The sequence below is a fragment of the Mercurialis annua genome, linkage group LG6, assembly GCF_937616625.2.
Source record: "Mercurialis annua linkage group LG6, ddMerAnnu1.2, whole genome shotgun sequence".
Taxonomy (NCBI): Eukaryota; Viridiplantae; Streptophyta; class Magnoliopsida; order Malpighiales; family Euphorbiaceae; genus Mercurialis; species Mercurialis annua.
Window position 1 is genome coordinate 7,334,322 of NC_065575.1, and position 64,910 is coordinate 7,399,231.

At 31.0% G+C, this 64,910-nt stretch overlaps 6 protein-coding genes and 1 pseudogene across 9 annotated transcripts; 1 reads left to right on the forward strand and 6 right to left on the reverse strand.

Annotated features, from left to right (window-relative positions):
* Positions 1-9,329: 9,329 nt before the first annotated feature.
* Positions 9,330-15,525, forward strand: LOC126653613 (MLO-like protein 1). The gene is made up of 14 exons (XM_050347545.1): positions 9,330-9,487; positions 9,609-9,666; positions 10,015-10,250; positions 12,637-12,753; positions 12,904-12,967; positions 13,059-13,144; positions 13,709-13,783; positions 13,855-13,943; positions 14,034-14,083; positions 14,360-14,400; positions 14,493-14,702; positions 14,797-14,864; positions 14,956-15,016; positions 15,126-15,525. The coding sequence occupies exons 1-14, from the start codon at positions 9,371-9,373 to the stop codon at positions 15,369-15,371; spliced, it is 1,518 nt and encodes a 505-aa protein (XP_050203502.1). The 5' UTR covers positions 9,330-9,370; the 3' UTR covers positions 15,372-15,525.
* A 233-nt stretch (positions 15,526-15,758) lies between these two features.
* Positions 15,759-18,148, reverse strand: LOC126653612 (putative pentatricopeptide repeat-containing protein At3g25970). Its single transcript, XM_050347544.2, has one exon. It carries the CDS (start codon positions 18,027-18,029, stop codon positions 15,903-15,905), a length of 2,127 nt encoding a protein of 708 aa, XP_050203501.1. The 5' UTR covers positions 18,030-18,148; the 3' UTR covers positions 15,759-15,902.
* A 3,291-nt stretch (positions 18,149-21,439) lies between these two features.
* LOC126688325 (serine/threonine-protein kinase rio2) lies at positions 21,440-27,156 on the reverse strand. The gene is made up of 13 exons (XM_050382982.2): positions 26,991-27,156; positions 26,845-26,891; positions 26,695-26,765; positions 26,493-26,606; positions 26,210-26,385; positions 26,025-26,113; positions 24,745-24,862; positions 24,428-24,501; positions 24,246-24,293; positions 23,718-23,886; positions 23,299-23,424; positions 22,217-22,324; positions 21,440-21,940 (listed from the first exon to the last, which is right to left on the reverse strand). Exons 1-13 carry the CDS (start codon positions 27,072-27,074, stop codon positions 21,752-21,754), a joined length of 1,413 nt encoding a protein of 470 aa, XP_050238939.1. The 5' UTR covers positions 27,075-27,156; the 3' UTR covers positions 21,440-21,751.
* A 2,417-nt stretch (positions 27,157-29,573) lies between these two features.
* Positions 29,574-31,411, reverse strand: LOC126687497 (UPF0496 protein At4g34320-like; annotated as a pseudogene).
* A 5,969-nt stretch (positions 31,412-37,380) lies between these two features.
* On the reverse strand, positions 37,381-38,185 carry LOC126687498 (protein AUXIN-REGULATED GENE INVOLVED IN ORGAN SIZE-like). Its single transcript, XM_050382059.1, has 2 exons — positions 37,843-38,185; positions 37,381-37,505 (listed from the first exon to the last, which is right to left on the reverse strand). The coding sequence occupies exons 1-2, from the start codon at positions 38,183-38,185 to the stop codon at positions 37,381-37,383; spliced, it is 468 nt and encodes a 155-aa protein (XP_050238016.1).
* Positions 38,186-50,966: 12,781 nt separating this feature from the next.
* On the reverse strand, positions 50,967-54,375 carry LOC126685684 (desiccation-related protein At2g46140). 3 transcript variants are annotated; one of them, XM_050379608.2, is made up of 3 exons: positions 54,270-54,375; positions 52,227-53,170; positions 50,967-51,238 (listed from the first exon to the last, which is right to left on the reverse strand). In XM_050379608.2, exons 2-3 carry the CDS (start codon positions 53,166-53,168, stop codon positions 51,233-51,235), a joined length of 948 nt encoding a protein of 315 aa, XP_050235565.1. In that variant the 5' UTR covers positions 53,169-53,170; positions 54,270-54,375; the 3' UTR covers positions 50,967-51,232. The 3 variants fall into 3 exon arrangements, with proteins under 3 accessions (XP_050235565.1, XP_050235566.1, XP_050235567.1); XM_050379609.2 differs by having other exon boundaries at positions 52,227-53,184; positions 54,270-54,360; XM_050379610.1 differs by lacking the exon at positions 54,270-54,375 and having other exon boundaries at positions 52,227-53,194.
* Positions 54,376-54,710: 335 nt separating this feature from the next.
* Positions 54,711-59,031, reverse strand: LOC126685685 (RAP domain-containing protein, chloroplastic). 2 transcript variants are annotated; one of them, XM_050379612.2, is made up of 4 exons: positions 56,961-59,031; positions 56,752-56,834; positions 55,175-55,316; positions 54,711-55,036 (listed from the first exon to the last, which is right to left on the reverse strand). In XM_050379612.2, the coding sequence occupies exons 1-3, from the start codon at positions 58,810-58,812 to the stop codon at positions 55,227-55,229; spliced, it is 2,025 nt and encodes a 674-aa protein (XP_050235569.1). In that variant the 5' UTR covers positions 58,813-59,031; the 3' UTR covers positions 54,711-55,036; positions 55,175-55,226. The 2 variants fall into 2 exon arrangements, with proteins under 2 accessions (XP_050235569.1, XP_050235568.1); XM_050379611.2 differs by having other exon boundaries at positions 55,146-55,316.
* Positions 59,032-64,910: the final 5,879 nt, after the last annotated feature.

Here is a 64,910-nt window from a genome sequence, read left to right on the forward strand (position 1 = left end):
AGATGAGATCCATGTTGTTCCTTTCGGTTATTCTGGGCCAATCAAACCACACCATTCCGTTTGGCTGTGTTGAAACTTCCATTGCTCCATTTGATTGCTCTAGAAAGTTGAGACCTTCGTCGTCTTGTTTGGTTGAAACCTGCACCGTTCCATTTGGCGGTTCTAGGTTATTGAAACTTTTGATGCTTAACCGTCAGTCGGTCTGTCGGTTGTCTAGGTTGCTGATCCTGGAGTCGTGGAAGACTTGATAGGAACCTTCTTATGATCTGTTGGCTATCCGGGTCCCCGATTCTGGATTCATAGTAGAGCCGTTTTTCTGGTCTGTCGCTTAAATAAAAAAAAAAGATAAGATCGCGCTATAAAGTAGGAATATTATTCCTATATACTAAATCATATTTTCAAAAGTTATATCTTTCCTATTCGAACCCTACAACTACTAGAAAACAGTCGATTAGCGACGAATTTGAATTTTTTTGCTAAAATTAGATTTAGCGACGGATTAATCCTTAAAAAATTGGTTCATCCCGCCAATATTTATTTGACTTTTAGAGACAGACTATCCCATCCGTCGCTCAATGATTACTTTCAGCGACAGATTATTCATCCGTCGTTAAAAGTATTACTTATATAAAAAAATATTAAAAAAATTATTATTTATTGAAAAGTAATTATTTATTGAAAAGTAATTATTTATTAAAAAAGTAATTATTTATTAAAAATATTCTTATTTATTAAAAATATTACTCCCTCCGTCCCAAAACAATAGTCCACTTTCTCCTTTTCACACAGTTTAAGAAACACAAATAATGCTTTAACTTTTCACAACTTTATCTGTATTTTTTCTATCATATCCTTATTAAATATTATGTCTAATTTATTTTTTAGGCTAGTGACAATAAATGATATACATTAAATAAGGGTAAAACGAAAAAATCAACACTATAAATTGTGATTTATAAGGAATGTGGACAACTATTTAGGACAAAAAAAGAGAGGAAAGTAAACTATTATTTTGGGACGGAAGGAGTATTATATTAGAAATAATTAGTATGAAAAAAATAATTAGTATGAAAAAAATAATTATTTATTTTATAATGCAAGATTGAATTGTGGGACTAAATATTTGTTCCTTTTTGTTATATTTAAATATAATATACATAGATATATAACAAGAATCTGAGTTGCAAAGTTAAAGAGCTTTGAGTGGGAGGATGAGTGACCTACTGGGAAATTGGAAAGTTTGAGAAAATTGCAGATGGGTGATAGTTTGTGGTCAATCGCTGGTGGGTTTGTGACCGTGGTTGATCGATTAAATAATATATTTTTTTTACGATTTTAATTGAAAAATTAATTTTTTTTATTTTTAAAAATTAACGATGGATTTAATTTAGTCGCTAAATCCGTCGCTAATTATTTAAAAATCCGTAGCAGTTTTTTTTAATCTGTCACTATTTATTTTTGCGACCAAAAATGTTGTGACGGACGTTGTCCGCCGCTATTTCTTTGCTAAAACGTGTTTAGTCGCTAAATGACTGTTTTTTATTAGTGTACCATATCATATCTCACTACTATAAAAAAGGAGTTGAAGTATGTCTATACACACATTTCAATACATCATTTTTTCAGTTTAAGTATAAACCGACTTAAGTATCAAAGAGTTAATCGAATTATCACCATCTAATTTGCTATTTATCTTATTTTGCAAGTCATGACCGTCAAGTGAAGTTCGTAATCCATTATTTTTTTCCTTTAAAGCAACATGGAAAATTAATTTGTTTATACATATAAGTTTTCCAATATAAACAAATGAAAAATGTCTATGAGTAGATTATAGATAGACATTGTATGAAAGAATTGAAGAAAAATCCAAATTTAAAACAACTAAAAAGTTGTATGAAGGTCGTTAAATACAACCAAAAATAAAAGATGATCTTTCATATATCTCTTGTTCATATATAAACAAAACATAGCCTAAAATAAACTTAATAAATAGCAACAATCATTGTAGAATCCGTGTGAGATGCATAAATACAATCATATAAACTAACTAACAATCAAAAATAAATTATAAATTTACAAATAATATACAACACGCGTTTTGCATTAAATAAGAATCTTTCTTGCCCTTTTTTCCTTCTTTCTTTATAAATTTACAAATAATATACAACACGTTTTACAAATTTTTTTCCAGTTGGTATGTGAATGTTAAAAATTATAGTTTCCTTACAATATGAAATGGAAATGGTATATGTCAAACTAAGTGATAAATCACTAAAATGGATCCGATCTCTCAACCTGCACACAACAGGTAAACAGAGGTCAGAAGGAATTCCGGTGGGGGTCACCGGACGTTCGCTCCGACGCTCAAGTAAGATATTTGAGTAAAGGAAGAAGAAGAAGAGAAAAGAGTGTTGTTCCAGAGTAGAAAAAGAAAATTACCTAAGGTTTGTCCTTAAACCCTCTATTTATAGTTAGGGTTTAAGGACAAACCTGCCTTGGCAGGCTGTGAGCCAGGCGGTCCCAGAATTCCGTTATGCCTACGTGGAAGAATATCCTTGCAGGAGGCGCGGTTGGTTAGGTGTGTCAGAGGGAACATTCCTCACGTACCTGTCAGAAGATCTTCTGTGGTCCCAGGATCTGGCACACGAGCGTGTGCTTTTGGGCAGGACTTCGGAGCTCGCTCGGACCCCGAAGCCCGGATAACTTGGGGACCAAGTTGTCATGATTCTTATATTTGAGGATATCTTTGAGCTTGGGACGTATGAACCCGGAGCTCTGCCCAGGTCTGAGTTGAATATAACTCGGATAAAACCCTTGATCCGACCTTATCGAAAATGAATGCCTTGGATGATGTTCGAATGCCCACTGATCCGGTGACCCCACTAAGTCATGAGATCTATGATTTTGAGAAGGTCGGACGTTGTCAGCAGGTCGGTGAAATACTTGACTTAGCGATGTTCGTTCCTGACGAGGTTGCTTCGCCCCTACTAGATATGCTACGTTATCACTAACCATTAATTACACAGCTAGATGTGTATCAATGTCTGTTGATTATATGGTACATCTAGCTAGTGTATGCATCAGTCATTCAATGGCGGATCCATAAATGTTCTTATAAACTGGATAAAATTATATTAAAAATCTATAAAATAAATTTTTTAATATAGATAATTATATATTTTAAAACGGTAAAATCATATCTTTTAATTTTATATTAATATTTTTAAAAAAAGTTCAAAATTATAAGGTGAACAATTGTCCACTATTGCTCTTTTTAGGTCCGTCCATACAGTCATTTACTCCGTTCGGTGACTAAATCATAATCAATCGTAACTAAGATTTTTTTTAAGTTTTCTTAATAAATCGAAATCAAAATATAAAATTTAAATTGCAACTGAATTAAATAATTTTTTGGTTTGTGTTTTTGGTTAATCTAATAACCAAAAATTATTAATGTTAGTTATTAAAATAAATAAAATTTGGTGTTAATATCAAAAATTACAAATTACCTTAACTATTTAAAAATTTATAAAAGTAACATTAAATATGTATAATCCGGTTAATTAAACTTCATACAAAAAATTGAATAGAATTTTGCATTAATTAATTTTTTTTTAAAATTTATTAACTATAATCGAACCTAATTAACAAAAAAGTGAACCAAATTAAATTTTTTAATTTAATTTGATTTGATTGGTTAATTCGGTTATTACTCATACATCAATACTACACATCCTTATATGTAAGGATGTTTTATGTTAAATTTTAGGAAAAATAAACTGATATATCTACAGTTATCAGGGTTTTTTAAAATATATCATGATCTTTTAACTTTACCAATTTGATCGATCATTTATTCGATTTTTGCCAAATATACTCAAGGCTTATTTAAATTTTGCGAAATATACCCAAATATATTCAAGACTTGAATATATTTGGCAAATATTGAATAAATGATGGATCAAATTGGCGTAGTTCAAAGATGATGGTATATTTGGCAAAATCTCGAGAGTTATAGGTAGATAAGTTCATTTTAGAGAAAATCACAATAATATTAACTTCACGGTGTTTATTTTCTCATTTAGCCATTTCCGGTTTTTATTACATTTTCTAGCCATTTCCTCTTTACTCTTGGTGACTCAACATTTGAAATTATTTCTTTTTCTAACCATCTCTATTAATTTTCCACCTGTCCATTTTTTTTATTTGAAGAAGGAAGGAGACCAAAAGACAGTGCCGACGACATCTCCCTCAACGGCCTCATGCGCAATGCGCACACGATGTTATCATCATTTGATAATCGAAACCCTATTTTCTCACTGTCCTTTCTAAACACTACAACGATATTTCTCTCAATGAGGCCGAAACCGCCGCCCGCTAAATTGAGGATGAGATAGACCGGAATATGTTGGGAGTAATGGTGTGTCAGAGACAACAATTCCTGATGCGGCGGCGCAGAAGGATGTTTACGGTGAGTACAATTCGAACTGTGTTGAGACTTGATTTAATTAGGGTCTTTAGTTGATGTGTTATATTTTTGGATTTGATTCTTTAAGCAGGTTAATTAAGAAATTTTAATTTTTGAGCAATTTGGCTATAATTTGTAATTGTCGGGGATTTGAAGCTTTTATAGACATTTACAAATTTTGTTCGTGTTCATATTAGATTTTGTGTAAGATTTTTGGAATTAAGGTTTTGTAAAATTTCAATTGTTGTTCAAGTTGTTTTTGAAACCACTGGTGATGATGAACAGTGAATTGTTGTTAGCTTTATGTATGCTCTACAGAGTATAGAGTGCAGGATAAATCAACTAAAGACCCTAATTAAATCAAGCCTTAGTAGAATTGAGGAACAACTGACTGTTGAAAAATTTCATCCAACTGAACCCATTGAAAAATAAACCCATTTGCTTTCTTTTTCATTTTAGCATAATAAGCTGTATAATTGGTGGTTTTATTTGAAGAATAATCCTGATAGTAAATGTTGAGTTTTATTCTATCATTTTTTTCACGACCTTTTTGGAGTATTTTCATGTTTTAAACAGGAGATATCATATCTAGTTAGCCATCTTAACTAAATCTTGTACAGATGGTTCAAAATTGAGTAAGGCACTACAGTAGCTAGGATTAAATGTACAATCACTCAAGTTGCTTAGCATGTGGTTTAATGTGTGCGCTTATTGTTCTCCATTAGTTGGACGGAAAATTTATTTCTTCTTATAATTATGGTTACAACTTGTGCAGGTTCTGGTGCTTTAGTCGTTTTTACAAGAAATTTTGACTATTTTCAAAGAATGTCGCTGAATTGGTGATGAGATGTATCAGTGTTATTTTTGAGATGTATCTGAAATATTTTGAGATGTATATGATACATCGTTGATACATATTTTTAGAGTTGTTTAAATTGTTGATCAAAGGTGGGCTGGTTTTGGGTGCAATGGTTTGTGGGGTTTTGGTTTTGGGTTGCAAGAGAGTGTTTGCAGCCGAAGGTATTGTGACTGCCGGTGCTGACTATGGTGTCATTAAGCTAGTTTTAAAGAATGTAGATGAGCTAGTTTTGAAGAATGTAGATGAGCTAGTTTTGAGACGTATCTTTAATGTTGTTTAGATGTATCTAACATGTTTTTAAAATGTTCATGATTTGTGTCTGAGATGTATCCGAATTATCTATGAGATTTAATTTGTTATGTATATCAGAAAAATGTAAATATTTACATTTTTGATATAAACTCGTATGTGTAAGATTAACTTCAACTGATGATAAATGTAATGAAGGCATTATACAGTTATTTGTTCAGTTTATTATGCATATACATGTTGGATATATCAATGATATATCGTATATACATCACTGATACATTATACATGAATTATTGATACATCATATTTTGATTATTTTAACGAAATAAATTTTGTAGATACATCATAGATTATAATTTTTACAATCATATGCTCTTATTAACAACATATTGTTTGATTTGTCTCTAACTAAATTTTAAGTTGGTTTAGTTTTTATGTACATGTTATTTTGTATACATATTAGATACAGAAACGATACATTATACATACAACATTGGTACATCGTTGATACATCATAGATACATCATTTATTATACCTTCTAGAATCAGTCTCCAATTCATAATAATTATTCTCAACGAATAAATTTTGGAGAAAATGATACACTGTAGATACATAGCCGACGCATTATTTTCTATAAAAAAAGTAATTCTAATATCCCTATTCAAAAAACCCATTATGACAAAACCACATCCTTAATTAATTCAAGTTTCTGGGTTCTTAGAGACCTGAAACAAATTCATCCAATAATAAAAAATTTAGTACAATTGTCTAATTAGTGAAATTAGCTGATTAATTAACCAAATAAAACTATAAGAACTGAAGTTGAGATGCATATATGTTTGGATACATTAATGATACATAAAAAATACATAAATGATACATTGTAGATAAATTGCCGATACATTATAGATACACAATTGATACATCGTAGATCCATATTTTTATTTTTTGGATTATTTTAACGAAATAAATTTTATAGATACACCATAGATTATAAAACTTAAAATCATATGCTCTTATAAACAACATATTGCTTGATCTGCCATAAACTTTTAGCTATCTCTAACAAAAATTTAAGTAGGTTCAGTTTTTAAGTATATGTTATTATGTATATATATTAGATACATCAACGATACATTATATATATACAACATTGATATATCGCTAATACATTATAGATACACCACTTATTATAATTTTTAGAATGGATCTCCAACTCATAATAATTATTTTCAACGAATAAATTTTGAAGAAACTGATATATTGTAGATATATCGCCGATACATTATTTTCAATGAACAAAAGTAATTTAAATATCGCTATTTAAATAACCCATTATGACAAAACCACATCCTCAACTAATCCAAATTTTTAGGTTCTTGGAGACCTAAAACAGATTCATCTAATAATAAAATTCAGTACAATTGTCTAATTAGGGAAATCGGTTAATTAATTAACCAAATAAAATCATAAAAACTGAATTTGAGTTGCAAATAAGTTTTGATACATCGATGATACATAAAAGATACATAAATGATACTTCCTTAAATAATTCTGATACGCTACACGCGCCGATGCGTAACTGACACGCTAGTCTGACACGCGTGTCAGACGCATTATTGACGCGTTTTGACGCGTTTTTATAGCTGTTGACAGCTGTTTAACATGTTTTTCTTGACTTTTCTTCTACTTTTAAGTGTGCCATGTGTCGATTATCTAATGGTTGGCTAGAAAATGTAAACTTTCTCCTTATTTTGTCATGAATGTAAAAAATTTGGATTTTGGCTATTTGTGTAATATTTGATTTATTTTGGAATATTTTTGTTTTTTTCTCTTCATTTTACCTAAATTCTATTTTAAAATTAATTAGTATTAAATGGAGATGATCAACCAATATTTAAAGACATGTCTATTCACACACACATAACCAATGTGGAATACTCTAACTTCAATACTCCCCCTCACACACAACATGTCCAGACCGAGTAACTAATTCTCTCTCACGCATTTCACGTGGGCTGGGCTAATATTAAATTTGTGAATGAATAAAGCTCTGCATGTTAGATTTTATTTTACAATCAATTAGGAATAATTATACAACGCAACGGTTGCGCCACGTCATTCGTGCAACAAACCAATAAGGCGTTAGCCATGTGCAAATGTTTAATGATAAAAAAAAAATTCTCTATCGCAAATGATTATTGGCTTGTTGTAAAAATGACGTGGCACATCCGTTGTGTGGGATAAACACTCATCAATTAGAGTCAAGTGAAGATCTCCAACCAATATTTAAACACATGTCCATTCACACACACAACTAATGTGAGATACTCCTATTTCAACAGTTTCGTCTTTATGTATTAGATGAATGTCTATCGGTTCGAACCAAATCAATTCAAATTAAATTTTTATTTTTATTTTTTAACATCAAATTGAACTGAATTTAAAAGTATGTATTTTTATTTTTTTATAAAAATTATCAAACTAATCAATTTGACTGATTTTTTTAGTGTATTTTGGTTTGTTTGGGTTCAAAATCAAACTAAATAAAAAAAATAGAATATCAAATTAAATAGAATAAAATTTGGTTTAAAATTTTTTGCGATAACCAAACTATGTATTTTTAACAAAACGATTACCGACATTTCATTTGTAATATTTAGATAACCCTATAAATATTAGAAAAAAGGAAAGTTATCCGTTCATTTCAGATCGATTTAGCTTATGTGGGGAGGTTATCTGCTCATGTCAGATCATTACTACTTATTTGAATAAAGGGTTAACGCGCCCCCTGAACTTGTGACACAGGATCATTTAACTTAATTTTTACTGTTTTGAGCAATTAACCTCAAAACTCTTTATTTTTTGGATCTAATCACCCCATAATTGTATTTTTAAAACGCGTGAAATACAAATTGGAGATGAGATGCAAAATACAAATTAGAAAGTTTCCTAATTGTTGCGATAAAATTATCATAAACCTATTTTTTACAATAAAAATATAAATTATGGGGTAATTTAACCTAAAAATGAAGAGTTTTGAGTTAGTTGCTTTAAAAGTAAAAATTGAGTTAAATGACCCTGTGTTACAAGTTTCGGAGACGTGTTGATCTTTGTTCATACTTATTTAGAAGCTTACCATGTGCCATAGTGAATAACAGCAGCCACCTAAGCAAAAATTAATCTAATATAAACGGGTAACCTTCTGTTCTAGAAATATTAGGTGGATTATCAAAATGTTACAAATGAACGTGGTAACTGTTTTATTAAAAGTGCATAATTATGCAAGAGTAAATTTTTTTAACTAAATGAAATTTATCTATTGAGTTCGACTAAAAAATTTGATCCGATTTTTAAACATTCATCCAGCTTAAATTTGAATTATTAATACTGATAAAGGGTTTTCTATAAATAGATTTAGCTCACTACGTCATCGTCAATAATTTTACAACACATCATTAACATAATAGCATTTGTAATTTCGTAAAAAAAAGTTATTAAACTAAAAAGTAAGTAAATACAGAAAGAGTAATTTGATTGGATTTTTTAACTATATATGAAATTTTGAATTTAATTAATGTTAATTGTAGTCAACACATAGTAAAATCAAAAATAAACATAAATGTCCCTGTACAGGAAATATTAACAATTAAATCCAGGAGTATCTAATTCGAACCTCCCCACTCCTTGTAATTTAAAAAGAAACACGCGTGAATATAAATATAAATATAAATATTCTCCCTATAAAAAAAGTATTCCTGAAGAAGAAGAAGCTTATAGAGAGACAAAAATGGCGGAGGGAGGAATAACATTAGAGTACACACCGACATGGGTGGTTGCAGTTGTTTGCAGTGTTATTGTCATTATTTCTCTTGCTGTTGAAAGGTTTCTTCATTATCTTGGCAAGGTATATAATTCAGTTTTTTCTAATTTATTGCTTCAAATTTTATTCTATTACTACTGATGATGATGATGATGATGATGATGATCATCCGTAAGTAATCGTCGACGCCATTGATGTTTTTCAGTTGTTGAAGAGGAAGAACCAGAAGCCTCTCTTTGAAGCCTTACTCAAAATCAAAGAAGGTATAGTATTTTCGAGTTCTACAGTTTCTATATATTTTCAAAAATAGTTATAAACCTCTAGAATTTTATGTTTATTAGCGTCATTTACATTTAAATTTATGAACTATACGTATTTTCTTGACAAATTGATACTCCGATTGTGAATTTGTTAAGAAACAGTAGTGGGTGTATATATATTTACAAATTTTTATAAAACGTGATTAAATTATAAAAATGAGTATAGTTCGTAAATTTAAATGTAAATAACTATATTTATTATCTGTTCGTTTCCGTGCAACATAGTGTATTTTATGTATATATGGTTAAATAAATGTGATGGAATTAACGTTTGTGATAATGATATTGCAGAGTTGATGATTTTGGGGTTTATATCACTGTTACTGACAGTATTTCAAGGTAGAATTAATACAATCTGTATACCAGAAGAGCTTTCCAAGAAATGGCTGCCGTGCAAGGAGGAAAAGGACGACAAAGAAGATTCTGCCGCCGCTACTGCCCATTTTCAGACCTTCTTTTCTTTCATCTCCGGCCACCGCCGGCACCTTCTAGCTGAGGCCTCTGACTCCTCCTCCAGCTGTCCTAAGGTAATTCGTCGTGTTTTCTTTAACATTGATTTGGTCTCAACCTCACTGTATACTTGCTTCATCATGTCCTAACGTGTTTGTTTTAATTCTACTTTAAAATTTATTTTATAATTCAGTTGACATAGATATGATTAGTTCTTTAAAAAATTAATTTTTTTTTAAAAAGTATAAATAAGTATATAGTATAATTTATTTATTATATAACGTGTTTTTTTAATCATCACAATATTTTCATTTATCTTTTAGTGTTGTAATGATTTTCCAAAATGGGAACTTATATAATTAGGAATCAGAATTCTTAAACGACGGACTACCAGCTAGTAATTGGATTATTTAATATCATATATTATTATTTATGGTGTCAAAAAGTCAAATATTTTTAATTTTTAAAAACTATATTCAAAATTTTAAAATTGTAAATTTATCCAAATTTTACAAATTTATTGTAAATCTATTTTTTTTTATCAAAATCGATATGCCTACGATAGCAATTGAATATGTGAAAATTTTTCAAAATTGAATAGAAAAAAATTGTCAATTATGATGCCATATAATTTGAATAAATCAATTTTGAAAAATATCGAATCAATTTTAACAAATTGGATATTTGCAACGAGTAAGATAAATTTGAATAGATTTATAACTTTTGAAAGATTTGAACGTATTTTCAAAATTAAAAAAAATTAGCTTTTTAATACAATTACGCCATATATATATATATATATATATATATATATATATATATATGCATAATGGTATACGTTAGCGGATCCAAAAGAATTTATAGATAAACAAAATTAATTTAAATTTTATAATGTGAATAAATCAAAATTTCAAAATTATTTAATAATTTCAATTTATGAAATTAGTGATTATTTATCGTATTTTTTATATGTAAGTTAGATTGTGAGATAAAAGGTATTGGATTGATAGTCACGCCTCAGGGCCTATTTGAATGTATTGGTTGTTTTGATATGGGTTGAAATCAGCCGATCTTTGATTAAAAATAAAATCAGCCGAAGCTTATATAAATTGAAATTTGTTAATTATTAAATCAAATTGTATCTTACTTTTATAATTGGAAAGAGAGCGTTTATGGAAAAATTTAAACGCATGACTTGACAATCTGTTGTCCAGTGCTTATAGCATTTAAAGTATACCTCATTGATAAATAATTGTAGTACAAGTTTGAATCGATACCAAACTAAACAATTTTTTTATTTAGTTTGATTGGATCAAAAAATTACATGACTATCATAGAATTCTAGTCCCATAGTGGCATGCGACTAAGAGCTTAATATTGAGAATTGGATTGTAGCGGTTGACCAAAATTCATGGATGTGCACGCACCTACTAGAACAATGGCTGACTAAAATATACAAACAGACACAATTTAAGGAGCAACAAAATTCTTCTAGACAAGGAATTTATAAATCAATGTCAAACCAATCCATAATGCTATTCTTCTATACGTTCATACCCCAAATGCACATGCTTAGATTGAAATTGGCTACCATGTTCACATGCAAATGGAATTGAAGAAAAAATATATACAAAAAAGCTTAAATGGATATCCGAATGTGGTTGCAATTTAACTAAATTTTTTAATTTTTATAATTTTATTTTGTCAGTTAAATTTATATATTAATTTGAAATAAACAAAGCTCATTTTCAAAATTTAATTTTGAATTCTCTAATTATGGGTGGTTGAAGTAAAAAAAAACAATATTACACTGAAAGATTGAAAATATTAAATTGAATTAAAAAAAAGATAAAATTGTAACAAAATAGCTCAAAAGAGAGATTATATAAATTAAATTTTTTGGTTTAAATTGCAAATACACGCAAAGGTTTATATTTTTTATAAAACTAATGAAATGAGCTTATTCTATTCATAAATGATATTAAGTATATAATCAAGTCGAAGCATCCATTAACTACTTATATATTTCATTCGAAAAGTATTTGAAATTGATCAGATATTAATTGAATATCAGGCTCGATTTTGACCTACTCGCGTTTGATCTACTCGGGTCAAATTAAGTTCAAACTTTAAAATAATCGACTCAATAGACTCATAAGTCTGAATGCATTTTAATAAGTTAATTTTTAATTTCAATTATACATATTTACAATGATACTCTTGCTAATATAAATAATTTTTAAGTGTCTTAATTACTAGATAGTTAAGTCGGATGAGTTAAATTTGATTCTCGATTATTGTAACGAACTCGATCTCATCACTCAGATTGAATTCGAATTAAATTTTATATTTTAGATTTGAGTCGCGTTTGAAGTTGACATTATTTCTCTATTTGATTATAACAAGTACTATGAGTGTTTGAGTTTATGTTCATGCTTTGCTATGGTGTTTTTGAATGAACAGGGAAAGGTTCCAATACTATCAACAACAGCATTGCATCATCTTCATATATTCATCTTCGTGCTCGCTTGCGTCCACGTGGCTTTCTGCGCGCTAACCATTCTTTTCGGAAGTGCGAAGGTACGTACATTATATCTAGTCTTTTTCTAGTTTGCATTGGTAGGCTTATTTAGTCGAATCTCGTTAAATTTTAATATTCTCTTTACTGTTTATTTAATAGCTAATCGTTCGGCTTCTGTCCCCGAAACCTCACTAAATTTTGTTTTGTAGATAAGACAATGGAAGCATTGGGAGGATTCTGTCACAAAAGGATTACAATATGATCAGGAGCAAGGTGTTTAAACTTCATGGCTTTTTTTCGCTAATTTGCCGTAGTAATAAATAGAAACATTTTCTAAATATGTACTTACATATATAAAATGCAGCAACGCTTACTCATGTTCAAGATCATGATTTCATCAAGAAACGCTTTAAGGGTATCGGCAAGAACTTTTACTTGCTCGGTTGGGTGGTAAGTCCTTATTCTCTTTTTCTCTACACTTTAAGTGTGAAAAAAAAAATGGAAAAAGGGTCATTTCGGTCCCTAAAGTCGAGGTCAATTAATGTATTGTTAGTCATTTTAATCAATTAAGGACAATACGCGTCAATTAATTCCCAAATTGCACAAAATAAATGAGTTTAGGGACTGCAATAATCCAATTTGGGAGTTAATTGACTTAAACACAGAGAGTATTGTCTCTAATTGACCAAAAAATGAACACTGTTATTCTAATTGATTTTAAATGTCTAAATGTGAGTTAATTTTCCCTTGTGACCCTTTGTATAAAAATAATGTAATCGAATAGATAATACTATAAAACTATCTCCCGTCTGTAGGTGCAAAAGTTTAATCAAATCGAATTAATATTATATAAAATTTCACTTTTTGGTTCGGTTTGATTTTAAAAATATTAAAAGTGGACCACAAAAAATAACAAAACCGACTAGTTCAGTTGCGGTCCAGTTTAAAATGTTGGTAATCTTTTTCGGATAATTTTGTTTTAATGGTTCTTTATTTTCATGTTTTGCATGTCAGCATTCATTTTTCAAGCAGTTTTATGGGTCAGTAACCAAATCGGATTATATCACATTACGACTGGGATTCATTATGGTAAGAGTTGCTCATTAATCTATTTCAGTAAACTCTTTACATTTAATTAACTCAACAATTTTGTTTTACAGACTCATTGTAGAGGAAACCCAAAATTCAACTTTCACAAGTACATGATGCGTGCTCTTGAAGCTGATTTTAAAAAAGTTGTAGGAATAAGGTTAAAACCATGTTTAAATTAATTTCTAACATCATAACAAATCTTAAGTTGAACCAAATAATTTCTAAGTCGTTACCTAATTGTTTGCAGTTGGTATCTTTGGTTATTTGTGGTTCTTTTCTTGCTGCTCAATGTTGCTGGTAATATATATCTCAACTCAACTTACTCTACTCAATTCAATTAAGGTTTTGATCACGGAAACGAAACCATTGAAGAAGCGGAAAACAACAAAATCACATTTTTTGCAATAGGTTAATTATAAAATTAAAATTTTAGAGTTTCAAAAACGCTTCCGTAAAAAACTTGAAATGCAAGACTCGACAAGTTTTCACGCAGGAAAGATGATTTTTGTGATATGTGGCAGTTATCGACTCCGTTACTTATTTTTAAACTTGTATACTGACCTTGCTGTGCAGATTGGCATGCATATTTCTGGATCGCATTCATTCCCTTCATTGTAAGTTCACCATTCAACATAACTAACAGGAAATTAACCGACAAGTTGGTAAGGATTCTATCGAATTACCAATTGTGATTTTCTTGTTGCAGCTTCTAATGGCTGTTGGTGCTAAGCTGGAGCACATAATTAACCAGTTAGCGCACGAGGTCGCGGAGAAGCACGTAGCAGTTCAAGGAGACTTGGTTGTTAAACCTTCAGATGATCACTTCTGGTTCAGCCGTCCTCGAATTGTTCTGTTTCTGATTCACATCATCCTGTTTCAGAATTCTTTTGAACTTGCATTTTTCTTCTGGATATGGGTAAGTGAATCATAGAATAGAGTGCTACATTATATCAGACAACATTTGTAATGAGTCGCTGCTGATTGTAAGTAATGTCTGAAAATGTATGCAGGTACAATACGGCTTCGACTCCTGCATAATGGGATCAGTTGGTTACCTTATTCCACGACTCGTTATTGGGTAACATCATCAGTAACTATTTCATGTTTCCCACAACAATGCGTAGAATCTTAAACATTATGTCTGCTTGCTGATATATCATATTTTTCAGGGTGTTTATTCAGTTTGTTTGCAGCTATAGTACCTTGCCACTGTATGCAATTGTCACACAGGTAATTTTCAGGTCTTACCGAGATTTCTAAAAAAAAAAATTGCATCAAATTTATGTAAAATTTTGATTTAGAACGACAAAGAAGTGAGATATGTTTTGTTACGGAACAGATGGGAAGCTCGTTTAAGAAATCGATATTTGAGGAACATATTCAAACTGGTCTTGTTGGTTGGGCTAAGCAAGCTAAGAAGAAGACAGTTCTCAGAAAAGCTGCAAATGGCTCGGCACAAGTCGGTCATAGGGAATCTTCTCATGGGTCAGTCGAGTTGTCCATTGCTGGATCAAAGGATCTTGTAATGGATGAACAAAATGCAGCAGACAGTATGCATACAAATGCATTTCAAATGCCTAAGTAAAAACACTACTTGATTTGGGTATTAACACTGCAGTTTTACTGTGATTTTTGTACCAATGTGCTTTTACAATTGTATTATATCATTTGTTATATGTCAGTTTTCAACTTGTAACGGAGCAGACTCTATATAAATAAAGAGCCGACATTTGTAGTTAGCAATGATCAATATTATCACATATATGGCACAGAAACAGAAAACACAGATACGACATCTTTTACAAATATAGCTTACCAGTCTGCAAAAGAAGTAACGTAAGTTCTGCAAGTGAGTATGCTACTTTATCTTGACCAGTCTGGTTCTGGTTTCGGACTCAAAAACTTTGACCAGGTTTGGTTCCAAGTTTGTCTATACTGGATCCCATGTCGCGGCAGATTGTCTCAAAAGCGATTACAGTGATTTATACTTTTTACTAATCATTGAGGCATAATCAATCATCTATCTTTCAGCTTCTCAAAATCAAAACTAAGATAATTAAAACTACAGATGGACACATCTATTATTTAGAATAAATGAAATAGTCAGTACCAATAGTTAGAAGCTGCAAGTACCATATACGTAAATGTGGTTAACATCATCCATCGAAGAATCTGAACTAGCAACAGAATCCAGCCACTTGATTTCTTCCATCAGCTCTTCCAATATCAGATATATATCTTCGCAATGAGGGTGCGACCGGTCATCGGCAATAAAAGCATGAACCTCGTTTTTAACCTCTATCCAGCTCCAACCAGGGACCTTTTTCACCTTCCTCTCCCTCATTAACCTTGTCATGCAAGCTTTCTCATCCCATCTCTTAAGATCTCCATACATGTTAGAGAGGATAACATATGTGCAATGCTCTTCAGGCTCTAGTTCCAGCAGATGGCTAGCTACCTGAGCAGCTAATTCTATGTCGCCACAAGCTCTACAGGCACCTAATAGAGTTTTCAATACCATTGCATCTGGTTCAAATGGCATGGATTTGATCACGGCTTTTGCCTCATCTAGATATCCTGCTCGACCAAATAGATCAATTGCACAAGCGTAATGCTCCATCCGGGGTGTAATCCCATAGTCAGATTTCATGGTTTTCAGAATGTACTGGCCCTGCTCTACTAAACCAATATGACTACATGCAGTTAAAGCTGCGACGAAAGTTATATGATCCATCTTCACATTTTTTCCTCTCATTTGAAAGAAGAGATCCAAGGCAATATCACCTTGTCCATGCTGTGCATATGCAAACATAATAGAATTCCAAGTAATTGAGCTATCTTTCGCGGTCTCTTCAAAAGATTTCCGAGCATCTTCAATCATTCCACATTTAGAGTACATAAAAATCAATGAACTTGCAACAAAGTCATTCGACTCAAACCCTGATTTAACTGTCAAGAGATGAATCTGTTGTCCCAGTTGGAGGGTTGCTAAGTCAGAGCAAGATCTAAGGACTGCTGACAAAGCATAGTGATCAATATCCACCACCAAAAATCTCATTTGCTCGAACAATTTTAGAGCATCTTCACTAAACCCAGTTTGTGAGAATCCAGTCAAGATGGAATTCCAAGATACACGGTCCTTGACCTCCATGGAGTTAAAAACAATTAATGCATCCTCCATGGAATTATTACTTGATTCAAGATACATTGCTATCACTGCATTGCATATAGGCACCGATTCTTCCAATCCTCTCTTAATCAGCAGACCATGTAAAGATTTTCCATTGGCTTTATGTGAACAAGCACTTATAATAGTCGTGTAAGTATATATATCTGGCTCAAACCCAAACTGCTGCATGTCAAGAAACAGTTTGAACGCAATTTCCTTTTCGTCATGTGTCAAGCAAGCCGCTAACATTGAATTCCACGTTACCAAATCTCGAAAGCCAACAGCACCATCAAAAACTCTTTGTGCATCGTCTAGCGAACCACATTCTGAGTAAGAAGTAATTGTGGCATTGCACACTGTATTATTATGCTCCACGCCATGTTTTATAACCATACAATGAAGCTGCATTGTTACTTTATAAAACTTTTCTTCATCGAGCAAGGTAAGAAGCGGAGCAAAAGTTCCATCATCAAGACTCACACCCTCCTTCTCCATGCAGCTTAGTAACCAAAATGCAGTATCACGATCACCTTCCTGCACAAAACCAGCAATGAGAGCGTTCCACGAAACAGAATTACGCTGTGGCATGCTCTTAAACACCGTCAACGCATCTTCAACTCTCTCACACTTTGCATACATGTCCAGCAACGCACTCCCTGCGTAAACATTCTCTTCGTAACCCGTTTTAACAATCGAAGCATGCACTTGCTGCCCAACATCAAGTCTCCAAGCAGAAGCAGCCCCTTTAAGTATGCTTCCGAAAGTATATGCATCGAAATCAAACCCGCATCTTTTCATAGATTTATGCAACTCCCAAGCAGAACACAAGTTCCCAGAATTCACATATCCAGAAATCATAGTGTTCCAAGTAACAGAGTCTCTGTGGGGCATTTGGTCGAACAGTTTGCAAGCAAGGGTTAGTCCTGCAAAGCTCCATTTCGTGTAGTGGCTGAGAAGGTTGTTGGCAGTGTAAATATCAGCTAAATGTCCTGATTTGATAGTGTGGCAATGGGTTATGAAGATTTTGTGTAATGCATACTTGGAGCTATCAATCACTGAGTTCAATGGCCTCATTCATTTATGAAAAAATATAGATGGTCATATAAAATGAACGCAAGCTCCTTCTTGCAAATAACTTAAATAAATCTTTAAAACAAAAAATATCTCTCTGCTACACATAATATAATCTGATTAAAATAAAGCAAAATGCTTTATATAATACATAATTACTAGGGGTGAGCAAAAACCGAACCAAACCATTAATCCGATCCAAATCAACCCGAAATTAATTTTGGTTTGGTTAAAATGGTTAAAATGGATTGGTTTGGTTTCAAATTATAAAAAAGTATGGTTTTTGGTTTTGGTTTGGTTTCAACTAGTGGTTAACCGAACCGACCGAAAAACCGAAGTTTACAATAATATTATTTTTATTAATATTTATATATGTTTAAATAAATATAAAATTTATTTATTGAAATATTTATATAAAAATATAATATGTGTGTATAGATACATATATGAAAATAAAACATATAAACTAATACACACATATAAGTAAAAATTATTATGCATAATTTTAATTATTACGTATAATTATATATAATTTTTATCTAAATCTATATTAACCAAACCGAACTAACCCGAACCGAAACCGATGCTAAAGTTTGGTTAACCGAACCGAAATTTTACATAAATATTTGGCGTGGTTTGGTTTTTATATTTTCCCTTAAAATATGGTTTGGTTTGGAAGTTTACTAAACCAAACCGAACCGAACCGAACCATGCTCACCCCTAATAATTACACTTATAAGCCTTTGGAAGTTTTTTCAATTATATTTATGAAGAAAGAAATAAAATGCAATTTAAGTATAGTCCAACTGTGGGTAATTTTTACTCATAATTTCGCAATTTGTTTTCGCTATCTAGGGGATGCACGGATCCTGGATATCTCCAAACCGAACCGAAAACCGTCTAAAATATCCAGGATCGAAAAATATCCGTTGACTATTGACTTTCTCCGAACCGAACCATACCGAAAATTTATTGGTACGGTTCTGGACATTTTATAAATAACCGTATCAAGAACCGAACAGAACCGTACCGAACCGAAGTACCGAACTTATACTTGACCAACCGAAATTTTATATATATATATATATATATATATATATATTACTCTATTTTAAATTTGATTATTATATCGTATTAATTTTGAATTACTAAACATTAAAAATGCTTTATAAAATTAAATAATATATATTAAAAATTTATTTTATATATATATTAAAAAAATATCAATTTACATAAAAATGAAATTACTTACATATTTCAATAAAAATTATATAAATTTGTCAAATATTTAATAATTATTAAAAATATTTTAAAAAATTGATATGAACAATTTACATATACATTATTTTCTATCATTAACCAAATTACATAGTTTTAAAAAATATGATAAAGTTTTAGACTTGATAATAGATAAAAGTACTCTTATCAAATAATTAAAAATTTAATATTAAATCGAATAATAATATACATATTGTGTCTTTTTATTTTATTGATGATTATTTATTATGATAGTTGAAAATATAAAAAAAATGAATAAGTGAGTGGCTAATTAATTTTAAAAGTCAAAATAATATATTATAATATAGTAGATATTATATTTTAAATAAAACAATATCCGTTGTTCTAGTAATATCCATACCGAACCGTACCAAACCATTAGGATCGAATCCCAGTACCGAATTTCCGTACCGAACCGTACCAAAAAATAAAATCTCTCAGCCGAACCGATTATTGGTACAGATCTGGTGATTCAATTTTTAATATCCCTGACTTCTGGTTTGGTTCCGGAGATTTGTCTCTACGGATTCCCCCGAACTGTGCTCACCCCTATCGCTATCCCACAATTAAAATTTTAAAAAATGTATAACAAAAAAATCAATTTTAGTTGCTTAATATAAAAATTTATTATGCTCTATTTTTCTATGTGAAGCAAATCGAACTATTCACATGATTTAAAAGCTATTATAATTTAAATAAATTTCATCATTTATTTATGGCCTAATGTCTTAAAAATCTCTGACCTTTCATCCCCTTTTCAATCCTGCCCTGACGTTGTAAATCAATCAATTTTATCCTATTTTGAATTTTTTCATTTCAATTGTACCCTAATGCATAAAATTGACCTTTTTTTATTTGGCGAAAATTCTCTAAATTGATCCTTTTTGCATTAAAATTAACTTTTTATATTAAATAGACCATTTTTGAAGAATTCTTTTAAAATTTTGTCAAATAAATAAAGATCAATTTTATACTTCAGAGTACGATTGAAATGAAAAAAATACAAAATGGAATAAAATTGACAAATTTTCAACGTCAGGATAGGATTGAAAAGGGGATGAAAGATCGGGAATTTTTAAGGCATTAAGCCTTCATTTATTTATACAACCGAAAGAATCGTGTGTATATTGATACTGGTCAAATAAAACAATATTATAAGTTCTCACAATTTCTAAAATAACTTTTTTATTTCAATAAATTTTCAAATTTTATTTTATTCAAACTATTTTTCCAAATTTTATTCATATAATAAATTTTCAAATTTCTCTTTTCTTGAATTACTTATTTTTATTTTAATAAATTTTCAAAGAACTTCTCCTTAATTTTCATCGAATATATAGCATTCTCATAAATTTTCATATTTTAAAGATAATTTATTTAGATTATTTATTTTAATAAATTCTTACAAGTTTATAAGCCAAATTGCCAAAATGGAGCTGATTATCCATTATATGCAAGTTCATGATTAATTTACCCATAAAATTAATTTGTGTTAATTGTCTATTGCTTACTAATTGAGGGATCAAATTGCTACTTAAATCTATATAATTTCATAAAATTTTAAAAAACTTTTAGCTTAATCATAAAAAAAAAAAAATTCACCTTTTAACTCATTTTCAGTTGCACCCTGACGTTACAATTTTGTCAGCTGCACCCAAATTCGCACATTTGGGTTTCAATTCCACCCTCAAAATCAAATTGGACTGTTTTTCACTCGAAAAAATTCGTAAAAACCTTTATAAAGTACTTGTTTGAACTTTTTTCCACACAAAAAGTTAAAAATGAATGACTTATTTTAAATTTTTCTAAATAAAGAAGAGATCAATTTAATACTTGAGGATGGAATTGAAACCTAAAAGTGCGAATTTGTGTGCAGCTGACAAAATTGCAACGTCAAGATGCATTTGATAAGGGGTTAAAAGGTAGAGTTTTTTTGGTAACCAAGTCTAAACTTTTAAGTATATCGATAGGGTTTCTGATGTTTTAAGTTAATGCTTGGAAATTATTCTACCATGCCAAAGAGGAGTTGATTTCTCGTAATGGCACTTCATAAAACCATATTCTTAGCTTTCAATTCAGGGGAAGAAATATCATAAACTGTCATCAAACTGAGCAAAACTGTGAGCATATCAAACTGAGCAAAACTTTGAGCATAATTCAAAAACTTAGATCATCATTGTCCCCCGATCATGAGCTCACTGGACTCTCCAAAAACAGAATTTATCATGTAACAGATATTCTACAGCACGCCAATGTTTCCTATTTCTATATCATAAACTTCTCGTCAACTTCAGCCTAAACATAAATACGCTAAATATCCAGTTCATGCTCTCACCTCTCGGTTTGCTGCTTCCTATCTGCTGGTTTCACTGCTGTCAGTATATGATCACACTCAAACAAGCCAACTCAGAGCTCCACCCGGAACTACAAGGTACCATGTATAGACTTCACCAGTTGCTCATCTGTTTCTGAATTTTTGAATTGTGAGAAGATCTACCACCCTTGTCTTTATATGAATTTCTCGAGGTAACACTCTTCCGTCCCCCACGAGCTGCTGCTACGGCTCGTCTCCTCTGCTTGTTTAGCCTCTTGATCAGTTCAGGATCATCTTCATTAACAGTCTCATTATCTTCCTCCTGCAAAAAATAACCACTATTAAGCCTTTGATTATCATTGAACTAAGGAAGTAGGAAAACAAAGATGAGCTCCGCAAATAGCGTAATACAAACTACATGAAATTTGAGAATATCTTCCAATCTGACACGTTCATACATCTGATACGGAATCAAATGAAAGGAAACCTATGGCCTGATCATAAATAATGCTGGAAATTCCACTTCAGCGTATTTGTTAAAGTTAACTAATCTGCAAAAAACTGATGTTGAACAGACTCCAAAGTTACCGACTTATACCTTGTCGTTCACTTCTTGCGCTTCGGACTCATTTTTCTCACTGGCTTCACAGATCTGATTACTGTCATCTTCTTTATCATCTTTGTCAGATTCAGAAGCACATTCTTCCTGTATTTTCCTCAAGTTAAAAGTCTCAACAAGAACATGAAAGACGGGGACATACAGCACATAATAAATAAAAATGAATATCCAAATAAAAAGCAGAGATAAACGGGGTGAAGCTCAGTCAAATTAGCCAATAGTCAAAAACATTACTCCCTCCATTCTGAATTAGTTGTCGCTTTAGGGAAATTTTTTTGTTCCATAATACTTGTCACTTTAGAATACCAAGAAAGCATTTATTGTTATTTTTCCACATATATCCCATCTTAATTCATTGAAAGAATACAAAAATACAAATAAAGAGTCATACTAATTAATGTTAACAAGTTTCAAGAAGGGCTAATTTAGTAAAAATACTCATAATTTTAGACATATTTATTGATTTCTTAATTTGTGTGAAAATGGCTAAAGCGACAACTATTTCAGAATGGAGGGAGTATTAAGAGTGTGCACTCCAGTAACAGCATTGTTGACCACCAGGCATTGGAACCATTGCTTATGAGTCTGCACCCCCTCCAGTAGCAAGATTATTAACCATCATATCACACTAATCTATCAGTGTGATTAATTTACCTCCATTATCTATCATTTCAATATCTATCATCAGTTCTGCATAAGGCAAAAAACTTTACTCAAGCAATATAAAACACCACATAATTTAGACAGCTGAGCCTCTTGAAGCGACCAAAGTTCATTCTAATCTTCTAAAATCATTAATTTGCCTTAAAAATACAAATAATAAATTACTATCCATGGGGAGAGGACGAATGTGAACCAAACCATCATGTCTAGAATAGTTCTTTGTCCTGCCTACTCCTAATTGATACTAATTCATTTGATTGTCTCAATGGATGCTCTTTGTTTAAAAGGGTCACTGATAAAGCAGACATAATTCAAAGTGTGACCTGGCAAAGAGGTCTCAGTTCGTCGATAACTTGCAAGTCATATGTAACGATAGTAAAAGCTTGCGAAGTATATACCAGCTCCTGCAATTGCAGAGAATCCAAACTCTCAATTGTTGTCCCATTTGACTCGGCAACATTTTCTTCATCTTCAGTTCCTTCACTGTCGGAACCTGTATCCTTCTCCACCTCACCTTGAATGAACTGTGGTAAAAAGAAGTTGAATGAATTAGCCAAATGCATAGCAATCATTCATGTCCAAAAGCACCATATGATGACTGTTTTAATGCAGGACAAGCTTTAAAATGAATTAGACAAATGCATATCAATTGCTTCTAATAAGCTTAGTGGTAATGCGTGCCTAAAATTGTGAAAGACAATGTGTTCGAAAGCCTACCTCAATGAAAGGTAAAAAGAAGTCAAATCTCAAATAAAGACATGAAGAAAAAAAATAGCATACAGACAGAAAGAACTTAACAGAACATATTTCACCATACTTTCTCAATGTGATCCTGATCTTTCCTTGTAAACCCACTGGCAGCAAGTTCCTTGTCCAGATAACCCGATGTTTTAGAAATAGAGGAAAATGAAAGTCTGCAAGATTCATCCACATCTTCCTCTGAATCAACATTTTCATCTGCAATTTCTCGAAAGGACATATTGAATCTGTGAAATATACAAAGGAAAAAAATAAAAAATATTAGATACATGTCACCTAGGAACTCAAGCATACCCGGCCCCAATCCGGCACATGAACAAGTAACAAAATGAATACCCCAGCAAAGTGTGAAAAAAATAGCAACATTGCTAGAACAGTGACAGAGAGGGAGAAGACAATAATCTCAATAAAGATGAAAAGAAAGACAAATTGAAGCTTAAGATTCATCTAGGATAACCAAAAACACAAACAAAGCTCAACTACTTTTTCTTGTGAGACAGGTCACAAAAAAATCTGCCGAAGTAATTCATATTAGTTTTACTACAACTGTAGTTTCCCACTATAACTAAAGAAAATAATCACTGACCTCTTTCTGAAAAACTTAAAGATGCATTCAACGTCACGGTCGAAATACCTGACAAATTGTAACAGAAAAAGAAATAAAGGAATGCATATTCGTTGGTTTAAACTATATCACATGAATCCATATAGTCAATGAAATTAGAGGTACCAAGATTTGTCAACAAATTGGAGAAGATAAAAACTTACATTTGAGCATTTCTATGGGACACGGATACCATCTGGGGAAAATCGATCATTGTAACTTTCTCGTCATCATCAATCTACAAAGAACAACAATTAACTCATAGATAGTTTAATTTTATGAAGCTGACAGATTTAAAAGAATAATTATCTAATTTGGTGAAAGGAAAAAATATCAATTGGATGCAATAAACCTGAACAGCATGAAAGTGGTAAATCATGTATGGATATTATAGGTTCCGAAAACCAGACATGCACCACAGAGATGATAATTAAAAGCTTCAGAGTTGAAGTGGCTATACGATGTGGCTCAAAAGACATACCATAATGTTAAACTCATTGAAATCGCAGTGAATAAGACCATGTTCTGCCAGACGAACAACAAGACCAATTATTGTTTCAAAAACTGTTTCATGATTTTGCAATTGCTTCACCTGCACGCTGATTGCAACAAAATCAATTTTAAATCCATTGCTCAAGAGAGTAAAATAAAATCTTCTATTAAAAAGCAGGATAATTCCACTATATGGAAACCTTTTTACCAACAAAGGCACGAGAGAGATAAACTACGTAGCAACTATATATGCAAAATAAAAATCAGACAAAAACCTCACTTGTCAAACCACAAAAAGTTTGTCTATAATATTACTTTCCTGCCTTCTAGTAAAGCAATTTTCTAGGTTCTCAAAATGCTATTGAATTATCAATAAAGTCAAAATAAAATTTTCAATTTTTCTTGGTGAAGTCGTCAGCTTTTCAGGTTTATTAATAACCGACATTACTTTTTTTTTTTGGTTTAATTTCTTAAAAACCCCCCACCTTGCACTTTTTCTTCGTTTATACACTGACCTTGTAAAAACACCATTTGTACCCAATTTTGAGTTTTTATGTTTCATCCCTACCCAAAAGCATTAAATTGTACTCTTTTCATTTGGAAAAGAGTTTAAAACATACTTTTTTCTATTTTTAAAAATATAAATAAATCCTTAAACTTAAAAAATAATCAAATACATCCAAATAATTAATTAATTTTTTTAATTTTATAAAATAAAAAAAATTATTATTATTTTAAATTTTTTTGTCGGAAACATTTTTTAAAAAAATAAAAAAAAATCGGAATTTTTTTTTTATAAAATAATAAAAAAAATTAAAATTATTTTTAATTTTTTAAAGAAAATGGTATTTTTGTACTATTAATAACATTAATATCTAAATAGTATATAAGTTAAAAATAAAGGATTGTTTTAAACTCTTTTTCAAATGAAAAGAGTACAATTTAATGCTTTTGGGTAGAGATGAAACATAAAAACTCAAAATTGGGTACAAATGGTGTTTTTACAAGGTCAGGGTATAAACGAAAAAAAAATACAAGGTGGGGGTTTTTTAAGGAATTAAGCCTTTTTTTTTAAGATGACAGTAGTTATACCTTATGTTTGTGTATAGTCTCCTGATGTACACAATCAACATATTATAATAAATATTCAAACAAAAATACGAAAACTTAAGCAAACATGAATTAATAGGAACTTTAGCTATCAGGAAAACAGGGAAATATGGAGGTGCACGTAGTGAGTAAAACAGGAAACAGTGAAGGTTGACGTACAGAGGGTAGCCTTGGACAAGTGACATAACCACACAATGCCTATTACAGTCTACAGCTTTTGGAACAGGAAACCCATGTTCTTCCAAAGCCTACACCAGCAAGAATGAGAATCATGTCAAAACACCAAATAAAATAACTATCACATAATGAAGGACTACAAGCAATGTAGAGGACAACATAAGAACCTTCATAAAAGCAAATTCTTTAAGAGCAGCAAGTCGAGACAAGTAGAGCCAATTATAACTACTGCGATGCTTCAAGTAGTCACGCTTAGATTTAACAGCCCTAAAAGACACTCTACCGAGTCTATGCAACTTAATTGCCAAAACAGTACCATCCTCCGTAGCAACCTCAAATATATCTTCAAACAAACGAAAATACGAAAAGCTTAGAACATCAATTCCATGTCAACACAATGCAAAACAAAGAAACTAGATACAATTTCCATGGTGTGTTTAAAGCACATACCGGACTCTTTTCCCACTCCAATTTGACGGCCAACAGCTGCAAACACTCCGCGATTGACCATCGTTTTAATCGCAAGGAAATCATATCCGAGATAGGTAAGGCGAAACCCGTCATCTAAATTTCATATAAGCAATAAATTAACTAAAAAAAATACATAAACAAACTAAAATCAACGACAATCAAAATAAGTAGACTAACATACATTTGGAGGAGTCATGGTGCAGCAGCTTATGCCTTAGCAGGTTTTTTAAAACCTTGTAGGTACCTCCATGCCTAGTAATAATAACAATAAGCATTACAATTAATGAAAATTATCATTCGAAAATAAATGAAACGAATTACGCGGGCATACTTGAGAGAAGCTATACGATCAATGAGCTCAGAAGGCACAATTTCATGCTGTTGAAAAACAGAAAAAATTGGGAAGAATTAAATAATAATCAGAACAATTAAAAGTGTGAAAAGAAGAATTGAAGTAAAGCAAGTAAGTAATTATACGTTTCTCATGCCCATCTCGACGGCGGTAAGAACCCTAAAATCATCTTTGGACAGATATCTTAAGACATTCACGTCCAATTTCATCTTTTTTTTTGTAAGAACTGGTGTAACCAAGAACAAAAATTCAGTATTTTTGAACGAATTGAAGTTTAACAGTAGATATTTGAGAGAAGAACTGAGATTGATTTGGTTGCTGTTTGTTGTTGTTGTGCTAAACCCTGCCTGAGAGCAAAGAGTGTATTACTGCAAAATCCTTGGGTTTTGATACGACATCGTATACAAATTGAGTGATTTTATTATTGACATTCGAAACAGTTATAAGTAATTTATTAGTTATATCAAAAAACAAAAAAAAGTAATTTATTACTAATTGTTGGTATATGATTCATTCAGACAATCAAAAAGGCCAAGACTTGGGCCTTTTAAGCGTTTTCACTCTCTTTTGCAACGTTGGCCTTTTTATGGGCTTTCCAATGATATCACTCTCTTTTATTTGAAAAAGAGTAAATGACAAAACTATTCAAAAAAAGGAAGAAAATAACAAAAATGCTAAACTTGCTAAAATATTACATGAACACCTAAAAAAATTGAAACTTTACATATAATACCTTTCCAATGAGAATGCAACATATGGCACACTCAAAACAAATAAAAAAAAGTCAAAAACGCGTCAGAATTGGTCAAAAACGCGTCAGAAACGCGTCTGACATGCGTTTGACACGCGCGTCAGTCACGCGTCAGTCGCGTCAGTTTGTTAAAATTATTCACATGTATCATTTATGTACCCGCGATGTATCTGATATGTATCAAGGACATATTTGATTTTTTTTTATTTTCTAAAACAGAAATAAATAAATATATTATTAATATGTACTATTTATGTGTCTCTAAGGTGTATGTATAATATATTTTAAATTAAAAAATATATGTATCACGTGCTTTAATTAAAATTAAAAGAAACATGTATTACATACTTTAAAAATACATAAATTATGTTAAAAAAATGTATCCATAAAAAAAATATTTTTACTATTACATGTTTCATGACCGTCTTATTCTTTGTTAATTATAAATATATATATACACACACACACACACATATTATTTATATGTATTAATAATGTGTCTTTAATGTGTATGCATAACATATTTTAAATTAAAGCTACATCTATCATATACTTTAATTGAAATTCACGCATCAATAACATTTTAAGTTGTTACTCGATATAAATATCTTTATAATTTAGGTTTTTTTTTGCATTTTTTTAACTCAATTGCCTAACACTTAAAAATTATGTGTATTTTGTATGTATGTAGAAGATATTTCTAACTTATTTTAAGCATTATTTTTTCCAATATATCTATCAAAATATATGAGTGTATCTGAAATGTATCTAGAACATATATCATATTAAAAAATAAATGTCATGTATAAATTAAATATTAGAGATTTATCTAACAAATACATATATCATATTAAAAATATATGTCATGTATAAAAATTATTCACATGTATCATTTATGTATCCGCGATATGTCAGCAATATATCAGAAACATATTTATAAGAAAAAGTATAAATTATTTACAATTTTTTTGATTTATATATGAAAATCAGTTTAAAAAATAACTCTAATACATATTTGATACATTTAAAAAAAATACACTATTGAGCCATCAATTATACAAAAATAATGACAGAGAAAAAAAATCAGCAAATAATAATGTGTTAATAGATATCATGTAGTACAAAATACATAATTGATACGTTTTTAATATATTATTTATACACAATATATATTAAAATACAAAAATAATATATATTAAATATAATTTTACTAATACATCTACGATACATAAACAATACATACTAAATATAACTTTTATAATCCATCTATTTTAATATGAAAATTACAATTATATATTAGAGATGTATGTATAATGTATAATAACTTAACACTTATTTTATAAAAATAATTATAATTTAAAAAAAAAATCAGTTTGCAATGTATCGAGGGGATGCTTTAATGATGGTCTCATTTTCTAACACTCTCTCGAGCTAAATAATTTAATCGACTTGTGATCAAAATATGAACTATAACATATATTAAAATAAAAATATGCCACATGCTCTGTAAATTGTACAAAATATTTATCAATAATACGTATTAAGGATATATTTATCATGTTTTAATTGTATATGAAAGATGTATCTAACAAATACATCTGAAATGTATCTGATATGTATAAGCTGTTTTTGGTATGTATTGATGATCTATCGGAGATGTATTGGATATGTATAGGAAATGACGCGTATACTATTAAGGATATATCTCTCATGTATAATTATATATCAAAGAAACAAAGTTCATTTACTGCTTTACATGATAGAAGGCAGATTTACCACGAATGCTTAGTATGTAATCTATTTCAATGTACGTACAGGGCCACTCAGTTTTCTGAAATGTTGGTAGCCACTAAACTTATAAAATGCAGCTTATTGTAGTTTGTTTTGTATACCAAACTATATTATAGAATAAAGTTTCTGAATAAAGAAATCAATAATTGAAACAATTGTTTAGTACTAATAAGTAATAATTACAATAATGAAACAATAAATAATTTTCAAAATGGAAATTAACAAGTATCTTTCTGCCTAAACAATGTGTGACAATGGAGAGAAACCCATATCAGTTATGAGGGTGTTTGATGATTCTCTGTAGAACTACGGTTCTTGCTCGTCGAATATCACGGCTGCAGGTATCGGCTTGCCCGCCTAGATCCTCAATATGCTTCATAAACACTTACAGTTTTTTCTTAATCGCTACAATTGCAATTTTTACAGCTTCTTGCTCAATTGCAAACTCTACATTCAGCATCAGTGATTCAATGTCTATCTCCAACCGATCAATGAGAACCCGAATGTTGTCCAAATCTTTAATGGCAACATAAGTACCAACCTGCATTGTACTATAATTCTTCCATAGCGAATCAATCCATTTCCCCATCAAGCCTAACGGGATTGACGTAGAAGCAGCAAGTGCAGCCGCGACAGGAGGGGCTGCCATAGCTGCTGCTACGACAGAGCAGCTTAACACGACAACAAAAGTCGCGACGAATATTATATTCGACACTTTTCTCCAAGCATGAATGCTCTTGAGTTTCTTATCAAGTTTATTCTTTCTAGATTGCAGCTTTTCGAGCATCAAAATCTGTTGCCTGTAAACAGATTGAAAAATCTGAAAAAATTCTTCAGTGAAAGGATCACCATCTGACTTAAAATTCTTCAATCACCTTCTTCACCGACCAGATCCACACTCTCCTAACTCACTTCCCATCCCACGTCCACCAACAATGGCTCAACGAAATCCACCAACTCAACCCCCAAAACAACCCAAACCAACCCAAACCAACCCACCATCGTCGGCCTAAACGTCGAGTGGCGACCCTGTTTCAGCCGCAACGTAGAAAACCCAGTCGCCCATTCCTGTAATTTTCAGAGAAAAATGGTGCAGAGAAAAATGGTGAGAGCAGTGAAAGAGAGAAGAAAATGGAATTGTTAAATATTTAAGAGAAAACTGGTGAGAGCAGTGAAAGAGAAAAGAAAAATGGTGAGAATTCCAAGAAAAAAGGAATAAAGTGAGGCTAGGATCAAATCACGTATGAGATGTAATATTTTACCGTTTAGTGACATTAAATGTAAAGAAAAAGTTAGCACAACTGAAAGAATTGGACAGACTTAGCAAAAATGTAAAAAAGGCCCGATATTAGCCCATTCCTGTAATTTTCTCTTTGAAAAAATTACACAAATAAGCTAATTACAATAATTTATTACAAAATGCTAAGTGATTATATTTTTTAAATAGAGATTCCAGAGTTTATTGGTCTACATCATTCATTATAACTAAAATAACTAAAATTAACTAAAATTTAATTTTTTTTACTCTATATCATTCATATTTTTTTCATTAATGCTAAATTTTTTTTCATTAAAGAGTTAATAAAGATAATTATTCGCACTTTATACTCATCCATTAGTTTAAAGACATATGTGGTAATAAAAAATAACATATGTTCCTTGCGTATAAGACGCGTCACGAATACATGTGAATGTGAGGACCAGCGTAATACAAAGGAAAGGAAAGAAAAGATAAAAAAAAAAATATTTTGAAAGAAATAAATAGATCACAAATGCTAAATACAAAATGACATAAAATCTCTAAAAAAATTAAAAGTTTATGTTAATGACTGAAAGAAAAATAATAATAAATTCTCTTTTTATTAAAATAAATTCACATGCCTGCCTCTTATTTACCTATTGAATTTTTATTACACTCAATAAATTTCCTTCATTTTCAACCATTTCTAATAGGGCCACCGCGGATCGGACCATTATTGGCCGAATCACCGCCTGTCGGACCATTATTAACCAGACCACCGCCGGTTGGACCATTTTTTATCGGACCATTGCTGGTCGGACCACCGCTAGTACACAGTCGTCAACTGCGGTCAACAACGGTCCGACTATCACTGGTCGAACCAACAGTGGTTGGTGGTATGGTCATTTTTAATGATCGGACCAACACTGGTTAGATAATTTAAAAATTAAATAAAACACCATTTTCTCATCAATGGGACTTAAACTCTTAAACTCGTGTAAGAAAGTAGTTCTAGTGCAAATTAAATATCAACTAAATATCAATTTAAATTAAATTAATTATTAATTTAATATTAAGTTAGTCTAATTAATTTATTATATATATATATATATATTACATTTTTTATTAATACATGAGTAAGACTAATAAGATATTACACTTATTAAAATTGAAAAATGTAGTGGTTTGGTGGTCAAACCCGAGGTAGTAGTAGTTAGATACGTTTAATGGGACCCATTGTAGTATGTGTAAAGTCCATATAAATTTAATCTAAATTTAATATTACAATTTAAGTAAATAATTTGAAATAAATTTTTATTAGACTAATATGATTATTTTATTAATAATTTTTCTCTAATCAAAAGGGTATGCATTGACGGCTAATATAATTATCTTATTAATATAATTTTATAGGCTTAATCACCAAAAAATGCCAAACCTATACGTTTTGTGTCAATTATAGCCAAACCTTTAAAAATCACCAGATTTAGCCAAATCTTATATGTTCTGTTTCTTTTTTTGCCATTTTTGAATCGAACCGGTTTTTTTGACACCGTGTCGTCCACGTCACCGCCAACTAAGCAATTGGCTGGCATGGCAACTGAAATATTTAAATAAGGTTTGGCTATAACTGACACAAAATGCATAGGTTTGGTATTTTTTGGTGAATAAAACTAATTTTAAAATTAAATAATTAAATGATAAATTATATTATAATAAAATTCATATATATTTAAAAAATAATATTTTTATTTAACGCTAATTAAAATTAATTTATTTTTTTACTAAATTTAAATAATTCTAATAAATTTTTTTTACATATTTGATAGACATATAATTAATTTAAATTCTATTAAAAACAAAAAATGTCATATTCATCTTAATTTTTTTTTTAAATTCTAGTCGTCGGTTCTTTGACACCGCCACCGTTTGAGACCCAATTGTTCATCTTCCGATGAATAATCTCAGAGTAATATATACAACAAACATACGACAGTGTTCATAATTCAACTATACACACATAAACATAAAAATAATCACTGAATAGAGTGCTTATTTAAAGGACGAGTGTAATTATTTTCTCATTTTTTTTTAAAAAAAAAAGTGGAGCTCATTGTGCTGTAATCAATATATATCATGATGTTTATAAGCATAAACGCATATGTCATTTTACTCGGCATAACCAAAAACTTATCTTAATTTACACATAACTATTTTATTTATTATCTAAACCCAGTTATAACAAGATCTCAACAACATTAAAAATAATAAATCAAGTTCAAAATCATCATGAACATTAAACCCTTTCACCAAATTTAATTTAACATTAATTCTTAAGTAATACATTAATTCATTTTTTTAATTACATATTCATTAAAATATATTATATTATAAATTTATTAGATTTATTTAGGTTTAATAAAAAATTAAAATTAATTTTAATTAGTACTAAATAGGAAATATTAATTATTTTTAAATATATATAAATTTCATAAATGATATAATTAATTTACTAATTATTAAATTTAAAAATTGGCTTGAATTTAAAATTAGGTTTATTTACCCAAAAAATACCAAACCTATACGTCTTGTGTCAATTATAGCCAAACCTTATTTAAATATTTCAGCTGACATGTCAGCCAATTGCTTAGTTGGCGGTGACGTGGACGACACGGTGTCAGAAAAACCGGTTCGATTCAAAAATGGCTAAAAAAGAAACAGAACATATAAGGTTTGGCTAAATCTGGTGATTTTTAAAGGTTTGGCTATAATTGACACAAAACGTATAGGTTTGGCATTTTTTGGTGATTAAGCCAATTTTATATTATGTCTTTTAGAATTGCAGCCATCGGATTGAAGGTTCGTTCAAGACTGGAAAGTGGAAAATTATCGAAGTCATAGTGTACGGCTAGAAGACTAAAAGAAGAAAAAATAGTCCTTATTATACCAATAAAACAATCTGTGACTGTTCTTAATTAATTTAGTTTATGGTTGCATTTTCGAAATAATCAACTATTGCGACTACCAAACTTTTTGTAAATGGTTAATACTTTACTCATTATCAACATTTGCTTGTTAAATTTTTATTAAAAACCATATGCTCTTGTTTGCATACACTAAATTTAAGAAACAAATACTACTATAATCTTTTAATTTTATCGTATAATTATTATTTTAAATTTATATGCATGAGTTAGTTAGTATAGCCTAAAATTTGGAGGCAATAATATTCATTTTAATAATCATCTTACCGTATAATTAATTTTTCTTTTCTGTTTCGAAATAATTATTTTCTTTAAATACATTGGAAATTCAGAAAACCATCAACTATATAATAAGAAAATTAAATTATAAAAAAATCAAGATTATTACTTTATTCTTACCAGTTGAATTGGGCTAATCGATAGTTTTATTAGCTATTTTAGAAATAAACACCAAAATTAATTATTTTTTATTTGTCAATTTTCCTGTTTGGGAAAATGATTTGCCGACCTTTGAGGATGGATCTACACAAGTCTCCAAAAGGAGCCGTTTGGGTCAAACAATGGAGGTAACAAAATGATGGCGCATGTCGTCAATAAATAAAAGGCTTAATCACCAAAAAATGCCAAACCTATACGTTTTGTGTCAATTATAGCCAAACCTTTAAAAATCACCAGATTTAGCCAAACCTTATATGTTCTGTTTTTTTTTTAGCCATTTTTGAATCGAACCGGTTTTTCTGACACCGTGTCGTCCACGTCACCGCCAACTAAGCAATTGGTTGGCATGTCAGCTGAAATATTTAAATAAGATTTGGCTATAATTGACACAAAAAAAATAGGTTTGGTATTTTTTGGGTGAATAAACCTAATTTTAAATTCAAGCCAATTTTTAAATTTAATAATTAGTAAATTAATTATATCATTTATAAAATTTATATATATTTAAAAAATAATTAATATTTCCTATTTAATACTAATTAAAATTAATTTTAATTTTTTTATTAAACTTAATTAAATTTATATTATAATATATTTTAATGAATATGTAATTTAAAAAATGAATTAATGTATTACTTAGAAATTAATGTTGAATTAAATTTGGTGAAAGGGTTTAATGTTCATGATGATTTTGAACTTGATTTATTATTTTTAATGTTGTTGAGATCTTGTTATGACTGGGTTTAGGTAATAAATAAAGTAGTTATGTGTAAATTAAGGTAAGTTTTTGGCTATGCCGAGTAAAATAACATATGCGTTTATGCTTATAAACATCATGATATATATTGATTATACCACAATGAGCTTCACTTTTTATAGAAAAAAAAATGAAAAAATAATTACACTCGTCCTTTAAATAAGCAGTCTATTTAGTGATTATGTTTATGTTTATGTGTGTATAGTTGAATTATGAACATTGTCGTATGTTTATTGTGTATATTACTCCCCAGATTGCTCGTCGGAAGACGAACAATTGGGTCTCAAACGGCGGCGGTGTCAAAGAACCGACGACTGAAATTTAAAAAAAAAATTAAGATAAATATGATATTTTTTGTTTTTAATAGAATTTAAATTAATTATATATCCATCAAATATGTAAAAATAATTTATTAGAATTATTTAAATTTAGTAAAAAAAAATTAATGTTAGTTAGCGTTAAATAAAAATATTGTTTTTTAAATATATATGAATTTTATTATAATATAATTAATCATTTAATTATTTAATTTTAAAATTAGTTTTATTCACCAAAAAATACCAAACCTATGCATTTTGTGTCAGTTATAGCCAAACCTTATTTAAATATTTCAGCTGTCATGCCAGCCATTTGCTTAGTTGGCGGTGACGTGGACGACACGGTGTCAGAAAAACCGGTTCGATTCAAAAATGGCTAAAAAAGAAACAGAACATATAAGGTTTGGCTAAATCTGGTGATTTTTAAAGGTTTGGCTATAATTGACACAAAACGTATAGGTTTGGCATTTTTTGGTGATTAAGCCTAAATAAAACTATGTATGCTATTAATTGTCTTATGTCTCTTTGCCTAAATTCATTATAATTCATCAATTAGGCTACCTTTAGCCTATCCAAAAAATTCTTATGGTGAAATGAATAGTATATGTATTAAAAGTTTAATTATAAAAATATATAAAATTAACTAACTTTTTATCTAATTCCATTCTATTTTATAATTCATTTTATTCATAAAAAGCGGCAATTAATTTTTTTTTATCTAATTATGTACGAAATTTAAAATATTTGCATCACAAGAAAAACCGAGTCATCATCATCAAAATAAATATAAAAAGGTGATGAAAGAATTGTGAGATGGAGAGGTTTTGTGTTTTTGTTATTTAGTTAGAAAGTGCATCGAAGTTGAGCTACTCTTTTTCTTTTTAATTAATTTTGGTTTTGGTCATTTCTAACGCGTTAAATCATGCTAAAGTATTCATAATAATTCAAATAATCTTTAGACGTCCTAATAATTCCAATCGTCTGGGTATATAATAACTACTCTCTTCTTAGTTGTTAAAATGGACCGGCGGGTGATATTTGTGTCAATAGATACATTTTGTTAATACTAGTTTCGCATTACGTGCTATGCACGTGGCTCGTAACGTAACTACTCAATGAACAAATTAGTAAATTTATTATAATTATATTAATTTTTTTATTTATAATTAATATTAAATTAGTTAAGAATTTTTATAAAAGTAAATATAATATATTCAGTTATTAATTTTTTTTATACTGAATTTATTCTTCCTTTGATTTTATAATAACTATAATTAAATAATTAACTTAATATTTTTAAAAATAATAAAATAAAAATAAAAATAATAATATATCGACCAAATGCAGTATTTTAATTTTGTAATTCAATCAAACTAAAAGATAGATATTCCTACTATATTTGGAGAAAATTTAGTTATTTTCTACATACTAAAAACTAAATTGGAGATAATTTAGCTACCTATTCTAATTAGGACTTTAATTACAAATAATGATTAATTAAATAACTAATTAGTTAATGACTATAAAACCTTTATTTAATATTAAACTGAAAAGGACTATTCAGTAAATTTGCCTGTCCCCCCCCATCCGTGCTTTTATATATAGTATAGATATAGATATAGATATAGATATAGATAGATATAGATATAGATATAGATATAGATATAGATTAATATGAACACGATTTATTTATTAATCATGTTAAAATTTTCAACTACAATACAACATGAATTTAAAACGGATAACATGACATGATTAATACGTAAGACAAATGGATAACACAACTAATATGACAAACATAACAAATACGACATAACTAGTACGACCCATTATTTAAAATATGTACAATAATATTTTAGCCTTAATTATGGATATACCCAATTAATATTTATTTGAATGTGCCATCTCCACAGCTTATTCGGAGTATAAACCATCATCATTTTGAGATGCTTTATATTATTATTTGAAGGTTTAAATCATGCTCCAAAATAATTATGGATATATTTAACACATTGCCGTATAATTGATGAACCAAACTAATATGATGTTCATAATCGTGGTATACTTGACAAACTGATCATAGTAGTTGGTTCATAAAAATATTTTGGCTAAAATTATAACTCACATATATTTTGAATTGTTTTTCATTAAAAAATTACACGAGATAAAAAATATAAAAACATCTTGAACATATAAATCCTTTAGAACCGGTTCGGATCTTAGGAAATTTAACCGGCTCAACGAGTTTCAAGACAGTTTCTATCAAATAGGATTTCGGAGTTATTTAACCCGGCTCGATATTTTACTCTTAGATTTTTTGAATAAACCGGACGAACCAGAACGGATTTGACAACCATAATAGCTAGATTAACATACAATAACATCACATTATTATAGAATGCACATTAAAAACATCCCAAATGAGTCAATTATATATAACAAGGTTTAAGAAAATAAGATTAAAGATCCATAATTTCAAGAAATAAAAGAACCGATTAAATTTTTCCTTTCCTTTCAACAATGTAAAATAAACAAAAGATTAAAGAAGAAATTACAAAATTTGTATGTAAAGAGAAAATACATGAGCTGGGTGCTCTTGTTTTTTTGGTTAGAAACACCATTAATTTACACATATGTATAAGTTAAATCTCTCGCATTAGTGGGCATGAAAGCCAAGATCATAAGCACAGCCAAGATACCTATCGGAAGCAGAAGCAACAAGAACGGCGGCGGCGGCAATGGCGGCAGAATCAGCGGCAAGATCAACAAAGACGCCGTTAAACAAATAAGTAAAAGTAACGATTCTAAGCTAAAATAGCTTGACGGCAGTATTCTTCTTCCTTGTGATACCGATCTTTGATACTCCATTATTTTCTTTTTCTCTGATCTATAAGTATACGAAGAAGAAGAAGATGACTGTGCTTGTGTACTTGTGTTTCTTGATCTTACATGATCCATAATGTTTCTTGAATAATGATCTTGAAGATTTATAATACCGTTTCTTGAAATTCTTGAATCTGTACCCGAATGTTCAAAACTCATTTAATTAAACTCTTGTTGAATTCTATATCAAGAAAAATCTTTGGATTCTTGAAAATTTGATGATAATTCAACTTCAACCAAGATTGTGAAATGTAATATATACCCTTGAGATACCCTCTTGATTCTTGAATTTAGAAGGAAATTTGAAGTAAAAGTTAAGGTATATGTATATATATCTTCAAGAAAGAAATCAAGAAAACATGAAAGAAACAAAGATAGAATAAGGAGGAGGGTTAAAAGGAGTTAATCTTAAATTTTCTTGCACAATTCAAAATCTTTTTTTCTTTGATCTCTCTCTAATAAGTATTTTCTTGAGGTAGGATAGAGAAGATGTAAAGAAAGGTAAAGAAAATTGGAGGTGGGATGAGATGAAATGAACAATGATGGAATTTGGGTTCTTACATTGAATTTGCATAATTGTAATTATTATAGATATTTAAAAAAGTTAATAGTATATTTGGACATCCATTGTATTGTGTATGTAGTAGAGAGAGAAAAGAGGGGGTGGGTTCAGTGAATAGAGAAAGAAAAATGGGTTTTCTTTTTCTCTTTTGGCTGACAATCAAATTCAAGTTGCTAGTTTTGGAAACTTAGGGGAGTGTGTCTCCCAAGGTTCACCACCCCTAGACTCTCCTTCCAATAAATTATTATTACTATTATTTATTTAGAATGCTTGTTAGATTTAGTTTTTGAAAGGCTAAACTCATCTAGAGGCCTTTGTACTATAGCATTTTTGTTCAAAAAGCCCCTGTACTATTTTTTTGTTATTCAAGTCCCTCTACTTACATAATTTTTGATTTTTAGGTCCTTTTTTGGTTTTTTCCAGTCCCTTTACTTACAATTTTTTTGTTCTTCCAGTCCCTCAAAAGGACCTAAAAATCGGAATTTTGCCGAGTACAGGGACCTGAAGAACAAAAAAATAGTACAAGGGCTTTTTGAATAAAAATTATATAGTACAAGAGCCTTTAGATGGGTTTAGCCTTTTTGAAAAGAAAAACATTTAACATATGCCATGCTCCTAACATACATAACATATCTCTTCTACTTCCTCTCTCTTTCTATATAGAATTTAGCCTAACACCATTTATTTATTTTTTTCACCTACTTTTTCTTACTTGATTTTCACCTTAGAAGGGTCCCCTCCAAAAATTACAAGGAAGTTTTTTTATCATTTGAATTTTATTTATATATATATATATATATATATATACTATAACAATGTCCTACATTTTGAATTTTATTAATATTCTTAATTTATTCAGATTAAAAAATATTATTAATAATACATATTCTTTTATTACATTTTTAAAATAAATTTAAATTTATTTTGATTTTAAATTTATTTTGATTAACTAATAAATTCTAATTGGCTGAAATTAATAAATTAATTAGAACCATAAATATTATATCCATATATAAATTTTAATATACATAAAAATAAATAATGATATTTTTATCTACCAAAAATCTAAACAAGAGCATTACAATAAAACTATAAATTCTTTTAAAAATAATTTAAGACAACTCAAAATGAAAATTGTTTTTACGTCCATAAGGCGGAGGATGTATATTATTTAATATTACAGCTTCATTATTTGTTTTCTCTTTAAAAAGTCATCTTTCATAATTGGAGTATAATAAAATAACAAATGTTTACGGGTTTTATCAGTTGTAGTAAAAAAAATTCAAAATCAGCGAGTTTAGCCCATTTTGAGATATTTGAAACCTTTTTCTAGCTATTCGCGAAACAAACCGAACCTTTTTTCATTTGTGAATAAACTAAACTAGCTGATTTTGATTGATTTCACTAGAAAAGATTTCAAATATCTCATATCATTCAAAATGGGTTAGTTTATAACTCATAAAAATAATAAATTTTTCGATTTGATTCACAAATGGTTAAAATAGATTTCAAATATCTTATATTATTCAAAATAGCTAGTTTAACCCATTAAAGAATGAAAATTTTTCCGGTTTGATTCACGAATGGTTAGAAAAGGTTTTAAATATCCCAAAATGAGCTAAACTAGACGATTTTAAAAGGTTTGTTTATAACTGACAAAAGCCGCAAACTTTTGGTGTTTTATTGGAATTAACTCTTAATAATATTATGATATCAATACTTTAGTATTTTGATCTTAAAATGATATTTTTTTCAAATTAGAGAGAAATTTTTTTATTTCTCTATAATTTCAAATAATTATTTGCATTTTAAATATATAAATTATAATACTATTTAATATACTGGATAATAGTTTATATGTTTTAAATTAAATAATTATCATAAATATTATTTACTATACATAGTAATTTTTTTTCAACTTTAAATCATTTCTATATTACTTATTAGTTTTAGTCCAATCAAGGTTATTTAGCATTGTTCAGGTTTAAATTTAAGCCAAATCTTCTTCATGTAAAACCTGCTTTATTTAGAAATTTTACTGATGAATCAAGATTCTGATTAGATTATTGAAAAATACAAATTCTCAAAATATAAAAGTGCTAAAGAATTTTCACCACTAAAATTCTTCATATTTATCAGCCAACATTAAATTTTTTATCTTTAAATTTATGTGATTTATTTTGTTTTTTCAACCATAACAATTATTAAGTCTAGTTGTTTTCTGAGAAATTTGTATAAGTTGATTTAACCCTCACATTTTTAGTTGTTTTTGTGATTTTTCAAAGTGTCGGGTTTATTTGTATTATTTTAAAATTTTGAGGACTAAAAGACAAAAGAATTATATGCTTTTTCTAAAAAAACTTAAAAGGCGTTTCTATACCTTCTGCCATTAGAAAGAAAAAGAAAACTATGACGGTTGATCACCAACATGGAAGATGTCAAGTGGGCCTAAACTAATAGTTTAAGGATGTGACATTTTTAAATCTGAGTTTTATGTTGTATCTTCTTGTTGTATACATTTCCATCCAAGTGGAAGAAGCAATCTATCATTTTCTTAAAACTAAAAAATAATTAATGATAGAATAATTATGATATTTATTTATGATCAATATATAATAATAGCAAACGAGGCTTAAGGCATGTTTGATTCAGCTGTTTTTACAGCTAGTTATTAGCTGTTAGTTTTTAGCTGATAGCTGATATACTATACGTGTTTGCTGAAATTTGATTAGTTGTTATGGTTTATCTATAATATGACCATAAAGGGCATTATTTTATTTAATAAATTATACATATATTATGTTATATAATATTTAATAAAAATATTAATAATTATTTTTTATAAAAAACAACGTTTAGTTTAAACTTATTTAGATATTTTTTTGATAAATTTATGATTTATTTAAAAAAATTATTAAATTATAATTGTTTTAATATAAATAAAATAATTTTATTTAAGTTATAAATGATTAGAGTATTTAAAAATAATTTAAGTAATTTCATATATTAATGAAACAATATTTTCTAATAGGGAAAATTTTGTCTAAATAATTAAAAATATTGAAACAACTATCAGCTGCTGGCAAAAAACTTCATTGTGGAATTTTTCCATTGGAGATTAAAAAAACTTCAAAAACCTTAAAAAAATCTCAATCAAACACTTTAATAGAAACTTTTGAAAAATAAATGTTAAAAGGTTTACCGAAAAGTTGAACCAAACACCTCCTTAGTCTAATTAACAATCTTATCAAATGAATTTTCAGTGTGTGTCTGACTCAATCTTCTGCAGTTTTTTGGTTCAGTAAAATTTAAAAATTTATCTTACAACCAAGCTAATATTTATTTTATCAAAAAAACAATCATAATTTTACTATATAATATACATTTTTTCAAAGATATAACAAAATAGAATAATATATCACAATAATATCTATAAATAAATTCGAACAAGTGCTACTTTATTAGCTTTATAAGAATACAACATTCTAATTATATAAATTAGTTTTTGATTATATAAATTAATTAAAAGAAAATATATATTTTTATAAATATGAGACTAAAAGTACTCAAAGTAGAGATGAATGTAGTGAGGAGGAATCGATGTGATGAGATGTAGACGAACAAAATAAAGAAATGCACATGGGTACCTCTTAACCCGCATTGTAATTCAGTGCATCTTAATACAACTTGTTCTAGTGGAAATTTAAGGAATCATTTTGTTTAGGTCAAAACCCATCTTTAGAGCTTTGCAGTTTTAAAACTTTAATTTTCTTAATTTTTCTTAAAAATTATATTTATTCACTTTTTATATTTAATTATTTTGAATTTTTAGTTTTTTTTTTCTATAGAGAAAAGTGTGCATTTATAAAATGTAGATGGAATTAAATTTATATGTCCATCTAACTCGACACGTTTATCAAATGGGTCAAATTAATATATTTGGAGAGGCGCTAGATTAATATAATTTTAAAAAAAGATCCTATTAAATTAAAAGAAAAGACCAGATAAATTAAAAATATAGAAACCTTTTGTTACTTCTTACATGTAAATGACTATTAACGGCGGCCGATGACGCTCACAACTTTCATCCATTAAATGAATAATTGAATAAAGAAATAAAACGCATAAAGATCTATTGAATAACAAATTAAAAAAAAATGAATAAAGGATCACTTGACCCCTGAACTTGGCACGAAATATCAAATACACGCAAGTCTGCAAAACCGGATCAGATCACCCCATAAATTGGCAAAACCGAATCAAATCCACTCCTCAGTCACTTTCGCTCACTTTCAACCCTCGTTTGAAACACACTCTCCATAATAAAAAGTCTAAAATAACTCCTTTTTTTCAAATCTTAAAAATTAACACTTGAAGATTTTCAAATTCTTTTTTTTTTCTTTCAAATTTTGAAGTATGAAACAATTAACTACTCACTAAATACCATTGACCTACCGCGACCAACTAACCACCACCACGGGAAAAAAAATGCGACAGAATATTTTTTCATGTTTTTCTTCATTTTAGAGCAGATCCCAGGTGGGATCCGTTCTCACGAAGGAACCAATCACAGGTGGGATGTGTTTAATGAAAAACAGATACAGGTCTGAGATAAAAGACCAAATTCCAGACGTGAGATCTATTTAACAAAGAACAGCAACCGTGAGATTTATTCAACGAAGAACAGATCCCAGGTCTAGTATCTGCTTGGAATCTGTTCAACGAAAAATAGATCCTACGTCTAAGATCTAGCTCTCTTCAAATTGAAGAATTATTCGATGGTGGAGAAAAATCTGACATTGGTGCCGGAGTCCATGACTATTTTTTAATGGAAACGGGGGTATTCCTACTCTTTTAGGGACGTCTTTGATATGACTTTAAGTTGTGGGTTTGTTTGATCCACTTTCGCGAGTTTCTGTGTATTTCATATTTCGTGCCAAGTTCAAGGGGTGAAATGATCCTTTGTTAATAGAAAATTAAAGTTACAAGTATATTTTGGTGGGTTAAGCTTTTTCACTTTTTTCCGATTAAAAGAATCATTTCACCCCTCAACTTGGCACGAAATATCATATAAGTTCAAATTCGTGAACCCATATCATTTTTAACCTGTATTTTTTAAAACCGGATTGGTTTCACCCTCCTGGACAAATAAAATAATGAATAACCTATTTAACAAAATTAACTTTAATTATCTCTAATTAACCTCAATTAAAATTCTAGCTAATTCAAATGAATTAAAACTCTAATTAACAAAAAACCAGGGACTCTTTTTATCCTTTTTTTTAATTAAGTCTAATTAAATTCTTAATTTATCATCATTTATCAAAATTAATCCTAATTAAATTTAATTAAAACCCTAGTTAATCTAATAGAACTTAACATACTAACGAACCTAAGAACATCCACTACCATGCTTCACCAAAATTAGACCACCATCACCGCTTCGCAAACATCACAGACGAACCAAAATCATGCCACCATTGTCGCTTTGGCTTTACCAACATCATAAATGGAAATTCTTTTACCTAGTCCTGGTACACAATTTTTTCATGCACCTATCTAATGAGATGTTAGAAAATTTAACACAATTTTTTTTCTTTTCTCATTATTTTTTCTTTTTTCTTATTTCTCTAACACCTCATTGAATAGGTTCGTGAATTTTTCATATATCGGGTTTAGATAAGAACTTCCCATCACAAACGAACAAAAATCAGGCCACCATCACTATTTTACCAGCATCAAAAATGATGGAAAGGTAACCGCGGCCAACAGAACCACTTAGAGCTGCCTTCTTCCTCCACCCTCTACCGCCTGCAACAGACCAAGCAAAAATCGACAAAAACAATAGACAATCAAACCACCTGTTGGAATATGCCTAGAATTCTAATTCCTATTTGTATTAGGACTCTATTAATGAAGTGTTTGGGAGAAGGATAACTTTGTTATCATTGGCTAACTAGGAAGTATAAATCCAATTAGGATTAATATTCCTAATGCCATATAGACTATTTATTCACTATATATACACTACCTTATTCACCTTTTAGAAGACACCAAAAACCGAACACACAATGTAGACATTGATGTGAATAAGGGGAAAAGGGGGTGTGTGTGATGTGAGGAATATAAGTTAATTCTTACCCTTTTGGGTTACTTCTTGTAGAGAGAGAAACACTTTGTGGGTTTTTCTTCTAAGGGCATATTTACTAGAGATATTCTCTATTTGGTGATTCTCCACCAATTTTGTACTCCTTTTTTGATTATTAGTGGATGGCTCGAATCTTTCGCCCGTGGATGTACGCTTTAAAGCAGAACCACGTAAATCTCTTGTGTTATTTATTATTTTGCTATATTGTTATTTGTTGATCAAATCCATTATTAAATACCTACCGAATGGTTTCGATTCCGCTGCGCATACCAATCCGGTCACGAACCGGTCACGACAATTGGTACCAAAGATTCAAGAATCGGTATCAATGTTACAACAATTGGTATCGGAGCCAATTTGGTTTTCAGATTTATTATGAATTATGATTATTATGGCAAAGTATTATTTGGAGGATTTTGCTAGGCGAAATTACTTTACACAAAGAAGATTATTTGGAGATAGAGAAGCCACCAAATTTGGAAGTGCCGAAAGTCGTCAATTGAAGACAGACTTGGGTATTAAAATTCTTAAGGAGATTTTTGTGATGGAGATTAATATGCTACTTTAAACTACAAAAAAAAAAAGGTATGACTTTTCTAAACACACAACTATTTGAGGATTTTATAGAGCCTTTGTAAGATGAATGATTGGGGTAATCTCTTTATACTCTCATGAAATTCTATTAGTGATTTGAATCTAAAAATTACTTTTAAGAGTTTGTTAAATGAAGAGTTCGTTTGGGCATAATCAGATTTTGATAAAATCATGATATTGCAAAAGAGATTTTGTTTTGAATAAGTAGCAATCTTAGACACAAGATGGATTACAACGTTTGTAATTTGGAATAGCGTCATTATTGGATCACTCATAAGTCAATTTGTTTGGAGATAATTAGATGAGGACTGAATGCTAGCGATTACAGGCGAATCAGGTTAGAGAACCAGTCTACGCTTAAAATTGCAGCATAATTGTTTTTTTTTATCCGAAATTTATGCAGATTCAGGTTGTTCATATCACATTTGTGCCAATTTCGATTGGTTTTCCGTCTACAACTGAGTTGATAGTAGAGTGTAGTTATGAGTAACGGTCAATACATGCAGAATTTTGGGATATTGGTTCAGTTAAAGGCAAGATGCATAATGAGACAGTTAGAACAATATTGTTCGTTCAACATGATTTCTATATGCACATGTCTGGTATCTCAATATATAAAACTACGAGTTTTATGGATTATTTGGCGATGAAGTGAGATTGGATGCTGCACTTGTGATGTATGCTCATTGGGTTGGTCGACTTATGAAGATTAAGGGATATGCTACGACCTCAACATTTGTTTTTTGATTTAATCATTATAGGCTACTAATGACGTTTGTTTCTGGTATCAGTTTTAAGACCAACAAAATTCGAAGCTTCGTGAAATTTTGATTGATACACCCGAAGATAGTAAATCTTCAGTCATTTTGGTTTCAGCAAGTTCAAGACGTTCTTGAAGCTTGTATGGTCCTCCTCAAAGAACCTCTTTTGGAATAAGTTCAGTTTGAACTTAAATTGGAGAAGGTGGAGCACAACAGTAATCACAGTTTATTGGAGAATTCAAGTCAAGGTGGAGATTGTTGGAATATGCCTAGAATTCTAATTCCTATTTGTATTAGAACTCTATTAATGAAGTGTTTGGGAGAAGGATAACTTTGTTATCATTGGCTAACTAGGAAGTATAAATCCAATTAGGATTAATATTCCTAATGCCATATAGACTATTTATTCACTATATATACACTACCTTATTCACCTTTTAGAAGACACCAAAAACCGAACACACAATGTAGACATTGATGTGAATAAGGGGAAAAGGGGGGTGTGTGTGATGTGAGGAATATAAGTTAATTCTTACCCTTTTGGGTTACTTCTTGTAGAGAGAGAAACACTTTGTGGGTTTTTCTTCTAAGGGCATATTTACTAGAGATATTCTCTATTTGGTGATTCTCCACCAATTTTGTACTCCTTTTTTGATTATTAGTGGATGGCTCGAATCTTTCGCCCGTGGATGTACGCTTTAAAGCAGAACCACGTAAATCTCTTGTGTTATTTATTATTTTGCTATATTGTTATTTGTTGATCAAATCCATTATTAAATACCTACCGAATGGTTTCGATTCCGCTGCGCATACCAATCCGGTCACGAACCGGTCACGACAATTGGTACCAAAGATTCAAGAATCGGTATCAATGTTACAACACCACCAAAGACAGAACACACATTTTTTTAGAAAAAAAGAACAAAAGAAATAAACCAAACATCTATATTACAAATTAAACCAGACATCTACCATCATAAATCAAATAGCCAAATTTTAAACGTGGTTGATGCCATTCTCACTATCTTAACTTGCTGGGTTCTTATCTGCAAAGACGAATAGACGACGAGTCTCACCACAACGAGTAACAACAGGACGACCTGCCGACAAGGATTTTAAACGAACAAAAAACCTGTTAGTTCTAAGGTTTTTATGTTTTAGGTTAAAATTAATTTAGAAGATTAAAATATAAAAACAGAGAAAAAAAAAACTTTTTTTTATTAAAAATTAATATAATATATAAATTTTTAAAATTATAAAGAAATAATTGATATTTAAAAATCATTAAATAATAATTGGAAGAATAAAATAAATATTAAAAGTTATTTAAACTTTTTTATATGAATAATCGGAAAAAGTGTTCACCCTCGAAGGTGAGGGTGCAGAATGAGGATTTGATATGATTTGGCCAAATTTAGAGTAAAAGTGTCTATATTCACGAACTTAGAGTTTTTTTTTCCAGATATTTTGTGCCGAGTTGAGGGGTGAAATGACCCTTTGTTCTTGTTCCTCCCTCATACATAAATATGTTAACGTCCTCTTTTAACAGTTACATTGAATTTAACTGTTAGTTGGTGAAATTTGGATGTCCCAACCACACTCTGAACCTTCAATTTATGAATGTACGTGAGTGGGCTATGTTCATGCACCCATTCCCTTTTTTAGTTACTGCTACTTTTCACACTCTGTCAAACTTTTATGATCAACAATATATATACGTACTATACCTGTTTTGAGCAGAATTACATCCAACCGGACCTAACTTATGAAAATATAAGTTTAAATCCGATCAGGTTCAATTCATCTTTAATATTTGGATTAATGTTAAAAAAAATCACGAACTTTACATGTTTTCTCATTTTAATCATGTAGTTTAAATTTTCTCATTTTCATGCACGAACTACCACTTTTTCTCAAATTCATGCACGGTGCTGAGGTGGCACTCATTCATTGGTGTAAAATGACCTCCACCTCAACTAATTACACCAATGGAGTCGTGACACCTCACCACCGTGTATGAATTTGAGAAAAAATGGTAGTTCGTGTATGAAAATGAGAAAATTTAAACTGTGTGATTAAAATGAGAAAACGTGCAAAGTTGGTGGGTTTTTATGACATTAGCCCTTAATATTTATTAATTATAATTCAACCCCGTCTAACATATAAAATTTATAAGGGCACAATCAAAAAATTTGAAATTAATTTAACTAAAAATAAAAGTCCAAATTCACAAGGAAAAAAAACAAATTTAATATGAATTTAAGCTCTGATCGAATTTAATAAAAAGTAAAAGTAAATAATCACCCCGACCGACCTAAGTGAGCCGAGTTTGAATAAATTGGACGGATGCCCAACTCGCTGAACAATTCTATCAACAACCAAAAAGGGAGGATCACCTTTTTTTTTTTGGAAATGAGAATTAATGATATTGAAAATTGATTATTTTCATATGTTGTTTGATTTGATAAATTTGTGTAGCAAAAAGATACGATAAAAGTAAAAGTTGAACTAAATATGGTAAAATTTTATATTATTAAAAAAAATAGCTTTCAATTCGGTTTAGTTTTAGACATAATTATTGCTGTTAAATTTTAATAAATTAAATAAACGAACTGAACATCAGACTAAACCGATGGGTTTGGTTCGGTATGAAAATAAAAATAAACCTTTAAAATTTAAGTTCGTTTGGTTTGATTCAATTTGGTTCTAAAAAACATTGATTTAATTTTGTTCAGTTTGATAACATAAAATTTTGATTTTGTCTTGGCCAGTACATAGTTTTTTTAGATATGTTGTAAACAAACTTGAACCAAAAAACGACCCAAACGACTTGTCTAGTTTGATTTGAAAAATTTAAATTCTTAAAGTTTTGGTTCGGTTTTAAAAAAAAAATCTTTTGATTCGGTTCAATTTGATTATAACTGAAAGTACACTTTTTAAATAAAAACAATTGCATTTTTTTTATTATAGACAATATGAAATAACTTATATAAAGATATAACTTTTTTTAGTTTTTTAATTAATATACAATATTAAATAGATTATTTAAAAAATTATTAATTTTTCTATAATTTATTTAAAAATAATATTTTAAATTTTTAATAATTATATATTGTTTATTTATTATTAACTAAATAATTGATTCTTATAGGAGTAAAAAGTTCATTCCCGTACGTGAAAGGAGAATGATTTATTCTTATTGAAACGATCTAAATAATTGATTCTTATAGGAGTAAAAAGTTCATTCCCGTATGTGAAAGGAGAATGATTGATTCTTATTGAAACGATACTCACATTTTTATTATTAAATGAATTTTTATAAAACGAACATAAACTAGAATCATCCATTTCCATATCAATAGAGGTCTATTTTGCCTCTCAAACTTGATATAAAAGAACAATTAAGTTATTGGCTAAATTTGACAGTTTATCTCGTTTTATCATTCATATTCAAATTGTTCAATGAAATTATACCAGATCAGCTTTAATTTGTATATAATGCATAAATTATTTTTTGACAACTCATGTAAAGAGATAAAATGAACTAAAATGTCAAATTCATAGTTTTTTTTTTCAAACAATGAATTTGATTTTAATTGGTATTTTATACCAAGTTCAGTGGGCAAACTGAAACTTTGTTGATTTCTATGTCATTTCCTTCTTGTTTCTTTTAACCAATGAAACGTGTTTTAAATTGAGGCTGCGTTACTGAATCACCAGCTTGGACTGAACTTAGAACGTGAATTGGCCTCAACCATTTTTCAAAATTTGGTGCCCACACTTCACCAAATATGCTTTGGTTACTCCTACACATGATGATGGTGGTTACTCTTAGTTGTCTTTTGTAATTTGTATTTTTCTACAATTAAGTGCATAAATTAATGGGAGCCGAATTTTAATTTACAAAATTCTCTCCGGCTTTTCGCCGGATATCGTCGTCATACTACCGGCGTGTTTACATTTTTCTATTTTTTTGATAAATTGCTCCTTCATAGAGATTTGTGTGTTTTGATCTTTTTAGTGTGCTACTACCCAATTTGTGGTGTATTATTGGCCGTGTGTTTATTTCAGTTGATGTTGCTATTTTGAAGAACCCGATAAAAAATTTATCTTTCATTTATTCCAATTTTTGACGAATTCCGATTTTAATTTTTTTTCCGGTTAATTTAAATGTTTCTTGTGATGGATTGGCTTGTATGTTGCAGATTTTTGTTGTTTCAAGGATTTTTGCGACGATTCAGACTTTTCTGTTGCTGGTTTTTTGAAGAATCAAAGGGTTTATATAGCTCATGCACACTTCTCATATTTTAAATCTTTTTAAAAATTTGTTGGATAATTTACGATTGAATTATTTGTGATATAACAGACATCTTATTCCATATTATAATTTTTTACGTTGATTTAAAAAAAAAATTAGGTAAATAATATTAAAATAGAAGAACAGTTTTTCACATTCTCAATTTAAAGAAAAAAATATTCCGAAAGAAAATTTTTTTTCACATGAAGAAAGTAGAAATTGTCCGTATCAGTTCAATTGCATTTCGCCTACACAAAGCCAAACTCACTGATATAATATGTTGATAAGTTGATAACATTTAAATAAATACTAATCAGAATATTTTTCCCTGATTTCATGAATTTATTTTTTTAAATCAACTAACCGAATTAATTCATATCTAAATTAAAATTTTAATAAAAATCAGATAAAACTCACAAATTTCTTCCATAAAATTACCACCATTAACACAAACAAAGACAACCTAGCTTCCATTCATAATTATCACAAGAAGATGAGGATGGAGGGAGGGGCATGCAATCAGAAACTAACACAACTTGTTCAGAACTAAAAATATAATAAGTTAAACAGATGATAAATAACCTGAAATCTGAATATTAAAATACACAACCAACACACAGATTTGATATCAGAGTATACAAGTGTTTGAGAAGTGTACATTATGCAATAGAAAACACAACAACGCAGATGCAAATGCACAATTGAAGGTACTAGCTTCTCTGCTAAACACGCATATAAAACAACAAGATGCGGAACCTTCAAAAGCCTACGAATAAATTATTATACTGGGGCTACTAGTAGTTGAAGAGCAACTAGATCGATGGAACATTCGTTACAGCATGATTTACTCCTGCAAATGAAATCAAAGTAGATGTCAAAAGCATGGAAATATATAATAAAAGCATAATTTTGTCAAGGAAATTCATATAGCAGCGAGTATACCAGAAGAAAGTTTCAGAATAATGCGGCTAACTTTGACTAAAAATATTACTAGGCGCCAAAAAATTTAAAAACTCATGCAACTTGGTTGTATGTATGTTCATGAATCTCTTGATCCTTATGGGCTAACTAGAAAGATACAACATGGAAGTCCAACACAGGGCGTGGAGGGTTTTGATCATTTGTCAATTGAAATTGACGTCTATTCACCCACCTATAAGATTACACCGAAAATAAATATCCAGGCAACCGATCTAATAATAGTTGCTTCTCAGTATTCAGACGATCTGTAGAGCATAATGATATAAAATTTTATACTAACAAACAAAATTCAGTGTTGGGGACAGTAATGAAACGCTATTATCAACCTTTAACATTAATTAAAGTTAACTTCAATCTTTACAAAAAAATTAACTTTAAGTACTAAGCTCATGACAATTTACCAAGTTCATCCACAGGTAGCCAATATATATTATATTCAATACCCTTAATGTACCTAGTAATGTTTCTCTGTCTTTTATCAGATTTCTCTATCTATTTCTCTTTCTGCTTATACTTTAAATTAAACAGGTGCAATGATCAGCAGTACAATATGACATAGGTCTGTCTGGTTAATTCAGAAGCATCCAGTCATTAACTATATCATACATCTAACGTTTGGGACATTGTACATAGTTTGTGCTCTTATTATCGTCGTACAAAAGCAAACATGTCAATACTAATGTTTAGAGCATGAGAAACAATTACACGTGATGAAAGGGTTACTGCGGTAATGAAAATACATATTGGTAAGCAAGAATATGATGTTATTAATTTATTATGCAGCTGATGCAGAAACATGAAGAGAAGAAAAATACTTGTCAAGAAAGTTGAGTGCCAAGCGATTAAAGTTCACGTACCTCGTCATCATCATCATCATCACCGCCATCTTCCTTGTTCTTCTTGAGACGAGTTGTGCCACCCTCCTTGCTTATAGGCAACTTCATTGCTCCAAAAGGTGTATCCACATTAATATGTCCTTTCATAGTGTAGCCAGTGCCTTTACCTCTAATCATATCCCACATTGCAGAACCAAAGTCCTTAGGCCTAAAGGTGATAGGAATGTCAATATAACTTATTTCTTTTTTCACCAATGTGGTAGATTGGGCAAGTTCTGCACTCCCGATGCTCAAATCAGATAGCCAAACCTCATAATCTAATCCATTGAGGCCCAAGTCAAAATCATTCATGTTTTCTAACTTCAAATGGAGTACAGCAACAGTTTCTTCAAAAGAGAATCTCTCAAAGCGTATTTTTTCAATATCAATATCAGGCTTGTAAGGAATTGGAATCTCTCCGGTTTTCTCAAGGGGAAGAGTTATCCGTCCAAAAACTGGAACATCTACAAGAAGGTCAACCTTGATCCTGTAAGGAATGATACTTCCAGGCTCAATGTCATTGTAAGTACTCTTAATGTCATCATAAATCAAAGTAAGCGGTATTTTGACAGTCTCTTCGCCATGTGCATGAATAGTCCCAGCATCTGGAATTAATCCAGAAACAAGTTTCCGACCATCACTTTCAATCAAGTAGTTGATGTCAATAAGAGGGATTGGAACAGGGTTGGGATTCTTAATAAGCACATCAACAACAAGGTCTGCCTTTTCTAAATTGATTAAAGGAATATGAATGTCTGTAACATCGGCAGTTGGCTTGCCAAAACCAATTGCCCCCTCAATTTTTTCGCCAATGTCGTGAATGAAGTCCTTAACTTTGTCAATAAATCCACCTTTCTCTTCATCCTTGTCATCTTTATCCTTAAAACCTCTATCGACGACTTCGGGATTATCAGAAGATGCCATATCTTATAGCAAAAATCTGGCTTGTCAAAAACTAATTAAATCATCAAGAAATGCAACAATCAAGTATAAGAAAGCTCAAAAAAGTCCAAATTTGGCAAAAAGCATCAGAGAAAGAACAAACAATGTTCAGAAAGTATGCTTGTAATAATAGTCAAGAGCATTCTAACACCCCTCAACTAAGCATACATTTGACACTAATCATGTCAAAAAATATCAATGCATAAGAAATTGTGGTCATAAATTCTAGTGATAACAAACAGTTTCTTTTATCAGCTGCATACCTTTGGACAAATAGAAAGAGAATGACACCCTCAAAATTTATATAGCTTAAAACTAACCCTCCTTTTGATGAAGGCTTAATTGCTTGAAAAATATTTATAAATCTGCTATTTCAACGCAAACTTTCAGTTTTGGCAATTAAATACATGGACTATAATTTTCTTGCAATTCAAAACACCGAGCAATTTTCCGTTAAAAAAATGCTGATACGGACACCTGAATAAACGTTGTTCTGGTGCCCACATCAGCATTTTTAGCGAAAACTGTCTCGTGTTTAAAACTGCAAAAAATTGAAATTTGGTGCCCGAAATAGCCAAAATTAAAAGTTTGAACATTGCAAAACACGTTAAAGTTTGTGATTTTTAAGCAATTAAGCCCTTTTTTAACCACTGGAAATAGGACTACCAGAGAAGCACTTCATTTAGATCTTATAACACTATAATACAAATTTCCCTTACTTTCCTCTCATTTTCCTAATATTTTCCTGGTGATCCAACCAAACAAACACATAAAATTCCTAATTAACAAGATCAAAAATAAAGACAAAAAAAATAGTATTTGTAATTATCTAACGATGATATAGATCAGCTAAAGGAAACAAACAAAATATCAAATCAGATCAAGATTCAGATTCAGGCTAAACATTTCTAACATTATCCAATAAATTGGTAAAGATCCAAAATTAAATATCATTAGATCGCAGAAAAGTGACCGATTTCATTCCAATAAAACATGAAAAAGGATGAAATTGAAACTAAAAAGTAAAAAAGTTACAATTCTCAGATCAGAGTATAAGAAATTGATTGGTTGATAATTGATTACCTGAGAAATTGGAGCTTGTCAAGAGAGAGAGAGTGAAGTATGTTTGTGAACAGAGAAAAAACGTAATTTGAGATGAAATGGCGGGCTTTTATAGTAATGCTGTTTTTCTTTTTGATTTATATAGTAATAATTGATTATTACACGTAATCCTCACACGTCGTATTGCCGACAAAATTATATTCAAGTGGATTAGATTTAGTAGAGTGTACACGTGTCTGCACACGCATCCCGTTTCTATTCATGTGAAGCATATTTAATCTCAATTAAATTAATTCATCAATCAAATTTTTTTTGTCAATAGAATAAATTACACTAACCGTCTATGAACTTTTCTAAAGTATTTCAGATTTTTAAATGTCAAAATACTCAACTCAAGAAGCTTAATAAATTTTCTCAAAAAAAAAAACATAGTAAATTTCTACCTTTTTCCTATTATAGGTATTTCGAATAATACTCTTATTTTTATAATGAAAAATTGATACATAACCGAGTTGAACCGAATCAAGCTCGATTCTCAATTATTCTACATAACTTGAACTTGAGCTCAAACTCCTAAAATAAATATAATCAACTTTGAGTCGAGTTTCAAATTTGCGAATTGAACAAACTTGAGTTTATCAATATCTCAACTCGGCTTGGCTCGATTACACACTAGATGTGCTGAAGTTTGGCAGTATTTCAATTCACTTTTATATATGCATGACTGATTGGATTACAACTAAAAGCTGAAGTCAAAGTCACTCCGACGAGCTTCGCAATTTCAATGACTGCAGAAACAAAAAGACATTCCATGAGCAGGCAAAAAAATTACTGCAGAAACAAGAAGCATTTACACTTGTGAAGATATCTATTAGCATAATGAAACAGCAAATTCACCTCTTGTTATGTATATAGCAGAATTTCACCTTTTCATTCCTTGATCCATCTTTTGTTGTTCTTTCCATCTAGATTCGTCGATCACTGGCTAATGCTACTATCGCCTAGATGAACTTCGAGAATTTTTCGGAGGTATTCTAGCTGCTCAAAACTGCCCTGGAGCTCCTCCCACTAGAAGAAGAGAAAGCAGAAAAGTGTAAGAGAAAAAGAATCATTTCATCAGTTTATGTGTATCAACCAAACCAACAGATTTGGTTTGGTTCAGTTTGCCATTATAAACTGTCCAAGCCTATGGATTAGTTTTGATTTTGAAAGTGAAAATTTCAGTTCACTTTTGAACAGAGAATCCAATCGAGCTGAGAAAACCAACTAAACCAAGAAGTTCTGTTTGGTTTGAAATATTTTAAATTCTCACAATTCAGTTCGGTTTTTAAGAAATATTTAAATTTTCATGCAGCTCTGTTCGGCTCGACTAGAACCCAATGCACAGCCGTAATTGTTATTATGAGCTGTTTTCTTCTTAGAAAGCTATTTTCTACAGAAAAAAAATGCCAATGAGACTGCTGTATTTAACTTTCAAGGGGAGAAGCCTTGCAAATTGTTTTGGACATAAATAATTTGATTTTAAAATGAAATTAGATGCTATGCCATGAAGGAACAGAGATAGCATGGTAAAAGGAAAGATAAACTAATGAACTTTTCAAAGTTAGAACTCCAAATTAACAGGAGAAGCAGATTCAATACTAAAGTGCAAGGATTTATAGAAGAGACATCTCACACTCGGATATAAATTTGTTTACATCATAAATAATAATCTTGGCTCCTTGCGTGGTCAATAAGCCATAACGGAGAGTAATGTCTAATGGAACTTCACGGAATGAGACTGGTCACTGGTGGTACATTTATGAACAAATTGATCCCTTACATTGTTATGATATTATTACTATTAACTTAAAAGTTCACCCTATGCATCAGAGTGATTCTTTTGCAGGAAATGGAGTAGCTAAGCTTACTATATCTGTATGACTGTATCACTATCAAAGATTGTTCTTCTTGAATGTTAGCCTCAAAATAAAAACACAAATCTTCCTTGTCACTTCCTAATTTCTGAACTAGAGGAAACTATGTAATCTAGAATAGGGACAGCTAAAACAACTAGAAAAATCTCCCAGAATTATGGTTAGGTATGCATTGTCGATATTCTGCTTAAGGCGATTAACCACCATATATAGCAGTGTGCATTCATTTTCCAACCAAATTTTAGTTTTTTCCAAAAATTATTTGAATAAAATTTATAAAGAAATAAAATATTCCAACTTTCAAATCGAATCAAACTAGTCGGTTCAGTTGATTTTTTTGGTTCAGTTCGGTTTGTACCAAAAGTAAACAAAACCAAACCAAAAATCACTCTTTTACAATGTCAAACCAAAACAAATTTTTTGGTTTGGTTATTTAGTTTAGTTCGGTTTTTGCACTCCTACAGGCACTGTATGTCCATCTTCATTTCAGCAATCTCATTTTAACTCATTTTTGCATGTTTTGCTTCATGAATGCAAGGATGAGTGGTTGAACTTAATATTACGGGAATGAGAGATATGGAGCTAACCTCTTGATGAGACAACGACACTACTTTCCAACCAGCAGCAGAAATATACCTCCGTTTTAGCATAGTATGCCCTAAGGGTCCTCCTGCAGAGAGGCACAAAAAGATCGAGTTGTTAAATTGTAAGCAAAATACAAGAGTGACAATAAGTACATGAAGAAACCCGGCATAAGAAATGGAGATCCCATTATATGGGCGGTTTCAGTACTAACCGGTATTTCTTGAAAAATGAGTAGGCCCGTCTATCTCCAAAGCAATTTTCTTATCAATCACAGCAGCATCAACAGTATATCCATCTATGGAATGTTCTCTCACCCAATCAAGGCCAGTGCTGATAAGAAGACGCGCAACTTCCTTCTGAAATGATGAAGTTATTTTCTGATTAAACCTTTTAGTTTTCCCTGCACGGGCAATTTTTTCTTCAAGATCACCTCCAACAGCCAACTGAAGATGTGGGTACTCAAGCTTTAGGCACTGATTTACAAAATGAGCCTGAGAAGCGAACATTATATCTTCTCGATACTGCTCTGAAATCCTTTGTTCTTCAAAACGGCTTACGGTTCTCCAAACATTAGAAAAGAATGTCCGTTTCAGTTGTCCTAGAACAGCATATGACCAAGCTATATTTCCAAGCTGATCCCTATTAAATCTGAGTACTGGAGGGCCTGAAACTTTCCCTCTATCGAGTTCTCCACTGCCTTCCGCGAAGTCATACTCGTTAGAGTTCAATGTTTCTGCCTTTGAGCAGCAATCAAACTGGCTTATATCCTTGAAAACACTATCAAAAGACTCGAGCAAGGAATCAGCTGGCTCGTTAAGAGAAGCAAAAGCCCATAGAACCTGAGCAAGTTCCTGCTCTCGGAAGGTATGAGCTATATCTGAAACCCTTTTCGATAATGCTGAGAAGAGTTCACTAGCAGAGTGCTGCATTGAAGCAAAAGCACCAGCAACATTAGCAACATTCTGAGAATTGAACTCATCCACTTTGGTCAAAGCCACCTCTGCAACTCGATCCATTTCTGACAAGTAAAGTAGCTCGCCTCCAATCTTAGATAATGCCCATGAAATATTGGATATACCTTGAGCTGAGCACTCAGGCAAAGCCGTCATCGCAATTCCCACTAGCATTGACATCTCTTTTTGTCGTGCAAACGCAAGTCTACGTGTTTTCATCATCGAAACCTTCTCCATATTTTTCGCAATCCGATGAAGGGCAGTGGCAATATTCAAAGGAGATAGAGGTGAAGGACTCAAACCTTTTCCAACAGCCATAATCATCTCAGCAGTAACTTCCAAAACCTCCTCCGCAGTCTGAGCTTCGACGATCACTCTATTCAAATTCACCTCTTTCTTACGATCAGAAGGTCCCGAGAATTGCGATAACCTCTGAACAAACTCCTCCATTGTCTTTCCCTTTTGCTCTTCATACATACCACCTGCCATCAAACTCACTTTCCTTCTAAGATCGTCAATATCACCGCCAGGCAAGTCCATCACATTTTCAAACTCAACCTCATCATCATCACTTTCAATTCCAACCTCACCAGCCTCATCATCATCTAAATCAAAATCAGAACCATCTTCCAAATCCTTATTTTTCTTACCACTCTTGCTCTTACTAACCAATTTTTTCTTATTCTTTTTCTTCTTCTTCTTACCACTAACTAAAGCTTCCATCTTTTCGCTCAACCCCCGCGCCTCAATCGATTTAAGAGCAACCTTCCTAGCTCTCAAACACCAATCCATACCATCAGTTTCCTCAAGCACCTTAGACTTCTGTTGTTTTTTCCTCTTATTAGTAGGTGCTTGATCAACCTCCCCAAGAAATTTCAATTCCCAGTCCTTAATTTCCTCCCCATTATCACTACCCACAACAGATTCTACACTAACAGCATCATCTTCACCCAAAGTTTCAATCTTTAATGGTGCACAACTAAGTTTAAAGTTTCTTTGAACTAACCCAGTTCTTAATTTAACCAAGGGAAGATTATAAAGTGTTTTAGGATTACAATTAAATGGTTTTAAGCAAGTTTGATGAGGGAATGAATTTAATAAGCCTTCCATACTTATTGTATAATTGAACTATGGAATTTTGGCTTATGTTCTATATAATAAAGAACAAACCCATAAAAATATATAGTAAAAGAGAATAGACAAACCTTTGAATGTTTTAACTTTGAAGTGTGGAATCAAAGCTTTATCATCACAGTGAAGAAACTGAAACAGATAAGCTATTGAAATAGTTGTATTGTTCTACAAAATGGATAAGAGAAGCAGCTTCTTTTAAAGATGGCTCAACATGACAACGTTTCGTCTTGGGTTATTTTCCTTTGGCTAATAGTCTGGAAAAACCTTCACCTTTTTATCTCTTTCCGTTTGCACCCTGACGTTGTAAAATCACCGATTATACCCAAATCCACACCTTTTGTTTTCAATTTCACCATAACCTAGAAAATTTGACACCGTGGCAAGCATGTCAGGCAATACTGCTTACTCATCGGGCGACGTGGCTGCCACGGTGTCAAAATTGTCCTTAAATCTTCAAACCCTAAAAATCATAACCTGAAAACTAAAATCCTAAGAATCTAGGGACTTCTTTTACTCTTTTCACTCCTTCTCCGCCGCACCTCACATTCAGTCCTATCAACCGAGAACAAGCTGCAGCAACACCCACCAATTATTTCTCATTCTTGTTCTTCCTTCATTCATTTTCTTTACCTCTAATCCAATTGTTGTAAAAATTGTTTTAACTTGTCTTATTCTTATTTTGGCTTTTTGTGTTATTTCAAAACTACACAAATCCCACATGGGAAGTGTAGAGCCTTTCTTTTGTGTTTATAATGGTTAAGGCATTATAGGCTAATAATTGTGTTGAAGGGGAAGCAATGGGCTCGCGCCCCCCCCCCCCCCTCTTCGGAGTAGGCTTGTGGGTTGGGGTTCGGGATGAAAGTCAAGTGGGCTTGTCCGAGGCTTGACTAAACTTTTTGCAACCCGGTTTTATTATTTATTTAATAATAATAAAAGCCTTATATGAGAAGGGCCTATTTTAGCATATGTAAAATTATTTTGGTTGAAGCCTAAAAATCCGGAACAAACTTTGACTAAGTTTTATTATCTGAGTTTAATTAAATGAAAACCACGTTTTGATTAAGGAACCTCCACTAACATTTTTGGTTTTATTTAACTTAACCTCTTTTATGTCTACATTCATTTTACTTGTTAATTACAAATTTAAAATACAAATCAGATCATGGCTGGATTAGTGTGATACGAAAATCGTATCAAATATTTTGTTCACTGCTACTTCTGTTCCAACTTCATATAAGTTGAAGAACTCGATGTATCCTGGGGTATAAGCTTAACGGCGAAATATACTTTTAGGCCAGTGAAAAATTCTCACGCCTCGAGCTACTGTTTCTTTGTTAATTCGCTGTATTAGCTAACAATCTAAAAGTATATTTAACTATGTCAACTACTGAGGGTGCTGATGGTCACAAAAACGATGCGCCACCTACTGTGGCTGTTTCCACCGGCGTTCCTACGCCACCTATGCTGACTACTGTACCTTATGCGAAGCCGTTCCCAGACATCTCAAAGATTCAAGTCTTTGATGGTGAAAACTTCAAGCGCTGGCAGGAACGAATCTTTACTGTTCTTGATATGCACGGCGTGGCTTCTGCCCTTACTGATCTGAAACCTCTTCCAACTGCTGTCAAGGAATCCGAAACATGGCTTTATGCCAATAAGGTTTGCCGACATACTATAATTAGTACTTTATCTAATGAGCTTTTTGACGTTTACTGTGCGTACAAGGAAGCGAAACAGATATGGGATTCGATGATCAGTAAGTACACTGCTGAGGATGCTGGAAAACAGAAGTTCGTGATTGGTAAATTTTACAAATGGGAGATGGCTGAGGACAAGGACATGATCGCTCAGATTAACGAGTACCACAAACTTCTCGAAGATCTTAAGGGCGAATCAATTACACTGCCGGAGGAATTTGTTGCTGGAATCCTGATTGAGAAACTGCCTCAATCATGGAATGACTACAAGCAGAATCTTAAACATAAACATAAACAATTGACATTGCAGGAACTGATTACACACATAATAATTGAGGAGACGAACCGAAAGGAAATCAAGGCTGCCCGAAACAAGGCGCTGAATGCAAGGGCGAATCTGGTACAAAACAAAGGGAACTTCAAGAGGTATGATCAGAAACCCTCTGTAATTGTTAATACTGATTACAAACCCAAGGTAACTAACTCCACTGCTTTCAAGAAAAAGAGTACCTGTTTTGTGTGTGGAAAACCAGGTCACTTTGCATCTCAGTGCAGAAAGAGAATCAGAAATGGCAATCCTCCTAAGCCAAATGCGAATTTGGTCGAAGGAGATGATATTATTGCTGCTGTCATTTCTGAAGTGAATTTGGTTGCTGATGCGAGAAACTGGGTGGTAGACTCTGGTGCTACCAGGCATATCTGTGCAAGCAGAGATGCTTTTACCTCCTACACACCAGTAGGGGATGGAGAAGAATGTGTGTTCCTTGGTGATTCCCGAACAGCTCCTGTTCTTGGAAAAGGAAAGGTTTTTCTCAAGCTCACATCAGGAAAGACACTGGCTCTGAATGAAGTACTTCATGTATTAGGGCTAATTTGTTGTCTGTTGCACTAATGGGTAAGGGTGGAGTTAAGGTGTCATTTGAATCAGATCAGATTGTAATGACAAAGAATAATGTCTTTGTAGGCAGGGGTTATTGTAATCAGGGTCTGTTTGTATTGAATGTTGCTGAAATAATGAAAAATGCATCTACTTCTGCTTACTTGATAGACTCTATTGATTTATGGCATGCTAGATTAGGACATGTGAATGCTAGCTATATTAAGAAAATGCAAACACTTGGTATAATAACTGGACTAAATAAAACGAACATAGATAAATGTCAAATATGTGCTGAAACTAAATCGACTAAGAAAACGTGCCATTCTGTAGTTAGAGAATCTGAATTACTTAGTTTAATTCATACAGATTTAGGAGACCTAAAACAAACCATGACTAGAGGTGGTAAAAAATATTATGTGACATTTATAGATGATTGCTCTAGATATGCCAGAGTTTATTTATTAAGAAATAAAGATGAAGCATTTGATATGTTCTTAATTTATAAGGCTAAAGTAGAAAATCAACTTAATAGAAAGATTAAAAGAATTAGATCAGATAGAGGTGGTGAATATATAGCATTTAATGAATATTGTGAAAAAGAAGGAATAATACATGAAATAACTCCTCCATATTCACCTGAATCTAACGGCGTAGCAGAAAGGAAAAATAGAACCTTAAAAGAAATGATGAATGCTTTATTAGTTAGTTCCTCTGCTAGTGATAACTTATGGGGTGAAGCTATACTGTCTGCATGTCATTTACAGAATAGAATACCTTATAAGAAAACTGGAAAAACACCTTATGAACTGTGGAAAGGTTATAGACCTAACCTGAAATATTTAAAAGTGTGGGGGTGTTTAGCTAAAGTAATGTTGCCTGACCCTAAGAAAAGAAAAATAGGTTCTAAGACCTCTGATTGCATGTTTATAGGGTATGCTGAACATAGCGCTGCATATAGGTTCCTTGTATTGAAAAGTGATGTACTTGATTGCAATACAATTGTTGAAACTAAAAATGCTGAATTTTTTGAGAATGTGTATCCACTAAAAACTGAGTCAATTTCTCATATGCCCACTGTTAATGAAAATGAAACTGAAAATATAACAGTGAACTCTACTGAGGAGTTGAGACGGAGCAAAAGACAAAGAATTGAAAATTCTTTTGGAAATGATTTTTATACGTATTTGGTTGATGACGAACCTTTAAATTTTAATGAAGCTGTTTCTTCTTCTGAGTCTGTTTTCTGGAAAGAAGCTATTAAAACTGAAATTGATTCAATTAATCAAAATAATACTTGGGTTTTAGTTGATTTGCCTCCTGGCGCAAAACCCATTGGCTGTAAATGGATTTTCAAAAGAAAAATGAATCCTGATGGTTCAATTGAAAAATATAAGGCTAGATTGGTTGCAAAAGGATTTTCTCAAAAACCAAATATTGATTATTTTGACACTTTTGCCCCTGTAACTAGAATTGCTTCAATTAGAGTTTTAATTGCCTTAGCTTCGATTCATAAACTTTTTATTCATCAAATGGATGTTAAAACTGCATTTTTAAATGGTGAACTAGAAGAAGAAATTTATATGACTCAACCCGAGGGTTGTGTTGTTTCAAAACAAAAGAACAAAGTTTGTAAACTATTGAAATCATTATATGGTTTGAAACAAGCTCCTAAACAATGGCATGAGAAATTTGACCAAGTTTTGATTAGTGATGGGTTTTCCTCTACTGATGTTGATAAATGTGTTTATACTAAAGTGATTGAAAGTGAGTCTGTCATCATTTGTTTGTATGTGGATGATATGCTTATCTTTGGTACATGCCTTGGTATAATACATGAGACAAAGTCGTTTCTTGCTTCTCAATTTGATATGAAAGATATGGGTGAAGCAAATGTGATTTTGGGTGTTAAAATCATAAGGAGTGGTGATAGTATTATACTATCACAAGAACATTATGTTGAGAAACTTCTTAAGAAGTTTGGACATTTTGATGTCACACCTGTGAGTACTCCTTATGATGCTAACACTCAATTAATGAAAAATAGAGGAGATCCTGTAGCTCAAACTGAGTATGCTCAGGTTATTGGGAGTCTGATGCATCTAATGAATTTCTCTCGACCTGACATAGCTTATGCTGTGTGCAGATTGAGTAGATATACTCATAATCCCAACCGTGATCATTGGAATGGCATTGTCAGACTAATGAAATATTTGAGAGGAACCATGAATTATGGTATCCTATACAGTGGATTTCCCGCTGTACTAGAAGGGTACAGTGATGCTAACTGGATCTCTGATTCAGATGAGACAAAATCCACTAGTGGTTATGTGTTTACACTTGGAGGAGGTGCGATTGCTTGGAGATCATCTAAGCAAACGTTAATTGCCAAATCTACTATGGAGTCCGAGTTTATAGCTCTGGAATTAGCTGGCAATGAGGCTGAGTGGTTGAAAAACTTCTTAGTCAGTATTCCTCTGGGAATAAAACCAACTCCTTCAGTGTCTATGCATTGTGATTGCCAAGCGGCAATAGCCATTGCTAAGAATAAAGCTTACAATGGAAAGAATAGACATTTACGTCTAAGACATGATGTGGTAAAGCAATTGCAAAAGGATGGAATTATGTCCATTGATTATGTGAAGTCAGAGCTGAATTTGGCCGATCCTCTGACTAAACCTTTGGGAAGGAAAATGATCCTTGAAACATCGAGGGGAATGGGACTTGTGCCAATTTGAGTATTAACCGTGATGGTAACCCGACCTCTGTGATTGGAGATCCCATGAATTTGGTTCATACGGGTAATAACAAGTCATGTGTTAGTCCTGCTAGTACTAAATTTTGATTTAGTTCATTCCTATGGTGTGTGTTGTACTAGAAGCAACTATTGTGAGGTTGAGTTTGTAACTCTTAATGATTTCATAGTCCTTAAGGATAGTTTATATTTAGTTGCTATATAAACTTGATGAAATCACCTATATGAGTGTGGAGTGGGGCCGCTCCTATATGACTCGTGGCTAAGTCGTTAGAGCACTCATGAATATTCAGGCACGCGCACGGCCTAAATAGCGCAAAACCGCGTTGAGTAGCAGTTTGTGGAAAGTATGATGTGATGGTTGAGAATTATAGCTTACAAATGGAATTCTTGGTTCATAGAAGTTTAAAACTTCACCAAGTTTACCGTGAGTTATACCTCTTCTATTCAGGTTTTGGTTCATAGTCCAAAAGACACCGAAACTGATGCATTTATATTTATTAAAGAAACTAATCCAGCTAGTATTTTTATGTTTTGAAATAAGTGGGGGATTGTTGTAAAAATTGTTTTAACTTGTCTTATTCTTATTTTGGCTTTTTGTGTTATTTCAAAACTACACAAATCCCACATGGGAAGTGTAGAGCCTTTCTTTTGTGTTTATAATGGTTAAGGCATTATAGGCTAATAATTGTGTTGAAGGGGAAGCAATGGGCTCGCGCCCCCCCCCCTCTTCGGAGTAGGCTTG

Excerpts from the sequence above, each read along its gene's own strand:
- LOC126688325 (XM_050382982.2), bottom strand. The coding sequence starts at position 27,074 with ATGAAATTGGACGTGAATGTCTTAAGATATCTGTCCAAAGATGATTTT. Across the intron at positions 26,386-26,492 it reads TGGAGTGGGAAAAGAGTCCG|ATATATTTGAGGTTGCTACG; the intron begins GTATGTGCTTTA and ends GTTTGTTTGAAG. Across the intron at positions 24,294-24,427 it reads TCCCATAGAAATGCTCAAAT|GTATTTCGACCGTGACGTTG; the intron begins GTAAGTTTTTAT and ends ACAATTTGTCAG.
- LOC126685685 (XM_050379612.2), bottom strand. The coding sequence starts at position 58,812 with ATGGAAGGCTTATTAAATTCATTCCCTCATCAAACTTGCTTAAAACCA. Across the intron at positions 56,835-56,960 it reads TCATTTTTCAAGAAATACCG|GAGGACCCTTAGGGCATACT; the intron begins GTTAGTACTGAA and ends GCCTCTCTGCAG. Across the intron at positions 55,317-56,751 it reads TGTCGTTGTCTCATCAAGAG|TGGGAGGAGCTCCAGGGCAG; the intron begins GTTAGCTCCATA and ends CTCTTCTTCTAG.
- LOC126653613 (XM_050347545.1), top strand. The coding sequence starts at position 9,371 with ATGGCGGAGGGAGGAATAACATTAGAGTACACACCGACATGGGTGGTT. Across the intron at positions 9,667-10,014 it reads CTTACTCAAAATCAAAGAAG|AGTTGATGATTTTGGGGTTT; the intron begins GTATAGTATTTT and ends ATGATATTGCAG. Across the intron at positions 12,754-12,903 it reads TTCTTTTCGGAAGTGCGAAG|ATAAGACAATGGAAGCATTG; the intron begins GTACGTACATTA and ends TTTGTTTTGTAG.
- LOC126685684 (XM_050379608.2), bottom strand. The coding sequence starts at position 53,168 with ATGGCATCTTCTGATAATCCCGAAGTCGTCGATAGAGGTTTTAAGGAT.
- LOC126653612 (XM_050347544.2), bottom strand. The coding sequence starts at position 18,029 with ATGAGGCCATTGAACTCAGTGATTGATAGCTCCAAGTATGCATTACAC.
- LOC126687498 (XM_050382059.1), bottom strand. The coding sequence starts at position 38,185 with ATGAGTTTTGAACATTCGGGTACAGATTCAAGAATTTCAAGAAACGGT. Across the intron at positions 37,506-37,842 it reads GTTGCTTCTGCTTCCGATAG|CTATTATGGTTGTCAAATCC; the intron begins GTATCTTGGCTG and ends ATGTTAATCTAG.